Below are 72,089 nucleotides of genomic sequence, written 5' to 3' on the forward strand. Positions count from 1 at the left end.
AAATTCAGCTGAAACAATAGCAGATATCTTAGATTGGAATTGATTATCAACTGTTATATTATAAAAATATGAGAAAAGTTTCTCAGATGTGTTTAAATCTGTATTGCAATCAGACTCTTCTTTTTCAAACAAGTTTACGAAAACAGGTGATAGATAGTACTTCTGACAATTGTGCGTTTGCCTGTTGACTTGTTGCATAATATATAGTAATTGCTAGAACACCCTTTCCATGCTTAGAACGGCTACTGTTCCGGAGAGGACTGTTCATTATGTTTACCAAAGCTTCTTGATATGACATTTCAAAGATCTTAGTTAATTCTTCTAGGGTCATACTAAAATATGTTTTATTGTTGTATTTTTCTGTAATCTATATATATCTTTTGTGTGCTCTGAAACTATAAAACCAGAACAGTTATAGCCTATTTTCTACATTTTATAATATAGTGATTTTCCAGTACATCTTGTTTTCGAACTTCTTCACAATTTCAGCATACAAATGCTTCAAAGGGGGGATATTCTCACTTTTTTTTGTTCCTTCTTTTACCTGAATGATTGTTTTTATTTGTATTTGAGTATTTCTGAGAGTTAAGTAACGTGTGTAAGCCATCTTTTTTTATTCATACTTTCTAATCAAAATCCACGGGCAATTGTGGTGAATCGTTGTCATGTTTTTTAACCTTGGTTCAATTCGGAGAAATTTTGTTTTTAAAAGTGCTTATTCAGAAATAGCCAAACAACTAAAGGGTCTATGCATTTTCTAGAAAGATGAAGTTTTGGTCCAACAGCAGACCAATGATGAAGAAACTGTGAGTCTGTTAATGCAGACTGCTGCCGTCACATGCAAATCATTAAAAGAAAAAGTAAAAGATCATTAACCTGCTGGAAAATTTGAAAATGTTACAGCAGAGGTACAAATGCAAATGAATTCCATCATTTCGCACAACAAATTACCTGAGTGGGTATTTGGATACCTTGATTTGGCTCCTAAAACACAGACTAAACTCGACAAGACTAGCCAACATTACATAGTTTACAAATTAAACAAAACATCAGAGTGGCTCCACTAAAAAGGTGAACTAGAGATTAAAAACCTAGTTTAATGTTCAAAGAGAATGTTGCCCCTTATCGAGTTTTAGGAGAAAGAAAGAATCAAAGAAATAAAAAAGCAAATGGAGGATTTTAGCAAAGCAAAACAAGAAAAAAAATTCAAACAACAGGAAGAGAAAAGAGAATTACTGGATGCCATTTTTTGTACAGGGGCTCTGGAAGTCAAGGCCAGAAATAGAAATGAAACTTCAACAGAAGTCAAAAACGCAGAAAAGAAAAATGCTGAATAGTCGAGAAAGTTTCTCTTTGCAGGAGCTATTTTTCAATAGCTTGTGAAAAGTCTTCTTGCAGGAGATCTTTCCACCACTGATTGTCGTTTCTATGACAGTTCGCATTATCGAAAAGATATACCATAGCTCTTAACAACCTTAATCTTTTAACGACTCTCCGTAGACAAAAAGAAGACTACTGGATTAGACAATTGGGAACTACAACACCGTATGGCTGCAATGACTAAATTGATGGTATAGGTATTCTATCTAGTCCTTCGTGTAACTCGGTGAATGTGATGAATATTTTGAACTAGACTCCTCGACGTAGACGCAGTCATGGTCATTATACATCACCTTCTCTGCATGATGTCTCTATTAATGACTTGCTGCCATTCATACAAAAACCGTTAGGTATTCATCACATTCACACGGAACTTTATTCATTACCCCTTTCAAAACTTCATTCTTTGTTCAATTTATGTTTGGAATCCACTGTTACAAACCCTCGTTCAAACCGATATAAACTTCAAGCTATAATTTCGGATATTGCAAGTCACAGACTTTTCAAGCCAGTTCGCATTGGAAAAGATGAAAAAGAGAAAAGATCTAAATCTTTCCTTTGCCAACAAAGGTCTCGATAGCGTCAACCTAGGCAATATCCTTAATCATAAATTAGTTCAATCGAAAATACCTCCTTATTTCAAAGACCAGTCTGTACCAATAATTCTTATACCTAACTAACATAAAATATACTTTTCAAAGATATGCATAATGAAGTGCAAATATAGTTGAATTTGATAGGTATTGGAATATATGTTCAGTGCCCGTTATCGTTGTAACCAAGATCGTTTTTATAATAGAAATATTATCAGATCAGAATCCGGGTCCGTCCACCCTGATTTCGGTTCGCCCTAGTTACTGTTCGCCCAAGTTTCGTTTCGCCCTGATACCTGTTCGCCCTGATTTTTATTTTTTATTACAGTGTTGTGTTGTGTGTATTTAATTGAATATGTTGAAGTCAGTCTACAATTTCGCCGAATATTTACGATGTATTGTGTTGTCTACAGCTAGCTGCTACTAGGTTATAAGTTCTTGTAAATTATCAAACGTGTTGTTTTCCATTTTTTTTCAGGACTACAAGATATTTTACTTCAAGGTATTGAGAACTAAGTTAGTATCTGTATGTAAATACGTTACTAGGAAATTAGTTTTTGTGAATTTCAGCACTACATTGTATTTTTAAATGTAAAACAACTGAAGACTTAACTATTTGTATGTAATGGCATATGTTGAAATCTGTTTAAATTCACCGAATATTTATTTATGATGTATTACGTGTTGCTGTTATGTAGAACAACTGAATACTAAGTTATTATGTTGTCTTTCTGCTACTAAGATAAGGTTCTGTGGATTCAAAAACTACAAAGTATTTGACATGAACAAAAGAAACTAAAGACTAAGTTATTTATATATTTAACTTTATTGATACATTTTAACAATATAAAAATATTCTGTAACAGTTATGTAACCAGATCAATTTCGAACTGCACTTCGCACACATGTATTTCAAGCCTAAATGAATAATTGAAAGCACTAAATCGAATTACTTATAGAAAAATTGTGATAAAGAGTAAAAAAGGAAAAATTTAACAATAATGAGATACCCCAAGAAGTAAGTTGACACATAGTACTTCCGGTGAATAAGTAAACAAGAAGTAGATATGTTTGTCCGATACAAATGTAAATTATTTGTATGAATCGACACTATTAATATTGGAACATCAGTGTCAGTGATGCTAATGCTGTAATTTATTTAGAAGATGTGGAATGAAGAGGTAAGAGTTATCAATTACCCACATTTATATTTTAATTTTGGTGTATCACCAAATTCACACACATAATGGCGGACGCGATAAATACACGTGCATCGAACCCCCAGCTAAACTCCGTGATTGTTTAACGGGTAATGATCTTGACATATTAGATAAAAATGAACATATATATTCTGATTTAAATGTAAAAGATGCAATAATTGAAACACATGTAATTCACACCCAGTGTGATAGAAAAACAAACAATGTAACTTTCAAGTCGCTACGTTCTGAATGCCGGAAGCAAGCTATCATCAACCACTTTGGCCCAGCCAAGGCATGTTTATTAAATTAGGGCAGTGTAATTAAACTTTACACCAATTTTTTTCATAATAGATCTTGTATAATTGAATATTCAGATTGTTTGAATATTTTCTTGGTACCCGAAAGAAAATTAAGTCTCACGGACATTGTTAAGCATACTTCAGATACTGGTGAAGCCAGGGCCATCCGAATCCCCCAAGGAGAGTTGCTTTTGTCTAGAAAGACATAACTAGTCAAGAAATTGACAAAATGTTGAAAGATGACATAAAATAGCATAACTGAGCACAGTAATAGTCCCTGGAGTTCCCCAGTTTTACTCTGTAGGAAAAAGGACCAGACTTGGAGATTCTGTATTATAGATTATAGAGGCCTTAACCTTTTGACCCGTAAATATGTCTACCCTTTGCCCCAAATTATATATTTTATTAAGCACAACGTATTATATTTCATCCTTTAAAAGGGGAACCGATATACTGATTACGAAAGTCAATAGAGACTTACCAACTAGTCACAAAGGTCCTATTTGGCAAAGAAGTCAAAACCAGAACTTACAAACAAGCCCAAAAGTTCCAACGGAACTTTTCAACCAGTCACACAATGTTTCATTTGAAGAATTGATGCAAGGTAAAAAAAAAACGGTTTAAGTTCTAATTTATTGTTATACATAAATCTGAAATTGAGGGTACTATCTCTATTACTAAAATAACGAGGTCCAATTTGTCAGCCGTCATCAGGTAAAAAAGACAAATTCAAGAATTCAACGTTTTATATAGCTAATATACGACAACGGTGTTGATTAAAAATTACACCACTCCATACCCTTTTGTTTTCCTCATGATTAATATTGCCAATAATTAACAAGTTCCGGGTCGAATCCGATACCAATATTATATTGATTGATTGTTGGTTGCTTAACGTCCAGTAGCAAATGTTTCATGCATATATTCAGGACGAGAACAAGTTCACAATAAATACAATAGGTAGGTTGATACAATAGAGGCCATCTGGGATGATGGTCGGGGAAATTTGGACTACCACTGGAAAATGAGGGTATATTGGATAGGGACAGAAATTTTGCCTTGCAACAGGCCACCTACGGACCCTTCAAAGAGTTGTTGCAAGGGTTCTTAACGTGCAAAGTGCGTGGCAGTCTCTTTACACGAGGCATCGGATTTAACGTCCCCCTTCTGACAGGACGTGACTGCGAACTTGATACATCCCGCACAGCCAAACGGACGCCCCACTTCGTCAAGCGTTTTACTGCCGGTCGGGAGAAGACCAAGTGACCATATTTCTATACCCCAGTCACCCTTGGGGTGACCAATATTATAATATATATTCACCTGTTACCTATTACCTTATCTGTTCGTTCTGCATCTGACAGCCGCACCACCAAAAAGTTGTATTTAGGATGCTACATGTATAAAACGGGTCATAATCACAGGGTTGGCACTACCAAATTCAATCATTGTTTATTTGTTCCCTATTGTAGTATTTTAATCAGTAAGACTTTCTAAGATGACCATACGAATACTAAAAACTGCACTTGAAAATAAGGCGTATAGGTAGTTTTCAATTTGTTAGCGGGCATGACGTAAAACAGCGAATCAAAGAATTCCACTTTATTTATAACTTATATAGGACAATGCTGTTGATTAAAAAATACTCCTTTCAATGACCTTTTGTTTTCCAAATAATAAATATTACTGATAAGTTTCAGGTTGACGGGTTCAAGCAGAAAGATTTTAAAAGAAGAAAAAAACTATGCATCTTATAATCGGCATGACTTTATTAGAAGACAATACCAATACTACAATGAGAATTACGCAAAGTTATATACTTTAATTCAGTCACGGACCCGCGATTTCACGGGTGTAATCTAGTGAATACTAAATTTACATGATAATGCAACATATTTCGTTTTAAATGATCTATGAAATACAACTTAAATTTGACTACCTAGTAGTGTTCAGTCAGAACATTGTTCTGAGACTTTCCAACAAGAAACTTTTTTCCGGAAATTTTTAACTGCACTCGGAATAAAACAACTAGTTGAAAAGTGCCATCGGAACGAAATCACTAGTTGAACAGTTCCGCCGGAGCAAAGTAACTTTTACATCTTTACACTATAAACGACAAATATATTTTCCATTACTTGTGTGAAGTAGAAAAAATAGTTGACACTTCTGGTACAATGACATAAGTTTCTCCCGTCAAGTGTATCTAATGGATAGAACTAAAACAATGTTAATAATTAAAAGATGCTTCTGAGTTCCCCCCCCCCCCCCCCCCCCCCAACGATGGTGTAACAATTTTGATAACGATGAACAAATTCGTTTTAACCTGATGGCTTGGCTGTACGGATTGCTCCGGGAGCAGTGTTTCGGGTGACAACTTTTCGGAGAGAGAAATTGGTGTTTATCAGTTTTTTTGGTGTGAAGGTCGGTTGTTATGACATAAGAGCAAGAAAACAATCAAACAAACAAATATTTTATTTGCCAGTCACGGCGCCCACAATGAGCAGAATAATTACAATATATTTTTCAAACCTAATGTAAAGTAAATTAAAAATAGGTTAAACAAAGTACATAATATGATTGATTTTGATTTAATTGATTGATATAAAATATTAAAGCAAATGAAGTAGGCAATTTTTAATAATAAAAAAATATAATATAATATGACCAATTGTCTATTACTCTGGTCTCTTAATTGGACAGCACACATCATAGTATACTAACAATTTATTAAATGTAAAAGAAATAAAAGAGGGACGAAAGATACCAAAGGGACCGTAAAACTCATAAATCTAAAACATACTGACAACGCCATGGCTTAAAATAAAAAAGTACTTAAGTAAATGTATATTTTATCACACATATCATTCTATATCTTTGTATATAGAAATCTAATTTAATATTGTATTTCTGTTTATATTTTAAACCTCTAATAATTGACAAACTATTATCCAAATCTTTTTATCTTTATTTCCCATTAGCCAAATAAAATAAGATTTGTTGTCAAGTTTTGAAATATTTAATTTTTTTCTATATATTTTGCTTAGAAAGGGATTTCTTACATTATCCAGAGTTTTACATGTTAAAAGATGCACTTGTTTTTATAGTGATATTAAGATGATTGCACAATATTGACTGCTGTACCCCTATTTTTGACATTTTTACTCTGTGAGTATGTTTGTTTTGTTCATGCATCGTTGCCATTGTAATGGAATTTGATGCGACTGTCATACAAGTGAGAGGTTTGGCTAGCTATAAATCCACCATTTTCTACATTAGGAAAGGAATGTGACAGTTGTTATCCATTCGTTTGATGTCTTTGGACTTTTGATTTTGGACTTTCCTTTTTGAATTTTCCTCGGAGTTCAGTATTTTTGTGTTTTTACTTTTCATCTTCTATTTCCTCATTACAGACCCCAAAGGGTGACTGGGGTATAGAAATATGGTCACTTGGTCTTCTCCCGACCGGCAGTAAAACGCTTGAAGTGGGGCGTCCGTTTGGCTGTGCGGGATGTATCAAGTTCGCAGTCACGTCCGGTCAGAAGGGGGACGTTAAATCCGATGCCTCGTGTAAAGAGAGTGCCACGCTCTTTGCACGTTAAGAACCCTTGCAACAACTCTTTGAGGGGTCCGTATGTGGCCTGTCCCTATCCAATATACCCTCATTTTCTAGTGGCAATCCAAATTATCTCGACCATCATCCCAGATGGCCTCTAGTGTATCAACCTACCTATTGTATTTATTGTGAACTTGTTCTCGTCCTGAATATGCATGAAATATTTGCCACTGGACGTTAAGCAACCAACAATCAATCAATCAATCCTCATTACAGAGTTTGCATATTCTTTTTTCTAGTTTAATGTTAAAGTAACGACCTTTTTCTATTTCAAGTTTGTGAGCTCCAATTTTAAATCTTGTTAAAACACATCTTTGAATAAATGGTAATTTCAGTAAGTAAGGCTCAAAATTAAAATTTGGTTTACATAATCGCTAAGTTCTAAGGTTATTTTCAGAGGTCTTATTTTGTCTTTTATCATTAAAAAATTCTTTCTTCCATATGCTGCAGTACTTTAAGTATAATTTTTCTTTCACCATATTTCTAATGTTTATTTTAAATGAGAGCACCCGATACTCTTTTAAATCAAGTAATTTTAAGATAGCATCAATACTACTGGCCCAACAATTCTTCCCAGCTTTAGATAATGTAATTGAGAGAGAGAGTATACTATGCATTTATAAGAACAAAAATATTTTAGAAGCTTTCGGTAAAGCATAAGAAAACGACCGAACAAACCTACTTGAATACTAAGAAAAGACGACCCAGACAAATACAATCCCGTTTGTTGAGAGATTTCATCCTGACCTGACAAATATTTCACCAAATACCCTCACGACACTTACCAAAGAGGAAATCCTGGATAATCATAGGTCTGTTCTTTGTTCCTTTGGTATTTCAACTAAAGATGAAGAACTGGATCTTCCATCACTGTATTGGATACCTAAACTACATAAGTGTCCTTACAAACAACGGTATTTTGCTGGGTCTTCCAAGTGCTCCACGAAACCTCTTTCTAAATTATTAACATCTATTTTATCAGCAATCAAAGACGGGCTTCAAAGTTATTGTGAAACTGCCTATTCTAGAGGTGGCGTGAATCAGATGTGGATACTTAAAAATTCCAAAGATCTTTTAGAGTACATACAATCTAACTCTCTTTCATCTTGTAACAGTATTAAAACATTTGACTTTTCTACTCTTTACACAAGTATTCCACATTCCAAACTAAAAGACAATTTGAAAGAGTTGGTATTACTTTGCTTCATAACAAAGTATGGCCAACATAGATACAAGTATCTTGTCTTAGGAAGGGATAAATCCTACTTTGTAAAAATCACTCTGATTCAAACAAAAAATTCTCTGAAACCCATTTTATCAAGATGCTTGATTTCTTGATTGACAACATATTTGTTACGTACGGAGGACGTGTTTTTCAACAAACTGTGCCCCTCTACTTGCCGACTTGTTTCTTTATTATTATGAGCCGACTTCATGCAGGAACGTCTTAGAAAGAAAGATAGATAAGAAGTTAGCAAAATTTGGATTGTGATTAAATAGTTGACACAACATAGGTTTCTGAAACAGAATGAATGTGGTCTAAGAACTTAAACTTAAAAACTTAAAAATTTTATTTGGACATTTACCTAGTATGGTCCAATATCCAAAATCTAACACGGTTAGATTCAGTATACCAAAGAACATCAAGAATTCAATTTTTGATAAAATCAAATAATGTTCAATTTTGAACCCTTTAGACCTCAATGTGGACCAATTTGATAACCGGGCCCAAAAATAAAAAAAAATCTAAATGCATGGTAAGATTCAGCATATTGAAAAACCCCATATATTCAATTTTTGTTGAAATTAAACAAATTTTATTTTGGACCCCGATTTGGACCTACTTGATCCTCATAACGTTTATGGTTTTAGTAACTTATTCTTAACTTAATTGTAGTTTTTAGAGTTTTCCTTTTTAATGCTCATTTTGGTTTTATCAAAACTCTGGCCTTAAATTGCACCAATCTGGTAAGTGGTCTATGAATGTATTCGTTTATACGTGCCCATCTCGGATGTATGTATTAGTTGTTCTTACATGTGCAGTCTGCACTTTTAATGGCACCCTATATGGAGAAATTGATGTTTGCATTTACGCTCATTAATATAGATAGACACTATATACACATTGATTGGATGTTCGGGTAATAGCCAGTTTTTGGTGTTCCTGAGATACCAACTATTGCTAGAGGCGATGCCGGAGGAACAACAAACTGTCTATTTACCTCAAATCCAGTCAATAGGTGTTTTATTATATCGAACAACACAACTTTTAAAGAAATTATCAAACACTTTATGTCACGTCTAAGTTACCAGACATAAACCATACTGTTTGTACATAGTACAAGTGCATGCACAGTAGTATTCCAGGATCATGCATGACAGGTTTCACCAATTTAGTTTCCTGATGCCTATGGTATCTTTCAAAAAAAGTAAACCAAATTGTATGGTTTATTAATGACTATATTTTCTATGAAAATGTTTATTGAAATCGTTAATATTTTGTATTGAAAATCCAGACAATGGAACACCAACTGTTGAACTACAATATTTGGAATGTTTGTCTGATTTGACTAATACATGTATTTCAATATTACTCGGCCTTACATGATTTCTCTCATCAATTTGTTTTTTTCATTTTGCCCATTTCGCTTTCATCATTTTGACGTGCGTTTTCATCCATTTGTTTGTTGATAATGTTAAGTTTGTGCACTTGTGGAAGTTTTGTTAATGGTTTCCTGTTGAATAATATCTGAAATTGTCGGAGAAATTTAAATAGTTCTTGTTTCCAGCTATTTCTCTCCTCACGAGCTGTTTTAATTGTTTATCATGGGTTTATTAAATGATTCGGCCTGGACGTTGACACGCGGCCATAATGGTGGTACACGGCGATGTTCAAATCCAGTTTTTGCAGCATATTGCCGGAATGGATGAGAGTTAAACTGATGATGTTTAGATTACTTTAGGAATTCCGAAAGTAGATATAACTTTGTCTAAAACAGAAATAACAGTTGAAGCGGAGTGGGATTGTATTACTTGAATGACTGGATGACGTGAATATTGTTTATATCCTTAACCACATAAATGAAAATTAAACAATATAAGAAAAAACATATTGTAAGGGCTAAAGCAAAGTCATTATTATTCAGACAGTAAAAAAGAAAATATATGCTCTAGGCGCTAATGCTACTTACAAGAGTACAAGAAATGCAGCTTTGACATTACAAATTCAAGAAGAGATTTTTTACAAATATGCAAAAAGAAGTGAATAAGAATATGACAGGAAGAAGAAGACCAGAACCATCCAAACTAAATGACAGTATTGCTATGGTATCTGAACCACAATCAGCACGTGTTTTTGCCTTCATTCCTGGTCGAGAGTATACCAAATTTCAAGCATTCTCAGACATATTCTGTAGATTGCAAGTGCCGGAGCTACATAAGTGGATTACGGACAACAAGAAACGTCTTTCATATGAGACAATCTAGATGACGACTTTTAATGGAATAAAATATTTAATAAACATGACATCCTATTTAGTACAATATGTTGACTATGCAATTGAACACATCTTCACATTTTTAAAGTAGATTAAAATGTACCTTTTTCAAGTCAATGACTAGTCATCCAATGCTACACAATTGCCGTTGCTTAACCGATGAAAAAAACATAGGTTCCCATACCACATATTACATCTATTAAAACAACTGCCTGAAATAGTTGGTCTAGATTACCTTAGCCGTATTTGGCACAACTTTTTGTAATTTTGGATCCTCAATGCTCTTCAACTTTGTACTTGTTTGGCTTTATAAATATTTTGATATGAGCGTCACTGATGAGTCTTATGTAGACGAAACGCGCGTCTGGCGTACTAAATTATAATCCTGGTACCTTTGATAACTATTATGGCCCACCCTTTAAACTGATACATTCATACATGTAGGTCAACACATGTGTCCACATGTAGAATGAATTCCCTGTCCTTCTTGAGCACCTAGGTTCATCAAAGACTTAAATCATTGATTTTTGTTTACGGTTCATGGTTCATTACTAGAACTGAAATAATTGTCACTGGACTCAAGCACAATCATGTGGTCCGAGTACACAGTTAATTCGTACTGCATTTCTTTTAGACAAAAAATGAAAATTAAAAAAATCCCACCTGCGCTTTCTCGATAATATTTTTACAGTGTGTTGTACTACTTTTAGGACAAATTATATCAAAATTATAGAAAACTTCATCAGCTCTAACTCAAAATATGGACAATTTTATGTTAAGGGGGTCTTGAAATCTTTTGACAGCTTCCGAAGTGCTAATTTTTGACCTTTTTCAGCTGGACCTAATCACTACTTTACATTAATATTTATGACCCAAATTTTTTTACAGTGTCATTTCACCCCCCGCCCCCCCCCCCCCCCCCCCCCCCAACTTGCTATATGAGGCATAAAACATGGAGAAATAAATTTGAAAGGGGTATAACAAAAATTGGCAAGTAGCACACTGTCCACACTAAGGACTATATTCGTGGACAACGAAAATCAAAGTACGATAACTGTGTACTCGGACCATGTGAAGTTTTGTAGTTTCTTTGCCAGGTATTTTTATTGTTTCTTTGTCGATAGATTTTTTATGTATTTATTCAAACAATATTTATTCACTTTGGATCATTTATAGCTAGACATCGCATAGACAACTGCTATTTGACATAGTATGTTTGGTATATCTTGTTGTGTGAGGCTGTCTCATTGATTATAAAAAGAAGGTGATTCTTTCTAATGAAACAACTTATCAGTAGAGTTCAAATTAAATGACTTCTGTATATATACAATTGGTGAGTTTTGACAATGTCAAAATGAACATACCAATTAGTTTACCATTAAAGTACAAGACCTGAAAACTAATACAAAATTTGACAGGCATAAAACAACGACAACCACTTAACAATGTGAAACATGCACATTGTTGAAGGCCCTACGGCATCTTCCTTAGTCAAAGTTTACGATGTACGGTGACCCATAGTTGATAATTTTTGTGTCATGGTTTAATAGTGTCATTTCGGGGACTTTTATAGCTGACTATGCGGAATGGGCTTTGTTCATTGTTAAAGGCTGTATGGTGACCTATAGCTGTTATTTTCTGTGTAATTTTGGTCTCTTGTGGAAAGTTGTCTCATTGGCAATTATACCACATCTTTTTTATATACATACAATGTATAGCTTTTATTATTTTATTTGAGTCCTCCTCTGTGTTTTCCAGTAAATTATACATATCCATGTCACCAAGAACATCACATATTATATTACAGATTTCAACGGCTGTTTGAAATGACCAAATTGGAAACTTGTCATCACAAGTAAAAATTGTATTACAATTTGCCACTATGTTTGTCACAACTTCATCGGTTAGTCCATGCACTACATTTGAATCTACAATAAATCCAGAGAAGGCTGATGTTTATGTATATTTATATGACATAAGTTTTTGATTTATCAGTTGTCTTTCCCTGTCAGAAACATATCTCTGTATTTCTTCCTCTGATGAATCTGATTCCGTGTCATTAATTATTGTTAGTGCAGCATGTATGCGTGGACATTGTTCATCGTCACATGAACATTGTTTTGCACATGTGTCAGCAATTGTGAGAAAGAACAACATTTTTTGTGAGAAATCAAGTACGCACCACAAAGTAACTCATGTTTGCACTTACTGTCATCTTGCCATTATAACCAAGTCATTCTTAACCTTCTTCAGGTGACTCTTATGATTCTTATACAGAATAAGTTCATTAGAAAATTCTCCATCCCTGCCTGCTCTTCCCATCTGCTGTAAAAAGTATCAATAAGTCGAGGCATATTGAAATGTATAATGTTATGAACTTCAAAGAAATTAACGCCCATTCCTGCAGCATTTGTACAAATAAGTAAACGAATATCACCGTCAACTGTCATATCATTTCGGATTTTTTCCTTTCCTTTTTTATTTGTTTTTGCTATGAAAAATTTCAAAAAGTTTTCTGTTATTACCAAATTGTTTAATGAACATTGCATAGATTTTTGAAACCTCTGCTACACTTTCACAAAATAGTATGTGCCTTTCAGTTTTTTTCTTTTTGCTTTTTAGAGTGTCTATGAACCAAGTAAACACTTTTTGACACTATAAATCCTCAACATAAAATTAAAACCTTCAATAAAGAACCAAGTACAAGATTTAGACCTGAAACTTTCAGTGATCATCTTAAGACCACACAGCATCAAAATGCAATTACAACAGAAATGTACCAAAGGGTTTCTTGCTTTCAAAAACAATTGGACAACAAGACAATGTTGCGGATGAAATTTTGTATAAAGCTTTTGAAGCAGTATATTGGGTAATGAAAGAAGAAATAGCCAATCTGAAAATTAAGTCATTACTGAATTTATTAGAAAGACTAGGGATAGAGGATATGAATTATTTTCAACACAGGTCCCAAGCTGCGCTTAGAGAAATTTTATAGCTATAGGTGGAACATTAGAAGATAAACTTGTCAAAGTACAACAAGCTGAGCATAATGTTCTGATGGTAGATGATGTTGCAGATATTTCTGTGATGGAACAAATGGTTACCTTTATACAATTCTATAGCAAGACAGAATGCAAAGTGAAAACAGCCTTTTTTATCAATTGATAACTTGCTTGAAGAATCAGATTCAGCAAACTCCACAACGATTACTGACAGAATAATAAAGAACATAGAAGAGTATGGATTAAAGAAAGACAAACTTTGTTCTTTTGTGTCAGACGGTGCCTCAGTAATGGTAGGCAGTAGATCCGGTGTAGCCGCAAAATTAAAAGAAATGAACCCTCTTGTAATCAGTATCCACTGTATTTGCCATAGACTAGCATTGGCATGCACAGATACACTTCAGAATGTCTCGTATATTAAAAATGTGCACTTATGGTTAATGCAGTTATGGAGCATGTTTCAACATTCACCAAAGAAAATGGCTGCTTTCTTGAAAGTCCAACTAACCCTTAAAGACCTAAATCTGACGACCGAAGAATCCAAGAAAGGGGCTTCCAAAAGATTAAAGAAAGCTTGTACAACTGGATAGATGGCTATCCTTTGACTCATCTGTTAAAGCTGTTAATTCAGAATATGAAGCAATACTTCAAACGCTCTATGCTTTAAGAGAAAAGGATGCAACAGCATTAGGGTTGTACAAAAAAGTGAACCAAGTGAAATTCATTGCTACTATCTATATTCTTGACGAAATTCTGCCTTTGTTGTCCATAGTAAGCAAGACATTTCAAAAGGGAACAGTAGACTTTTCAAAGATTGGACCAACACTAGAGTACACAAAGGAACAATTAAATAAAGTCATGGAAAGTGAATCTCATATTGTAATGTTAAAACATGATCTAGAAGAAGGAAAGAGGTTGCATGTCTTAGAAATCAAAGTTACAGATCACATGATAACTGAAGTAACAAATCTACTTAAGAACTATATTTCTACATTGATAGTTTACCTGTGTTGACAGCTCTGTCAATCTTTGATCCTCTACGGGTGCCAAAGAAAGAGCATGTTGGTTTCAGCAGCTATGGTCAAAATCAAATGAAAGTACTCTGCACACACTTTACTTCTCATATTAATGGTGAAAATGAAGAACCAAAAAAGCAAGAAATGGAACAGATGGTCACTGAATTTGTAAAGTTCAAATATGACATGATCACCTTGAAGAAAGAAATTCCTGAAGAATGCAAACCAGAAAATGCACCATGTGCTGGGTCATCATTAGAATGGTCACTACAGAAAATAGTCCAAGCTGCACATTTCTATCCTAAACTAAGCTGTATAGCAGATGCTATTTTAGCTACACCAGTATCAAATGCATGGCCAGAAAAAGGAGCCAGCTGTGCTAAGAGGGTCAAAACTAGACTCAGATCTAGAATAAGTAATGATATGCTTCAAGCACTAATGTATGTCTCAATCAACGGAGAAAGACCAGGTGAAGCATCAACCACTATCAAAAACTCTGTTGACAATTGGATAAAACAGAAGAAAAGGCGACGACTTCCAAGAGTTTCGAACACAACACATACTGGATCTCTTCTGACAGCAAGAAATGACATCACAGTTCAAGATTTCAGTTGTCAGACTGCTGATGTCCCTGTTCAGTCTCGGGAATCACTCAGTAGAGAGGAAATGCATCCAATTGTTAGAGAAGAACTTCTGGCCTACAGCAAGGCTTATGGTTTACCCAATTCTCATGAAGAACTTTCAGACGATGATACAGATAGTGAATCAGACAACGATTTCTTTTAAATTTAATTAAAGTGTTTTGAAATGTCATCTTTTTTTTACTGTGGTCGATTTTGAGAAACTTGTTTGAATTGTTTTCTTAAAATAGGCACACTGAAAATTTTATTCAGTTTGCTTCTTTCAAGGAAATATATACATGATATATAGGTCCGAATTTTGCGTTTAAGTTTATTGATGAAATCTCAGATTATTTTTTTACTAGACTTACTGCATTGAATGGAGTAAATGTGAATGGGCCACAATCATAAACACATAGAAAATCTAAAATTCCAAAACCTAAACTTTTTCGAAATTTCTTTTTTTTTCTTCTTGTTTTTTTTTCAATTTTGAGAGAATCATGATTTGTCTAATGGTTTCTGTCTTGATAATTAACTTTTCATACACTTCATCCCCATGATATTGCTATTCTCAAACATCTTCAAATATATAGCTGTAAGTTGAAAGTCTGGATATTCAAATAAATGTGATCAAATTTACAGAAAAGTTTCAAACTGACGAACGTTTGTTTGGGAACACAATCAGCTTAGATATTATTTCAGTAATAGAACTCCTTTTTTTCATACGGCGGGAACATGCTGACTAGTACTGTACTTTTACGAATTGACATTTTTGGGGTCTCAAATCGTAAGAAAAATATAAAGAATCTGCTGATTATGACCTGTATTATGAGTCCTATGGAATAAAAAAGTGGGTGAAATGGGGCAAACTATTTTACCCTATATCGTTAGGGGAAAAACAAGAAGTCCTAACATCTAACAAAAAAACCCATAAACCTGACCAGAGTACATCCTACAGTTCAACTTGTATTGAGGGGTTAAAAAATCCACTAGCCCGACGCCCGGGACTAGAGCCTTTAGGCCTCGGGCAACCAAAACTTGCTACAACTACCTTTTCCTCAAAATCTATTGAGCAAGCTCATGTGAATAAAAACTAACAAGTTCTTTCTTAATGTCGTCATATCTCCGAAAACTTTGCCAATTTTGAGAAATTTGTTTTGACCCTGAATTCGTCTATATATTCCCTATTCCATATACCCTAAATGTAGGTCTTGTTTCTTGTAGCAGCCTTCAAACTACCGGTATGGTCTATTTACTCATCCAAGACTAAATCCACTGTTGTGTCAGTTTCAATGTGTTTCAAAACGAGTATGCTAATAGGATAGTATGCCCTTACCTTAAAAAAAACCGTGAAACTGTTACAAGAGTGGATGAAGTCTTGGATAATTCTGTAGGTTAAACAATTAAAAATGTTTTTGTTTGTTAAAAGACTGGAAATAATAAAATATTATAATCCAAATCCATTGCTTTTAATTTTGGGTTAGTTTCCTTTTACGTCGAAAAGAAAAGCCTTCCCGTCATTTTTATTACACACAAGAAGCGTATTTTCTTTTTTGTCAAAATAAATTCCATGCGGCGTATTCAACCCATCTGAATCAGTTAGAAGTTCTCTATAATGGCAACCATCATCCGATGCTACTACTACAGTGTTAGTTTTACGATTGGTTACATACGCATTTCCCTCATTATCTGTAGAAACACGACATAAATCTTGATATTTAGCATTTTCAAACTTCTGAATTAGTTCACCCTCCAACGAGCAGTAATCTATTGACCTGTCGTCTATGCATACCAACCTTTTTCTGTCTACTGTGATATCGCTGATACGGGATGAACGTAAAGGTATAGTACGGATTAGTTTACCTGTCAGGTCCATCACTTGTATTCTACTTTCATCAATAACAACGTACAGGTTATCATCATCATATGTTATCCCTCGGCAGAAACCCGCGGTTTCGATTTTTTCAATGGTGACAGAAGCTGTAGATATATTTATTATCAGTATAGTTTTTTGATCTGTACACGATACTGCTACAGTGTTACTATTTACTTCTGTTAAAAACAACGGTTGATACCTGGGCAGACAAATGTTATGAATTTCAATACCGTCTACATTACAAATATTAATTCGGTTATTAATAAAGTCGATGAACACTAGTTTATTGCCTATTTTGATACAGCTATTAATTTTTGGAGGTTTATTCCTGTAAGCTTTGATAGAAAACTCTTGACGAAGTTCGACAGAAACAGGCAGGTTGTATTTGACGGGTATTTGAGCTTGGACGAATGCTTCTTCTGTGTAACAGAAATTTTCTGAAATGGATAAGCATCTTATTTGGTATTTAAACAAAAAAAATTAAAAATCATAGTGCAAGTAACTATTTAAAAGTTATAAGATATTTAATAAGACTGTAGTCAAAGGGAGAGATTTAGCGCTATAAAACCAGGTTCAATCCACCATTTTCTATATTTGAACATGCCTGTACAAATTCAGGAATATGACAGTTCTTGTCCATTCGTTTTTCATGTGTTTTGTCATTGATTTTGCCATGTGATTATGGACTTTCCGATTAGATTTTCCTCTGAGGTCAGTATTTTTGTGATTTTACATTTTCATTAATTGTTTAAAGAGAGTTTACTTAATTCAATTACAGGAAGAAATTCCCCGACATATTTTCAATATGCAAAGTGACCTCAGTGTGACCCATCTCGTAAAAATTCGGTGATCGCAATACTCACGGATGTCCTTTAAATAAACTATTGTCTGTTTGTACATGTTAAACATATGCTCAATACCCATGCTTTTTGTAGGTTGCATATTTTGACGTTGACAAACAGGCGACAATCGTTTAACTTCGGCTTTAAAACACGAACTTTAATTACCTGCAATATTTTCACAATCAATTTTGACCGATTGAAATTTATGCGAAAAAGAATGACAAAATCGTGCACAGAAGACTTAGTTTATGATGTTTGTATGCATTGGTTCAAGAATTGGAATACAAAAAAAATTCACAGGTCACTCATTTCATATGACTTAAAGAAAGTTAGGGATTATTTTATAAATAATTCAAGTATACCTTGATACGACTAAGGTTTTTCAGCACGATGTTGTTTTTTTTTTGGAATATCAAGGTTGTTTAGAAATTTGTGTAAACAATAAACGCTAGCCCATCATGGATAAACAGGTTAGTAATCTGTTTACAATTTTATAACGAAAATATATGTATTAAGGTTTATGTTTCTGTAGACATTTTTGTACGCACTTTTCAAACTTCAATAGTATCAAAACAGATATAATGAATAATAGAGATAGGCCATTTTGTACATATACCAAGGGGTAACTTGATGCAAAGCATTATTATTTACTGTTTCATTACATTTAATAGAAAAAGAGTACTTTGTGGCAAATAAACCCAAAATTTTTATAGAAAATCCACAGCCTTTAATAGAGATTTTTGTTATACATAGATACATAAAGTTTTAAGAAACCTGTTTACTCCAAACACCTCGTGCTGAATCACTAAAGTCGAGTGCACCCTAAAATTTCATTTTATTATTTCATTGTTATAACACAAATCATTTGTAATCATTGTTTGCAAATTTAAAACCCGCAAGGGTCCATAATTGGATTAATAAACTATTCTTATTCTTATTCTGTACTTGATTTGGTTCATATTTATATTTGTTTTAACAAATAACTACATAAACTTATAAGGAAGGGATACAGTTGCAATACTGTTGTCAGGTCATTAAAAATTGCATATTTTGACGTTGATTCACTTAAAGGGTCTTTGCACCGGAACTTAACACATTTAAAAACCAGTTGTTGGCATACACGGGTTATGTTCTTCTCATATATTTTATGATCCCCTCACAGGAAGGATTGTGCCTAATATTTATATGAAGACATAATCTTTCAATCAGATTAATTGAAGTCTGGAGCTGGCATGTCAGTTAACTGCTAGTAGTCGGTGTTATTTATGTATTATTGTCATTTTGTATTTTTTCTTTGGTTATATCTTCTGACATCAGAATCGGACTTCCCTTTGGCTGAATTTTAATGTGCGTATTGTTATGCGTTTACTTTTCTGCATTGGCTAGAGGTATAGGGGAAGGGTTGAGATCTCATAAACATGTTTAACCCCGCCGCATTTTGCGCCTGTCCCAAGTCGGGAGCCTCTGGCCTTTGTTAGTCTTGTATTATTTTTAATTTTAGTTTCTTGTGTACAATTTGGAGTTTAGTATGGCGTTCATTATCACTGAACTAGTATTTGTTTAGGGAGTAGCTGAAGGACACCTCCGGGTGCGGGAATTTCTCGCTGCATTGAAGACCTGTTGGTGACCTTCTGTTGTTGTCTGATCTATGGTCGGCTTGGTGTCTCTTTAACACATTTCCCATTTCCATCTCAATTTTATTAATAAACTTGTTTTAAGGAAATCAATGCTAGCACGGCATGCAATTATCCTATATCATCAGTCGACAAATTGCCAAATATGAGAGTACAAGGATAAAGGCTGTGGATTGTCTATAAAATTGCCATATGTTTAGCATTGAATCAACGCTAGTGTACATAATCCTTAGAATCTTTTGATTTTCCACAAAATTTTTGTTTTATTTGCCACAAAATACACATTCTATTAAATGCAATCACGCAATAATTAATCATACGTTGCAGGAGATTTTAAATTTTAAAACAAGACCTTTTTTGACAAAAAGTATTTCAAATTAATTACAACTTTTGTTGAAACAGAAATTACTTATTTACAAATTTTTTTTACAAAGTTCGTATTTTAATACAGTCCAATTCCTTATAAAGATGAGGTAATTATTTTAACAGCAGTAGGATAATTTATTAAGTCAATGTAATACAAAACAAATTGATATGTAGGCTTTCTTCATCTCAACTCTTTTTAACATACATTGTTGTTGTAAAGAAAACTTGCAAATTAAATGTGCCATTTCTCTCCTGAAATTATGCTGACGACTAGGAAACCGTAGAAAATTAACTTAAGACATCGAATAACAAAACAACCAACACAGTGATTGAAATCGCCAAGATTGCTAAATAAGTCCAGCGACAGCGATATGGCTAATTTTGGTTCATCATAACAGTAATATAACATGTATATAACTATCAACGATATAAATAATATAGAGACGTATTGTGCTAAACAGTAGCCTTTTCCTTGTGCTGCACATACATTTTGTTCATGTCTTGAAATTAAAGAAATATGTTGCCACTGCACATAATGAAAACAAACCAACATTTTGTTCATGTCTTGAAATTAAATAAATATGTTGCCACTGCACATAATGAAAACAAACCAATCAATCAATCAATTGTGAGATGACCCTTCAGAAGGCAGGCCGTTTTGAGCTTCAGAAAATATCATTCATTACTTAAAAAACGTTAAGGAAATGTTGGGAGGGGGGATTGGGTAATTACATTTATTTAAAAAAGTAAAATCACAAAAATACTGAACTCAGAGGAAAATCTAATCGGAAAGTCCATAATCACATGGTAAAATCAAATGTTAAAAAACATCAGTTCAGAACATTTACGAAATGATCTGGTAGAAACGAATTCTGCAATATGGGAAACTCTTATATCCTAAAAAGGATAGTGTCAGTACATACAAAAATCTGCCTCGGAAGGGGTAAGGACTGCATGCATTTCTTAATGATGTATGAATATCCATCAAGGTATCTGAGGAATTTTAGGTGTCTGTGAATAGAAATATGGATCTTTTCCTAAACAGGTAATGTTACCCTTGCCTAAAGGAGCACCTTTTGTTTGCTGAAACTGTCGATCTTCTGGCAGTGAAGTATTATAAGAATTTTGGGCGACTGAATATCAAATATGGTCATTTTAGTCCTTCTCCAGTAGGTGATGTTAACCTTGCCAAAAGGAGCGACTTTTTTGTTAGTACTGTCGATATTCCAGCAGTAAAACATTTTAAAATAGCGTGTCTGTTTGGCTGTGCGGAATGTATAAGTACGCAGCCAACTCCAGGTGGAAAATAGAGTTTAAAGAAAATGATATTCTCTGCATGTTAAAAAACAATTTAAATTAACATTAGCAAAAATCAATCCCACCTTTAAAAAATAATATACAAAGCTAGGGAGTCTTGTCTTTTAAAAAATGTAAGACATCAAACAAAAGACTTAAAAAGAAGATAGTTTAATAAAAAGAGACCTTTTAAATAATCCTGCAATCGAAGTAAGGGTGTACTGTAACCAAGAAATCCACAGTCTAAAACTAGGAGACTGATATGAGGATTCGGTCACAACTAAATGTTAAACCTAAATAACCATGCACCATAAACTAGCAGTAATACACAGAAGATAAATTCCACTAAGTATATAATTTATTTCCAAGACTGGAACTTGTCACTTGTCACCAAGCCTGTGACTTCCAAACTTATGTCTTTTTCAAAATAGTACTATATATATATGAGAATTAAACAATAAGCTAAGATCAATTATTGCATAATGTGTTGACAAATATAAACAAGTTATTATCCAGATAAAGAAAGATAAATAATTAATACAACTCGTTTAGCAATGTCTCTAATTTAAGAAGGATAAAGGATTAAGTCCTGAGGCATTATTGTCACTTTGATTATAAAATGTCCATTATCAAATAGATATATATTAAATTATTGTCCAGGTAGAATATATAATATAAAACATAATTAATGATCAATTCTTTGAGTCTCAAACATTAGCATTAAAAACCTAAACACATCTGATAGTCATTTTAACTCTGTCATAGTACAGTTAACAAGCTTTGGCCAAGACAAAAAAAATGCAAACTTATTGTGTATGGGTTATTTTGCGACATTGTATTGTGCATTTATTTATGACATATGACAGATCATAGGATCTACAATTAATTTAACAAGTGTCCCGGTATATACCTTTACTTTATATAACATTGACTTTGATAATATAATAGAAACTTACAAATAGTATCCCAGTGAAGAATCCTGTAAATGCTTTTAAAGTTGAAAATTATTATATTTTGGACCACAAGCTGCATCATGGGCCTTCCTTAGATTACGTTATATTAAGTTCTGCCAATGAGAGAGTTAAAAAGGGGGAGAGGCAATACCAGTAAAAATTTCAAAAGAGATAAACAATAAGTTTTGCTTATTTAATAAACATGTCAATATTTATAGTAGAGAACAACCGTTGGATAACATAAGGAGATGCATTTAAAAAGGAAGATGACGGTTTAAAAGTGAGAGTCTAATTATTTTCTAACAATTGACAGTGTTCATCATTGCTTTTTGGTAGATTTTCTATTGTTTTTGCTTTGGTAGAAAACTATTGCACATCATTACTGCTTTTTTTTTCTTTTTTCTCTCTCTCGTCATTGATACAACAATTATAAGTTGGTTTACCTGACCAAAAACACAAGACTTGTATGGTATAAAAGAACAAAAACAAAGCCAAATGCGTATAAGGTCAACTATGATAAGGCAGTTAAAACGTCAGTTTTTATTTTAATTTACAATCTTTTGTTCTGTGATACAATACGTTTTTTTTTTTTCGATTATAAATGGTTATATAATATTGCACTGCTTCTGTTATTGGCTAAATGGAAATTCTTTTTAACTCGATTATATTTTTGATCATAAAAAATATAATCGAGTTAAAATCAAAATGCACTTACCGGATTGAACGAGTTCTGCATATATATCCGTGTTTCCAAGCATGTTTCTTCCCTTGCCTTTCATAACGAGGGTTTTAAAAAACCCGTTTAAGGTGATATTTAAGCTATCAGGAGAGTGGAATACATTATTTTTTACTTCGATATTAACGATCACACGTCCATTGTCACCAATCAAACATTTTCCTGTGGCTTTGTCCGGCAGGGTAATTGTTGACTCTTCAAACTCTTCTGAAACATTTTAAATAAACTCATCATGTATACCAGGACTCAATTTTATATATACGCTAGACTTAAAATATCATTCAGTAAAAGATAAACGCTACGCTTATTTTGAAAAATAGATTTAATGAATGTGTTTGTCTGCAAAGTAATTTGTTCGGTTAGAGTCATATTTGACGACGATCCGGTTTGATGTTTCAAGACAATGAACGTTTTAAAGAGACAAATTGGTCAAAAACGGCCAAATTTTAACCATTTTTAGGCCATAAAAAGATGGAGCGCAAACTAATGTCAAATGTCAACACAAACATTTTGTTAAAAAATATTCATTGTCGGAACATGTGCTTTGTGTTTCATATACTAACAATCAATGTTCACATTACAGGTCGATAGTAAAGAAACCAAAAAATATTGAAAGTATTTCAAAAACCGTGGTTCTAGATAACGAAATTTAAAACAAGCCAACATATAAATCGCACGTGTGAAAATATGAAAATAGTTGTCTCTGTTCAACGCTTACAAGTAGAAAAAGTTGTAGCGTATACATAGATGTGACAGTATTCGTATCACAAGCCCAGTAGTCAGCACTTTTTGTGCTGACAGGAATTGTCGTTGATATGGTTATATTTATAAATTTACTGTTTACAATTTTTTTGAATTTTTTGAAATACTAAGGCTTTTCTACCTCAGACATAGATTACTTTAGCTGTATTTGGCAAAACATTTAGGAATTTTGGTCCTGAATGCTCTTCAACCTTCAACTTCGTACTTTATTTGGCCTTTTTAACTTTTTTGGATTCGAGCGTCACTGTGAGTCTTTTGTAGACGAAACGCGCGTCTGGCGTATATACTAAATTAGTCCTGGTATCTATGATGAGTTTATTTACACATAATTACATTAGATGTATGTTTCATTATAATAAGTTATTCTGATTGGCCAACTGCACATCTCGTGCTATTCCTGAAACAATTGTATTAGACAATAACATTTATCATTCATGATGACACGAGGTCCCACAATAAAGTGCACAGGTAAATTAAATGAAAACTTGATAAAAATCGTGTTTTCATGATTCTAGCTAAAATAATGTAATTATAAGTATTGAATGCTTCTTTTTGTAACTTTATAGGGTTGTAAAAGCGTTGACCGTGCGCACATTTTTAGTATGAAACGCTTCCGCGCTTCATACAAAATGTACTTCGGTCAACGCTTTTACACCCCAATAAATTTACAAAAAGCAGCATTCAATTCTTAATTATTCGACATCAAAACGCATTAAAAAAAGACAAGAATACCTCATCCAACTTGTGATAGCAAAACTATCGAACTGAACTTCATGTGAATAAACGTCTTGTTTATGACTTAAGCGGATCTTATTTTCAAACAGATTTCGTTGTTGCGAACAAGTGAATTGTCTCTAAATAATATTTATTTATAACACTTATTCACCTTCTGCACTTGCAATAACTGCACTTGCATGTGTTTTGATATAGCTTGTCAAATTGCATAATTTGAAAAGATTTTGGATGAAGGTACTGACTTCACTCTTGAAGAGGTCGTCATCTAGAACTATTATATTCTTAACATCAATAAATACTATGATACTGCCTTTCTCAGCTCTTATTAAATTGATGTTTTCACTGTTGAGGTTTTCTTTAAGTGAGTTTATAAGTGTGACCACTTCTTCATTGTCGTCTACGTCATGAATGACTATTTTTAGCTTGGTGTAACTCTCTTTTGGATTGTGTGCTTTAAACAAATAAATAAAACATACATTATTATGAAATTAATTTAAAGAAAGTTCCCACAGATATCACAAATTAATACGGAGTATATGAAACGGGAAATTCGATTCGAAGAAAAAATCGCGAAGAGGACCGTTATTCATCGTCATTATTTTTCAAGATGACCGTAACAAATAACAAATATATCCGTGATTCCTTAATCCGAGCAATAGATAATGTTTAGTTCGTCTCAATAGAGGCTCGCTTAGGGGATACATATAGTTTAAATCAATGTCTGTTTAGTTGTGTATCGGGGTTTTTTCCAGGACATAGATAGTAAATTGCATATTGCTAGTAAACCAAAAAAAGATGGATATATTAAAATTAATATCCGCTAACCGTGCCAATGTGTATGAAAAGTCAAATCACAAAAAAATGTCACAAATAGAGGTACAGCAGTCAACATTGTGTTTCTAATAGTAGCACATTAAAAGCAAACTTTGCTTTGATGTAGGAATAACATTTTATTTATAAAATTAGACAAGGTTCTTCCTTGTAATACCCTATTTGTACAAGACCATTTGAAGGGTGTAATTGGTAGACTAAATATAAATTTGGTAATAATTTGCAGGAGCTCACCTTTATTAATTTGATCGTATTGAAAAATGAATATTTACAGTTAAAAGATAAAGACAAACATATATATACAGATCTATTTTGTTACACCTTGTTTTATTTTTTTGGCAATCGTCAAGGGCAGTCAGCAGGGTTGAAGAACATTAGTTGTTTGACCTGCTTGTCAAATGCGTTTAAAATATATTTTTCACTCTTTTGGTCTTTTTGGAAAATGTTGTTTGTGCTGTATTTAGACCCCTCTACAACGAAATTTGTTACATGCATACGTATAAAAATTGCGGTTTTTATCCAACGCAATCAAAGGTTTGACCGTTGTTTTCAATTTAGAATTTAGACAAAATCAAATTATTAATCGAACATTGTTTCTGTATAAAACGCGTTCACCGCATCTCCTACGGTTCATCAGACGGAATTGTTATCGTTAATAGTCTCGACTTTTGACGTTACCTTAAAGACACGTCATGCGGTAGTTTGTATGTAATACGGAATCGTACTCGCGGACCGAGTTTCACTTCCTATTTCAAGATGGCATGTACAGTTCAATAATATATAGTTCCTTGGCTTCACGCGGAATTTTATCTTCGGGCCACATCTTAAAAAAGGGATATATTTTAAATTTTCCCTTTCCACATCGGTCAAAGTGTTTAGAACATTCATAATTTTACAAGTTAAAGATATGGTGGTTTCTCAGTCTGAAATTTCATAAGTTTGGATAATATGCAATTTTCTTTGGATAATGCTTTGAAATACTGAAAAAATGGTTTGTATTACTTGGTAGTTCACTTAGAATTTTACCTTACCAAAACTGATAACTTGAAATTTCTAGCCATTACATGTAACTAAGTTGTTGATCAATCCTAGCAGCTAGGTATATGAAAACATGGTACTTAAAATATGTTATAGCTATTTGATAGCATACATGAAGCAGGTAACTAATTCGTAGGCCACATAGAAAACCATAAAGGAGAAACGAAGAGAATAACATATTAATTGATTAATAGTTTCTCGAATAACTTATAAAAATGTTCCGAGAGGAAGATAAAGAGTTTCTTGTTTGTTTACTTAATATCAAATTAAAAATAAATGTTTTCATGTGTGTAATAAATGAGATAAAATAACTATATTTAAGAGCAATAAAACCTCATTTTTAATTTCACCTTCATCTGCTCTGATTTTTTCAATTGCTGCTTTTGTCGATTTTCCTTCAAACACATGAATTTCTTTTCGAGGATTTTCAAGAGCAAATCTGTAATTTTCTACAAAATCAAAAAAGTATTGCAAAACATTGACAGCTTTAATTAAATTAATACAATCATTATATTATCGCTTTTCACTAAGATATAATTTGAAAAATTGCAGGTTGCAGGTTTAAGTATTAGATATACCACTAGGGCATAAGCTTAAGAGGGTTATTATCTCATTTAATTTTATGAGCAATGTTAAAGGCAGGGTATCCAATTACCATACACAACCTTGTGTAAATAAACTTACAACTAAAAATAGAAATCTATCAATTTACATTCATCATAATATCTTGATAGGTATATATAATACATACATTTTCGTATGAAAAGAGAAAGCTTACCAAACATTTGGCTAAAACCTTCAACAAACACATAGATTCTCACCACTTACTAATACATGTACATATTAAGCATCAAGACTTGACACGGTTTTTATTTTAAGTGCCTTTTAACTTAGATAACATCATTGTATATATTTTTGATTTACAGTATTTCTGGATTCTTTAGGTTAGTTCTATTGCATTCTTAGCAACTTGGTCCTTCTCAAAAGTCGAGTTTTTGCTTGATGCTCCTTTAAATTTTTACTACGGTTATACGCTATGATAGGAATATTTTTGAGTAACGTGTTTCGGGTGAAATAAAAATACCGAGCGTCTGTTGCTCCTTTCGTCATACCGTCTCTTCGGCATCTGTTAGCGCTCTCACGGGTACAATTCTTGGCTGGTTTTTTTTTATAAAAATAATCTATACATAGGTTAATAGGTTAATATTAGCAATATCTATGACAAGTTCTAAACATGTGAACTTATTTAAAAAAAAAAAAAAAAAGTTATGCCCCTTAGAATTATTATTTTTTTAGAAAATATTCTCGTTATTTAGCGATTTCACGGATAAACATTTCATCAGATAAAGGGAAGCAAGTTATTTTTTGTTTGTTAACTTGTGCGCATACAAGAAAGGGCATAAACAATTATTTAAACCTGATAATTTCTTAATATCAGCCTCAAAGATGTTGAATGACCACTGAAAGGAATTTAATTATTTATGTAACTAGATAAATACAGTATAATTTATATGTTCTATAGAACCTGTTAAGCCTCTGTCAATAAGTTTTTATTGCTTACACTTAATTAGAATCAATGTTTAAAACTATTAATAGCAATTAAGAAGTAGGATTAGCATTATACAATACATGTTTGTGTATTGAAATTATGATTATTGAATTATTTTAAATAATTTTAAATTTATTAGTCATGGGGTAGATTTTATACATGTATTAACATACATTTAATATTTATGTGTGACCTGCAACCTGCAAATAAGCACTTCCAAGAATTTGAAATGGCTGATTAAGATGTTCTTTCCTTTATACTTTATAACTAGATTTAAAATCAAATTTCATCGATTGGTTGTTGGTGTTATAAACGTTTTATTGGCGGAGGAAGCTTGAGTACTTTGAGAAAACCACCGACCTTCGATAGGAAACACTAGTTGGAGTCGAGCGCACCAGCACGATCGGATCCGAACTCACAACCTCCCTGTTGACAGTTGTATAACCACTTAGACCACAAGGCCACCCATTCCACAAAACCATACTTCAAGAGCTCTATCAAACCTAAAATTGCTAAATAATTTGGTATCATAACATTTTTCTCTATCGAAAACAATAGTTTTATTTAATTCGTTCCTCAAGGCTCTTCAACTTCGTACCTTATTTGGCCCTTGTAGTATATTATGTTTATTTGGTTTTGTGGTAGTTAGTCATTAGTAATAGATATTGTAAGAGTTTCTTTCCCTTTTCATTGTAGACTCCTGTAATCATGAATGATAGTTTGAATTTAAGTTGATAAATAAATCATGTATCTACTTGAGAACTCTTTTGAATGATTATTAACTACACTGCAGTTTTATCAACTTAAATCATCATGCATAAATATCTCAGACCTGAACGATTGGATGCCAATCCTGATTCACCTAAAGCAGCAAAAGAATGGTTTCATTGGAAACGAACTTTTACAAACTTTTTAACCTCTGCCGGAGAAGAAGCTCCAGACAAATTAATAATCATGATAATGTTGATGTACGACCACAAACGAGGTATTGGCTAGGCACTTGTTGATAACACGCAGACATCAGACTGGCGAGACACTTGACCAGTTTCTCAAAGAGCTAAACACCCCAAGGGTGACTGGGGTATAGAAATATGGTCGCTTGGTCTTCTCCCGACCGGCAGTAAAACGCATGCCGAAGTGGGGCGTCCGTTTGGCTGTGCAGGATGTATCAAGTTCGCAGTCACGTCCGGTCAGAAGGGGGACGTTAAATCCGATGCCTCGTGTAAAGAGAGTTCCACGCTCTTTGCACGTTAAGAACCCTTGCAACACCTTTTTGACGGGTCCGTAGGTGGCCTGTTGCAAGGCAAAATGTCTGTCCCTATCCAATATACCCTCATTTTCCAGTGGCAGTTCAAATTTCCCCGACCTACCTATAGTATTTATTGTGAACTTGTTCTCGTTCTGAATATGCATGAAATATTTGCCACTGGACGTTAAGCAACCAACCAACAATCAATCAATCAATCCAAGAGCTTAAAGTATTGGCAAAGGATTGTTATTTTCAACCAGTAACGGCCGATAAATATTTAGAAGAATACACAAGGGACGCCTTTCTAAATGGACTTTATTCACAAATTGTTCGACAGCGTTTGTTGGAAAATAAAACTCGACCAGGCGCTGGCATTAGATCTAGCTCAACGCAGTAATGAAGTGTATGTTCAGCCATATTCTGTGACAGCCGCGATTGGACTAAAACCAGATGAAAGTGTTTCAGACAGCACAACAAAACTACAATCAGTTACTGAAGAAGATAAGATTACATCAGCTGCTGCACAATGACCCGGAAGTAAACAAAAGTGCTTCATTTGTGGGATTGATGCTCACGCGAGACGTTTTTGTCCGGCAAAGGATGCATCTTGTCATAATTTTAGTAAGAAAACTCTTTTCGAAAGTGTGCAAATCTAATTCATCTGCCTCTTGTACTCCCATATTAGCAACCGTGACTGCTGCATCTCAACAATGTTTAAAAAAAAAAGCGGTAATAAATGTGCGTGTAAATGGACATCCATGCAAAGCCTTGATAGACACGGGTAGTTCTGAATGTTTCATTGATAGACAATTTGCTAAATTAATGTCAGTAAATATAAATGACGCTACCGGAAGTGTATCGATGGCATCCAGTGCTCTCAGTAGTCCTATAGTAGGAATTTGCAATGTGAACTTTAAACATTGAGGGACTTTTTTTATCCGAATAGGCAGTTATCTGTCCTCAATAAACTCTGATGTGACATTGTTTTGGGACAGGACTTCATGAAAAGACACAATAGCATAAAAATAAGTTTCGGTGAAAGCAGACCAGCCGTAGATATTAATGACTCAAATACAGTTTGTGGTCCAGCTGCTTCAAGTGTTGATCCCCCGGAATTATTTGCCACCTTGACAAGTGAATGTCGACCTATTGCAACTAAATCAAAAAAGTACAGTGCAGTCAGTAGAGAATTCATCGAAAAGGAGACATCAAGAATACTTACCGAAGGTACAATTGAGCCTAGTATGTCACCATGGAGAGCTCAAGTTTAAGTAACTTCAAATGAAAGGCACAAGAAAAGACTAGTTATCGATAATTCTCAAACTGTAAACAGATTTACTGAACTTGATGCTTATCCGTTTCCTAATATTTATCAAATGGTCTCAGATATCGCCAAATACAAGGTAGGTATAAAGTACGCCTGATTTACGAAGTGCCTTTCATTAAATTCACTTATGTGAACATGAAAAGAAGTATACAGCTTTTGAAGCCAATGGCAGTTTGTATCAATTTCGACGGGTCCCATTCGGCGTTACGAATGGAGTTGCTTGTTTTCAAAGGGTCATTGATCGTATTGTGGCCGAAAACAAATTAGAAACAGTATTTGTGTATATCGATAATTTCACAAAAGGAGGAATGGACCAAAATGAGGAAAACTTGCGTAGATTTCTTGATGTTGCGGACAAACATCAACTGACATTTAATGAGGACAAATGTGTGTATTTTGTCGAATCAGTCGATCGACTTGGATATACCATCAGTCAAGGAGTTTTGCGACCTGACCCGGATCGAATGAAGCCTCTAATGGAACTCCCTGTTCCTCACAGTCCTAAATCGGTAAAAAGAGCCATAGGAATGTTTTCGTATTATAGTCAATGGATACCAAGATTCACAGACAAAATCAAACCTTTGGCTTATGCCACTTCGTTTCCGTTAGACTCTATTTCAGTGAAAGTGAAATTCGATGATTTAAAATCCGATCTTGAAAACGCAAGCATCAGTTCAATTGATGAAGCTATTCCTTTTGTCGTAGAAACCGATGCCTCGGATTCTGCTATAGCCGGAAGTCTCAATCAGGGTGGAAGGCCTGTTGCTTTCTTTTTGAGAAATTTAAATGCTCATGAACTAGGACACTCACCTGTAGAAAAGGAAACATGTGCCGTTATAGAAGCTGTTCGCAAGTGGAGGCACTTATTTAGTGGGAAACACTTCACTCTTGTCACTGATCAGGACGCAGTTTCTTCTGTTTGATTCAAAGAAGCACGGTAAAGTGAAAAATGACAAAATAATTCGATGGAGAACAAAATTGAGCTGGTACAGCTATGACATAAAATACCGTCCTGGACGAGACAATGCATCAGCCGATTGTTTTTCTCGAGCCTACTGCTCATCCGTCACGTCCAATACTCTTTCTGAATTACACAGTGCACTTTTCCATCCGGGCATCAATCGACTTCTTCATTTCGTCCGTTCATAGAACTTACCTTCGTCAGTTGATGACGTCTACAGAACAAACCTGAGATTTGTGCTAACCTCAGTATGCTAAACCGAATGCGTCGCCTCTGTCAGCTACACGACCTTTTGAACGTTTAAGCATTGATTTTAATGGACCATTGCCGTCTGTTAGTATGAAGAAGTATATTCTTACCGTTGTTGACGAAGACTAAAGATTCCCGTTTGCCTTTTGTTCCGATATGACAAGCGTAACAGTTATTCAGTGTTTACGACAGTTATTTACTCTTTTTTGTATGCCTGCTTATATTCACTCGGACCGTGGTCAATCTTTCATGAGTGCCGAACTCAAAACTTTTCTACAATCGCATAGAGTAGCTACTAGTAGGACCACGCCATACAACCAACAGAGCAATGGTATCATCTGGAAAGCCGTGACACTAGTATTAGAATCATTGGAACTTAAAAAGACGCAGTTGGAGGGTGTATTGCCAGATGCACTGCACTCGAAGTATTGTTCGAAGTTTGGTATGTACATCAATTAACTTTACTCCACATGAAAGGTTTTTCAACTTTACAAGAAGATCATCATCTGGTCAATCTATTCCGTCGTTGTTCCAATCCTGGACCAGTTTTAATGAAAAAGCATGTGCGTGCGACAAAGTATGATCCTCTCGTCGAGGAAGTAGATCTTTTGGAAACTTATCGAACTTATGCGCATGTTAGATTGCCTGATGGATGCGAAACTACCATCAGTCAAGAAGACAATCAATAAACAATGACAATCTTGATCGTTCAGTTTTGAACGATAGTTACATGGACATTGCCGAAACCGATGTTGAAAATACTACACAAGAAGCTACCAGCAACATGGACCCACTATGGAAACATCTCCCGTTATTAGACGTTCTACACGTGAAATTTAGAAACTAGTATGTAGATTTGGATTTGACGATTAACTGAAGAAATTTTTTTAATTGAACTATTTTGTTGACTTTTAGAGGTGGTGAATGTAGTATATGATGTTTATTTGGTTTTGTGGTAGTTAGTCATTAGTAAAAGACATTGTAATAGTTTCTTTCTCTTTTCATTGTAGACTCCTGTAATCATGAATGGTAGTTTGGATTTAAGTTGATAAATAAATCATGTATCTACTTGAGAACTCCTTTGAGTGATTATTAACTACACTACAGCCCTATAAACATTTTTTTCCATTTGAGCGTCACTGATGAGTCTTTTGGAAACGAAACTCGCGTCTGGCGTAAATATAAAATTTTAAACCTGATATCTATGTAGTCCAGCGGCTACAAGCATATTTCAGACGGTAAAATCCAAAATGTAGGACTTCATAAATAAATCGACCCAATATCGAAGGCTTGTTTGTGAAAAGGTATTACCATGCTTCTAAAATAATATGTGGTACATACCTTTGTTATATACTACTTTTAGATAAATTATATATATTAGATGTCTTTAAAATTCATACTTCCGGTTAAATCCAACATGGCGGACATTGTATTAAAATAAGCTTTTAAGAGAGGGTGATTGACATGTTGTTTAAGGTACTGCTACTATCATTATTTTGTGCAAGAACCTTTCTTTGATGCTTCTTAGAAATACAATGTATAAGACATATGTTTTACCTCCGGTAATATTCAAAATGGCGGTCATAGAAATATAATTTTTTTATATTGATATTTAACTTCTTTTCAAAATGTGAAGAAAGTCGGTTTTTTTTTTGTGGTGGTCAGTTATATTCTAAACCACTCATCATATGATGTAGTTTATATTTAAATACAAAGTTAACACTTCCGGTAAGAAAAAAACAATATGTCAAAGGTGAGTCCTCAATCCATATCTTCGATGTAGAGTTTTGGATAGATTATTTATAAAATAATATAAAATCACTTCAGTACTAAAACATTTTAAAAATTACCACTATTTGGCAAAAATCATGTTAGTTCCCAGTCACCACCACATGCATACGACGAAGGGCACGGGAGACTTGATTTTCCACATTGACAACAACCGCGGCAACCTTTCTTGCATCCACAATGTGCAAGCTTCAAACAAAACCATGAGGCCGCAGAAAGAGTTTCTTAAAGTGATCCTCTTTGTCCCTTCGTCATCCATTAGCGCTTGGACTGGGTAGCATAAGAGCCAATTTCAAGATCGTCCCCTAAACACGTGTATTGTACGTTTTTCATGCTGGAAAAGACTAGACTAAGTTGAGGGAATACCCTCAATTAGCCTTTCCTTTTGCGTAAATAGTTGTTTCTTGCTTTTTTAACCATGCTTACCCAATCTGATAAGTTTGTACGATCTTACAGTGAACACCGTTGAACACCAAAGTTAGCATGAAGAGGCTTATACTAGAATCAAGATACATGTGTATGATGCAGTGATACACAGACACTTAACTGAGTCATGACTCGAACAGTCAATACTGATGTTGCTGTCATTGCTGTTTCGTTTTTCCGTGACATAGGGGTAGACTAACTTTAGCTTGCGGTGATTTATGCGGATCTATTATCATTCTTTATGTTAAAGTCACAACTTCAAATGCCATCAATGTCTCCCACGCAGTTTTTTTCCCCTATTCAAGCAAACAGAGAACCGTATCACAAAATGTGTGTGTGTTCACACATCGCTAGTGCATTTAAAAGGTCGTCGATATATATTTATCCAAAGCTTTTCCCCTTTTAAACACTATCCATAGTTCGTCTGCCCCTATGTCACGGAATAGCGAAACAGTAATGACAGTATCATCTATAACGACTGTTCGAATAATGACTCGTTTAAATTCGTGTTTCACTGCATCAGACACGTGCACTATGTTTTTAGTGTCAGCCTTTTAATGTGAATAAAGTGTTAACTTGAAATACATTACGTGGTGGTTAAGATAGAATATCCTGACCATGTGTTGCTACAACTACAATATGCATCCACAGGTGTTAAGAAATTTTGTTATAGCTTACTAGCCCTGTTGGAAGAACTTATAGCCCAACAAAACTATCCTACTAAACTGAAATATGCCTGAAAAATTCAGAAGTTACTGCAATCTACAATGAATTATAAACTTCGCAATTTTTATCCGTTGTACAGTAGATTTTTTTTTTCAAATTGAATACCCAAAACTTACATCAAAAACATATCATATTCTAATGCAACAACGTTTGTAACGTTCATTTTGATTGGATAACGTCACTTGTTTACATGGCATCAATTGACAGTTGATGCTATGGGACGTACGCGCAAGCGCAGACGTTATATGACAGATTTTAAATACATGTTTACGGTTGTTTTCTGTCAGTTGCATTATAATGGAGATAATTATATTGTATTTTAAGCTCCGACGGCATCAATTGGGGATTTGATGGTCGCAAATACCCGTTTACTGTCTCCGCTAACGCGTCGCCAGTAAACTTAATTTGCGACCATCAAATCCCCAATTGATGCCGTCGGAGCTTAAACTACAATAAAGTTATCTCCTAATTAGCAGATATATTCAATTAATCGAAAATTGAATATTCATTAAATATACTGTAATAATGAGTTGACCAAATCCCGAGATGGTATAAGTCTTTACCACTTCTAAACATGGTTATATAAAGTCATGCCTTGCATAAAAGGATTGGAATAATTTTAATCAGATACATCCTCACATTTGTGTAAAAGAAAGTATCAGCTGGTTATATGTAATGCTCATATTTGTTTTCAGTTTTAAAATACTATTTATTAAAATAAATCAGATGACCACAATTATTTACGTGAATAAATATCACCATCCATACGGTTTGTGTCTTTTATAATTGTTTTATACACGAAGTACAGTAATATCCATATTTACATTTATCACAGGTACAATAATTGTGGGCTCTAAATACAAACCGAGCACAGTCTTTAAACTGAAATTATTTTTGTTATTAATTTCATTTCTTTAAAAATCAAATTCATTTGAATATCAATGAAGATAATCATGATTGATGACATATTATTCAGGGACTAAACTCAACGCTCGCCCAGTCGTTATTTTCAGTTTTATTTTCATTTAGTCTTTTTGTATAAAGATTGGTTGGGCTCCTAAAATTTCAGCTTTGCCCCTGAAAAAGATATCTTGGGGGCCCAGCTGGCCCCTAGACAAAAACAGTTAAGTTTAGTCCCTGAATTATTGCATCAATATTTAAGATTTCTGAAAGCTGTTAATGTTTAGGTCATGGTTCTATAGGCTTCTTAACACTATGTAAACAAAAACAAAATGGCTGACATAACATGTGCACATGTTACATATTTATATCTGACAAAAGTCTGCTGTCCAAAGGGATTCACATTTATATTGCAATACATTATTCATAAGCAGGTACAATCGTGTTTATATTTATGTGGTTGCATGAAAAATGTACAATACCCCCTGTACTGAAAAATCGATATTGAAAGTACGGGATCCTTTTACAAAATCAGTTAAAATTCTGGGAATCCCAGATGACGTAGAATCTGACTGGCTAAGATATAAAAGTGATGAGGGGATTTTTCACTTTCTATTATGGAAGTGCAAAGAATATTTTGTTACTAGTCCGTCGGGCATATTGGGTTACAAGTTTTGGTTGCCCGAGGCCTAAAGGCTCTAGTCCCGGTCGTCGGGCTAGTGGATTTTTTAACCCCTGCATCCAAGACTTCATCAACTCTTGTAACAGTTTCACGGGTTTTTTTTTTTAAGGTAAGGGCATACTATCCTATTAGCATACTCGTTTAGAAACACATTGAAACTGACACAACAGTGGATTTAGTCTTGGATGAGTAAATAGACCATACCGGTAATTTGAAGGCTGCTACAAGAAACAAGACCTATATTTAGGGTATATGGAATAGGGAATATATAGACGAATTCAGGGTCAAAACAAATTTCTCAAAATTGGCAAAGTTTTCGGAGATATGACGACATTAAGAAAGAACTTGTTAGTTTTTATTCACAGGAGCATGCTCAATAGATTTTGAGGAAAAGGTAGTTGTAGCAACAAATGCCCAGGATGTTCTGTGTTATCCACATGATGGTGTTTCAAGTTAGCCCAATGTGTGAAGAGACTTATACTTAAATCAAGATACATGTGTCTGATGCAGTGATACACGGACTTAACTGAGTCATGTCTCGAACAGTCGATACTGATGTTGCTGTCATTGCTGTTTCGTTATTCCGTGACATAGGGGCAGACGAACTTTAGCTTGCATTTGAAAGTGGGAAAAGCTTTAGATATATATCTATCCATGTCCTTTCAAATGCATGTTTACTTGAAAGGGAACTACGTTGTTGACATGGATGGCTTTTGAAGATTTGACTTTATGATTTAGAATGATGATTGATCAGCCAACATCACCAGATATGGATTTGATAATGTCAGTGATAAAACGATACGTGGTTTTGTAGTAAGATCGAACAAACTTATCAGATGGGGTTTACGAAGCAAGAAAACATGTTTTTGGAAGAGGAAAGACTTATTGATGCTATTTGAACGACTCGGTCTAGTGTTTTTAAGCATGTAAAACGTGAAATATACAATGGCGGGTGTGGGTGAGTAACAAGCTTGGAATTGATTCATATGCTTAAAAGTCAAGACGCTTATGAATAGCGAGGAGGGAAATATGGTCCAGTGGAACCCTATTTGACCACTCTTTGTGAGGCCTCTTCACCTTATCAGGAGCTTGTACATTATTGATGTAAGAAACAATACAACGGTCTTTGTAAATGAGGAAAATCAGCTCTCCGCTTGTGACTAAACATGTATTTGCGGCCATAAATCAGTAATTTTAAAGATGTTTTAGTACTTAAGTGATTTTATTTTATTTTAATCAATCTATCCAAAACTCTACATCGATGACATGGACTGAGGACTCATCTTTGAAATTTACGCCATATTGGTTTTATTTACCGGCAGTGTTAACTTTGTAATTAAACATTAACTATAGAATAGAATAAATGGTTTAGAGTATAACTTAAAGCCAAAAGTTTAATGACCAGCATAAAAAAAAACATCATTTTCTTTACTTTTTTGAAAAAAAGTTGAATATTAAAAAAAAATTATGATATTCCTATGTCCGCCATTTTATATATTACCGGACGTAAGGGTTTTAAAGACATATGTCTTATACAGTGTATCCATCAGAAGCACGAAAGAAAGGTTCATGCACAATTTAATGTTAGAAGCAATACTTCAAAACACATTTCAATCACCCTCCCTAAAAATAAACTTTTTTTAGCACAATGTCCGCCATATAGGATTTTATATAGAAATATAGTCACTTGGTCTTCTCCCGACCGGCAGTAAAACGATTGCTGAAGTGGGGCGTCCGTTTGGCTGTGCGGGATGTATTAAGTTCGCAGTCACGTCCGTCAGAAGGGGACGTTAAATCCGATGCCTCGTGTAAAGAGAGTGCCACGCTCTTTGCACGTTAAGAACCCTTGCAACAACTCTTTGAGGGGTCCGTAGGTGGCCTGTTGCAAGGCAAAATTTCTGTCCCTATCCAATACACCCTCATTTTCCAGTGGCAGTCCAAATTTCCCCGACCATCATCCTAGATGGCCTCTATTACAACAACCTACCTATTGTATTTATTGTAAACTTGTTCTCGTCCTGAATATGCATGAAATATTTGCCACTGGACGTTAAGCAACCAACAATCAATCAATCAATCAATATAGGATTTTACCGGAAAAAGGGTTTTTAAAGACATCTAATCTATATAATATATCCAAAAGTACAACAAAACAAAGGTTTGTATCAAATATTATTACAGCATCATGATAAAAACACCTTTTCACACAGTAGCCTCTGATATTGGGCTGATTTAAGTATGATGTGTGCCATTTTAGATTTTACCGGAAGCGAGATATTTTTTTAAGATGCCTCCCTATCTGAAATAAAAGATTTATAGTTGAGGAAGGTCTATGCCAAATTTCATGTTTGTAGCAGGATGTGCACAATTTTTCGCAAAGCTGCCGTACTGGAGAACTCAGATTGTCATATAAAGTAAGACATATGTTGATGAGGTAAACACACTTTTGGGATAACTGTTTTATTGTTTTAAGCAATTAAATATTTTTCAAAAGAAAGCAGATAAATTCAGTTGTAGCTGTGAGAGCAAAATAAACAAACATACCTTCCAGTTGTTCAATATCTGCTCGAGCAACGAGTAGTTTATTTTCATATTCAGGATCGAGTACACAGGTCTGGTATTGCTTGACAATGTGTGCATATCCATCGCTGGGTGATTTTTGAAGGAATTTATCTATTCTCTTTCCTACTTCGATAAATGTATCGAAAAAATTGTGAAAAAATGAGTCTGATATATTAGCATTCACTTTATGAACAAAACTGTTCCGCTCCCGTCTTATGCGTTCAATGTCTTCACCTATTCCAATCTCTGTGTCAATCGGATTCGTTCCCCATTGCCTAGACGGTGGTGGAATATGAAGCTGGAAAAAATTGACAATAATTTTGTACGATAGACTTACATCAATCTCGGTATATTCATTGGTCAGTAAGGTATCTACCATAATAAGCTCAGATTTGTTCAGCCTTCTTCTGAAAGGAGCATTTTTCTCGATACTGTTGTACAGGTCTTTTGCTTTAACTTTAGTGTGTCTCATTAAATCTTGCATGATCTTTGTAAATACTTCCAAGACCACCATGCTGCACTTTGCACACCTTTTCTTGTCTAGTGATGACATATTTCTGGTTGTATCTAATTGTAAAATAATATTAAACCATCAATAATCTGGATGCATTCAATTAATAATGTTTAGTTACAAAATAATACGATATACTACGATTATTGTTTATTTGTCGTTGAATATTTTTTTTAGATCAACTGGTCGATGTCAACTTGTCATCACTAAAGAATGCATAAAAACAACAAGTACTTGCTCCACGGAACGATTCTTTGTATAATACAGGAACTGTGTGTATTTTTGCTTATGTATGCTGATGGTATAATACTGTTTTCTGATGCCGGAAAAGGCTTACAAGATATGTTGGACACACTTTTATTGAACACTCAAAAATGGGGTTTAACTGTGACCAATGCTAAAACAAAAATTAAGGTATTTAGAAATTGTGGTAAGGTGAGGGGTGAAGAAAAGTGGTTTATTGATGGTAAAGTTATTGATAGTTACCAAAAGTACCAGGATTATAATTTAGTACGCCAGACGCGCGTTTCGTCTACATAAGACTCATCAGTGACGCTCAAATCGAAATATTTATAAAGCCAAAAAAGTACAAAGTTGAAAAGCATTGAGGATCCGAAATTCCAAAAAGTTGTGTCAAATACGGCTAAGGTAATCTATGCCTGGAATAAGAAAAATCCTTAGTTTTTCGAAAAATTCAAAGTTTTGTAAACAGGAAATTTATAAAAATGACCACATGATTGATATTCATGTCAACACCGAGATGTTGACTACTGGGCTGATAATACCTTCGGGGACGAAACGTCCACCAGCATTGGCATCGACCCAGTGGCAAATAGTTATCAAAAGTACCAGGATTATAATTTAGTGCGCCAGACGCGCGTTTCGTCTACACAAGACTCATCAGTGACGCTCAAATTAAAATATTTATAAGGCCAAACAAGTACAAAGTTGAAAAGCATTGAGAAAATCGAAATTACAAAAAGTTGTGCCGAATACGGCTAAGGTAATATATGCCTGGAATAAGAAAATCCTTAGTTTTTCGAAAAATTCAATGTTTTGTAAACAGGAAATTTATAAAAATTACCACATGATGTATTTAAATGACCACATGATTGATATTGACATTGTGGATGAATTTTGTTATTTAGGTATACTGTTGAATTATAACGGAAAATGTTTGAAAATTCAAAAACAATTGGCTGGGCAAGGAAAAATATCACCCTTGTATTTGAATGTTAATTGTATTCTCCAAAATTGATAGAAAGAACAGAAATAGTTGGATTTGTTTAATTTGGGTCTGAATGACTTCTAGTATAACCAAGATAATATAGTTGTAAATGATAGTATTTTATCAAAACTAGAATATTTCATCCAGCTGATCAATTATTGGATGGCTCGTCAAAGTGTATTTTGTTTAAATTTTGTGTAAATAATGTTTGTTTACAATTTTACCTAACTAAACATGTGAATTTTAGAGTGTATTTAACGAGAATAAGATTGTCTTCACATAACTTATTTGTTGCAACAGGACGATATTACGGTGTTAAAAGATCAAAAATAAAAAAATGTTGAACCATATTATTATAAGCATCCATCGCCATTTAAGCTTAAATACTTGTTGAGCACAGAAAATGTAAAAGACATATTAAACCTTTGTAAATTTCTTTACCATACATTAAAACGTAGAACAGACATATATTTGCATATATATTATATTTGTACTGATGATCATTATTTGCTCAAATGTATAAAAGAATTGAATACCTTTCCGTTTTTCAGATATGTATTTTTTTGCCATTACAGCCAGTATTTTGAGTCACAGTTTCGTACATTATAGTCGTTATTATGCGTTGGTTTTTTAAGGGTGGAAGCTAAATACTTAAGAAAATATTTCAATTAGTGGAAACCGAACCATTCGTGGTCAATATAACAGTTAATGCTTCATGTCGGTCAAGTTATTCTAATAAGGAATTTTAAGCTGATGATTATGTCGATTAAATTTTACTTGTATGCCCCACCTACGATAGTAAAGGGGCATGATGTTTTCCTGTCTGTGCTTCCGTCCGTTCGTTTGTCTGCTTGTTCCGCTTCAGGTTAAAATTTTGGTCAAGGTAGTTTTTGATTAAGTAACAGTCGGAACAACTTGAAACTTAGAACATATGTTACCTATGATATAATCCTTCTAATTCCAATGTCAAATGAGAGTTTTGACACTAAGTTCAGGGTCCACTGAACAGAGAAAATGATAATGCGAGTCAGGGCATCCGTGTACTATGGATACATCATTGTTAAGCAAATGGAAAGGATGAAATGTTCAGCTCAAAATCTGGTGCTTAAACTGTGGCTCATAGTATCGCTAAAATATTAATAAGGCACACCGTCCTCGAGTTCAAAGATGTCAATTTGCAATATCAGTTATAAACATCGAATTAGTAAATTAGTAATGCGACTTATCAGAACTTAACCTTGTGCGGGGACGTTGATCGGCTAAGAAACTTTGAAACCTTAAGTCTAGTTAAGTTAAATCTTACCTTTGCTCAGAAAGTTTTTAACAAATGATATGCGCGGCTTTATATTCTTGTCATATGTATTCATAGGCATAATAAATCACAATTAAGATTTTTGTTAAACGTTATCGTATGTGTACACTGCGATAGTTTAAAGAAAGCAATACAAAAACCTGCACTCTCTCTTTTTACGTTTTAAATATTTAAGACCATAATGGCCTTTTTCCATGTATATAAACATTGCCAGATTGATTACACACACTTATGCCGTAATTGTATAATTTCAAGTTTTAAAATACTTAGAATCGACATTTTTTGACGATCGTCTGTAGAGATGTACATTTTTTAAGCGGAATATTGCAAAAAGGATAATCAAAGTCTAACACAACAATTATGTGGCAAACACGAAACAGACCCAATTTAATGTTGTAAAACTCGTATTAAGGTAATCCTAAGTAGAATGACACCTCATAATTACAGTGATGAGTTGACACGCGTTGCCACTTTTTGAATCTATTCGACACGTTTTATTGAGCGTTTTGGTGTGTGTTCTTTTTATTCTACATTGGCTAGAATGAGGGGGGGGGGGGGTGGTAATACCTTTTTGTGTTAACCTGTTATGGCCCTTTTCAAGGTGTTGTTAACTGTTATTTGAGATCAATTGAAGCTGTTAACTGTTTTCAACCCAACCCACTTTGTTAACTGTTATCAGCATTTTTTGTGAACTGTTTTTGTCAAAATTGTGCTGTTGTTAACATGTAAACGGACTCCTATTGCCCCACCCTAGATATACAGGGAGAAATTTGAAATCTAACAAAACATGTGAAATCCTGCTGCATGTATGCACCTGTCCCAAGTCAGGAGCCTATGACTTTTGTAAGTCTTGTATGATTTTCATTTTAGTTCATTTATATGTTTTGGAGTTTAGTACGTCCATTTTCATTGAACTAGTAAACATTTTTATTTAGGGACCAGTTGAAAATCGCTTTCGGTTGCGGGATTTTCTCGCTGTTTTGAAGACCCTTTGGTGGACTGTCTTCTGCTCATATGTCGGTTTAATGTCTCTTTGCCATATCCCCGATTTCCATTCTCAATTATTTGTTATTGAGGCAATCCGGATATGTTCGGTGAAAATGTCATTGCCAATGGATAGTAGGGTATATTAAATAAGGACAACAAATAAGACAACAACGCTTATACGGACCCCTCAAGGAAAGTTCTCAGCAGAGATTCTGGCTCCATCTTCATCGGTCTTGTCGTCCTAATCAGGTGTGCATTTGATACATCCTAAACCCTTGGGAAAATTTTACTACCGGTAATTGGTTGTTGGTTGCCTAACGCCCAGTGGCAAATAGTTCATGCATGTTCAGGACGAATACAAGTTAACAATAAATACACATGGTAGGTTATATCAAAGAGACGTCCGAGATTAAAGTCGAAGACTTTTAAACAGCTTCGGGAAATGATAACGAAATGAGACAAAAAATTTACGGAGTTGTAAGGGCACTTTACGTACAAAAAGCGTGGCATTCTTTACAAGAGGTATTGGATTTAACGTCTTCTTTTTGACAGGACGTGGTTGCAGACTGGACACAGCCAAACGGACGCCCCACTTTGGCAAACGTTTTACTGCCGGTCGGGAGAAGAACAAGTGACCATATTTCTATTTCCCAGTCACCCTTTAGGGTTTTATTGTGTGGACGCTTGTTTACTATATGACTCTCCTAATCTTCACTACAGATATGGGCTAACAATAGTTTGATGTAACCACTGAAGTGCTGACTATAGGAATGACATTTTAATGTCTTATATCATAAATTTAATAATTCTCGAAACTGTCAATATTGAAGAGTAAAATATACATTGAATTATCGTCTGCGGATTTATATCTAATTGTTGTTTATTTGACGTCGATCGGTAATCATTTATTACTTTTTGTTCACACACCATATTACTTTCTTGTGGTACATAATTGATTTAAAATATTGTCGTAATTGTCTCATTTGAAGGGTAGATTAAACATGAATGATTTCATTTAAAAATTTTGAGTTTTGTTATTTATATATCATTGTTATTTTTTTAAATCAACCAATATCCATTTATGATAAAGTTTTGTAAATATCTATCATCCTAAAGTTGTTCATGATGATTTTATTTAATAGTCTTGTATTGTATAATAACTTTGAAATCTTCTAGAAACTGTCAATATTGAATTGCAGAATCAACATGTGTGATTTTTGTCACATGCATGCAACAAAATAACTATTTTGTATGATACCTGTATTTATTGCTCACGTCGTAAGAAAAAAATATTAGTTCTTTTTTATGGTAAAAAGTAAAACAATGACTAAACTTAAAACCTAATTCAGGTATCCTGTTAACAATGTAGATAAGATCAGTGTGTTTTTTCTAGATGTCGTATTAGTGATATAAGAATTACACACGAGCATCTTTTAAAAAATAAAGATGAACCACAATGTATACCTTGCAACTGCAAAAATAAAAAAAGAAGATTTGGTATGATTGCTAATGAGACAACTGTCCACAAGAGACCACAATTACCCAGACATTAACAACTATAGGTCATCGCACGGCCTTTAACAATGAGAATTGCAAATACCGCATAGTCAGCTATAAATGGCCCCGATATAACAATGTAAAACAATTCAAACGGTCTTATTTATGCAAGTATATTATTAAACATGTTTTGATTAATTGTATTGACCTTACTGATTGATTGATTGTTTGTTGCTTTACGCCACATTAGCACAAAAAGGCTATATCGCGGCGAGAGCTAATTCGAATATTTTTACAATTTAAAGCATATTTTTAAAATAAGACAAAAAGTCCTTCAATATACTAAAATTCTAGACTAAAGCAAATTGATTATTTACAAATAAAAATCAATATGAATAAAATAACGTGATAAAAATTAAAAACGACTTATTATAATAACATATTGACCTTACTGATATTCTGAGGAAGCAACTCAATGTCAACAATATGTATGATTTATTTAATTGTGTTCTTATTAAAAATATTATTTAAAAGGTCTAATCACTTGGCGTCCGTTGTCGTCGTCTGTTAACTTTTAGAAAAATCTGCTTCTCTAATACAACTGACCAAAACTAACCAAACTTCGCCAGAATCATCACTAGCGTATCTAGTTTTAAATATGTGTCCGATGACCCTACCTGCCAATCTATACGACTAAAAATAGAACATAGGAGTAAACTGCAGTTTTTTTACTTATATCTCGGAAACTAAAACATTTGGAGCAAATCTAACAAGGGGGGAAATGATTATCAGGTTAAGATCTATCCACCTACAACTTTTCAGACGACTCCCGACAACCCGTTGTTTTGTTGCTGCCCTGAATTGATAATTGTAATTGCAGTTATTGGTTATTATCTTGATTATTATTATTATAAATAGAGATAAACTGAATACAGCAATGTTCAGTCAAGTAAGATCTGCAAATAAGTCAACATGACCGCTTATCAAAAAAAATTACAAAAGGAGATTACGAAAACAATATTAAAAGGAGTTGCTGTTAAGACGAAAAATTTCAATGGTTCTGTACAGACGTTTGCATGAAAAACAAAATTGTAGTAGTATTGCAACTTTGTTTCGACAGCAAGTTAGAGATGGTCCAATATATGTTCGCTCAGTTTGTCACAAGTTTAAGTTAAAAAACAGGTGGTCATATGTGACCCAGAAAAATATGCGAAAAGGGGAGCAAAAACCATATCAATGGCAAATCAGTGAATCAGTCAACAATTCCATTTAACTTGTTCACCTCAATGTCAAAACTCCTGTACAACCATTCATTACAAGCAATGGATATGTTTTACTTGACATTACCACATTATGAAAAGAGAAATGCCAGCAGATGCTTATGTAAATGGTTTACAATTGATTCCGAATCTTGATCAGTTAAACTCATTGAATAAATTGGAAAAACAATTAATCTCTGTAAGGATCCCTTTTATGAAAATTATACAGCTTCCAAAAGGAAATCAACGACGATTCGTTGGGCCATGTGTTTCTGAACTGATCAGATGCAAACTCAAAAGGAAACTTGAATACAAAGGTTTTTGCCAGTATGAATATGTCAGCAGAAAGAAAATATACAAAGGTTTGCAATATTTACAGGAAAAATATCAAATATTATCATGATACATTACTTAATGACAAATAGATAGAACATATTCCTTCAGACTTTAAAGATCTCGCTATTGAAGAGACAGAACTTCCCGAAGTTTTAGCAGATGAACATGATAAAGATCCTAACAATCACAATGCTGAAGAAGATGAATTTAAAGACCGAGGGTTACCTACAGACACATGCCTTCAACCAGTTGATTAAGGCCAGGAAATTCTTGACCAACATTTCGACGCCATTTTTTGTGTCGCTCCAGGTGAAGGCAATACACCTGTTAGCATGTTGCAAGAACAAGGTAACGAAGCAATGTCCTTCCCTGTTCAATTTCCTGAGGGATCTTTTGGATCATATGATGGTAAAAAATTTTATGCCCAATACCTCTCTGAACTTGAGCAGGTTATATCAAAAGTATCAATAGCGTTGCGCAAAAGTAGTGGAAAGGACAAGACAGGAAATACCATTACAGCCAGAATGATTACAGATAAAAACCAACTTAAAAAGCTGTTGACAACTGACCAAGGATATAAGTTTATGACACCAATCAGAGGTACACCTCCATATTGGCAGGCAACGCTTCGAGATTTAATGGCTAGTATACGCCAATTAGGGATTCCGACTTGGTTTGCAACTTTCTCTCTTTTCTAATGAAAAGGCTAGAAATCTAAAAAATACAATTCATTATGTCATGTATGTTTTCAGGGCAAAATTATGAATTGATGCCATGAAAATTGGTGACATTATTTAATCTAAATGATGTTGCATTAAAATTATTATTGTTACCAAGTTCTGAAATACATACTGAATTGCTTTTCTATATCGTCATGTTAGAATAAAAAACAAAGACAATTTTGCTTATTAAAAAATCAAGTCTTTTCTATTTTACATGACAAGATTAAAATTACATCAATATAAATTCCCATTTAAGGAAGTTGGTTGCTAATTTTCAAAATAAATATCTTTCCATAACACTAGTATATATTGATAGGGATTAATTAAGGAATCTAAAATCAAAACAAATATAGGAGTAAATGTGCTAGTATTTGAGATATCAGCCATAGGATTTTGGTCGGGAAATGATTTATCGGTAATTCGTATATTTAGGAGATAACTGTATTGTATTTTAAGCTCCGACAGCATCAATTGGAGATTTGATGGTTGCAAATAAAGTTTACCAGCGAAGCGTTAGCAGAGGCAGTCAACTTGTATTTGTGACCATCAAATCCACAATTGATGCCGTCGGAGCTTTAATACAATATTGTTATCTCATAGCATCACTATTGATTGATGCCATGGAAATAAGTGACGTTATCCAATCAAAATGAAAGTTACATTGTTGCATTAGAATTTCCCTTTGATATTACTGCCTAATATTTTCAAGTATCAAAGTACTTGCTGTATCACTGAAAATATTAGGCAATACATTACGTGACGTCATAATTACCGATAAACGGAATAGTAGGTAGTTTCCTTTTTGATACTGACTATATCATGTGGAATATCTTAACTCGCCCTAACAGGCTCGTCTAGATATTCCACATGATATAGTCAGTATCAAAAACAAAACTACCTATTATTCTATATATCTCTCTAGACTTTTCATAGGTTTATCATTGACCAGTTATAAGTTCTCAAGAACTATCAACAATTAAAAAAATCAGATTTTATAACACTTTTACAAATGGCTATGATTGTACATGTTAAAGATCTATGAAAAGAAAAATGGGGGTTTATGGGCAAAGTTTGTTAAGGCGTTCAAATGGATAAAACCAGAGGAGAGTAACACAAAATCAGAATAGCACTTTTTTTTATAATAAACACTTTTTTATTACATTGGTTGCAATAAATTACATTGATTTCCCAGTTGAATAAAAAACCGATAATTTCACATGTGAAGTAAACATGGTTATTTCACTCTCTAACGACATACAATAATAGGCGTTGTCAAGATGTCGATAAAGTTTGATGTAAACAAATTGTGAATGCCTAGGGAAATAATATAGTTCCTTACATTTTCTGCATTAATTTCATAAAAAAAAGCCATGTAATAAAAAGTATAAACTAATCGCCATATTTGAATATAAAAAATAAGACAACTTGTGACCGAACGCCACTATGGATTAAACTTGTGCTGCACACTCGTTTAATCCATTCGTCTTTCGGTCACACGTTGTCTTATTTCTGATATTCAAATACAGCGATTAGTTATACTATAAATCCATATCTGATCATTTTTTTAAAAACTTTTCACAGAATTAAAAAATCCACTATCATACTCAATTTGATATATTGATAAATAATTAATATTTACATTTGATCATGAAGACATTATGATTTTCTAAGAATAATATATATATCTTGTACATTAAATTAATAAATTTCAGGTACATTTGTTGAGACTGAAAAGATGATCTACAGTAGGAAATTTGACCTACGTACACTCAGAGAGGAATTCTTAGAAGAACATGTGAAAGCTGGCATCATGAGGCAATTTACAGATGACGAGTACAACAATCTTTCTGATGAAGAAATCAATGAGAGGTATTAAAAACCAAATGACATAAAAAGTACTTTTATGTTATATATTACCTCAATACCTTACTAATGAATAAAACCCCAGAACTCAGATTTGGAAAATCTTAAATTAATAAAAAATGAAAAGGAGCTTAGATCAATAGATAATCAATAATCAACCCAAGTTATATTCAATTGACCTCTCTTACAAAAAATATAATATTAAATCTTCTTTCTGAGATGTGGAGGATTATCTGTTAGAGCAACAAAACCTTACTATAACATACGTTGTGTTGAAATTAAAAAACAAAACAGAATTAAAGCTAAGAAGGACTAGGCACAGTGTTGTCAGTAGCTGAATACACTGAAAAAGCTTTCACTGAAGTACAGCGCATTTTAAAGAACTGGCCAGAACAGGAAGTTCCTCAGAAAGTAACTACCTATCAGTAATATATCTCTGATGCAAAATGCAGTTTTTGGCTTATAGCTCTGAAACTAAAACATTAAGAGCAAATCTGACAGGGGTGAAAAAGAATTCACAAGGTCATGATCTATCTGCCCTGAAATTTGCAGATGCTTCAGACAAGCGGTTGTTGGGTTGCTGTCCCTAAATTGGTTATTTGAAGGAAATTTTGCAGTTTTAAGTTATCATCTTTGTTGTTACAAAATATTAGATATTAATATAAATTAAGGAATGTATCTCCCACATGCAAAGCTTTGATTCCTTTCACGGATTTAGTTATATTTCTGGAACTTTTGGATTATAGCTCTTCATCTTTTATATAAGCTTTGGATTTCAAATATTTTGGCCATGAAGAGAAATGTTTTGTCGAAATGCGCATCTGGTGCAAGAAAATTTGTACCGTTAATTTTATTAAATATCATAATAGAGATAAACTGTAAACGTCAAAACTTTAAATCTTCAAATAAGTCAAATAAATAAAATGGTAAATTGACCCCTATAGGAGTTATTGCCCTTATAAAGTTTTATTTTTTTTATTTTTGAAAATTGTCATCTTTTTGAATATTCTTCTCCTAAATCTACAGACACAAATTGAACCAAACTTGACCACAATCATAAAAAAGATACTTAAGATTAAGAAAATATGTAAGAAGACCCTGTCTACCAACAAAATTGGCTGACATGGCTCGAAAAAAAACAAAGGGGTAAAATGCAAGTTTTGTCTAACATGTTTTCGAATAATTATGAATAGAGACAATCTGAAAACAATAAATATGTTCAGAGTTATGAGCTCAACCAAATGTTTATGTATGTCAAAACTGTTAGACAAATCTTATAGGAGTCATTGCCCATTAATGGCAAACAAATTTTTTTCTTCATTTTTGCCTATTATCATGAAAACGAAGATATCTAATAGAAACTTTTTATTTCCTTTCATGCCTCAATATAATTTATATTACTTGAATTGTAAAAGAAAATGACAACTTGTATTCACAAAAATGACTAGCAAGTCAATATCTATTAATAAGTTAAAAAAAAATAAAGCTTTTTGTCATGAAGGCTATTCTCACCTACAACTTTGGAGGGTGTGCTTAATGTTTGATATGCAATTATTTATTTATAATACAATTTATTGAACAGGTATTAAATGAGATGTTGGAAACCCGTAGACATAATCACATTGTAATATATTACAATTATCATTCAAATTCAGAGATAAGTAATGCAAAATACACTTTTTTGTAGTTTTCACATGGGTAGGCATTATATTCGTATTTATTTTTGCCCAAGCGATAGTAAAGCTTGGAATGTCAAGAACTCGTTGGAAGTACTTGATAAATTGCATGCTTATATTGGTGATTTTAAATCTGTTCAAAGTTTTGATTTTGATTTTTCTACCCTGTATACCACATTGCCTCACATTCTCATTAAGAAAAAAATCACACAACTAATTAAATGGGCATTTAAAAAGTCAGAATGTGAATATATATGTTCAAACTCTTTTAGGACATTTTTTAGTAGCAATAAACAAAAAAACTATGTCAATTGGACATGCTTTGATACTATATATGCCCTTGAATTTTTACTAGATAACATTTTTGTTCGCTTTGGGGATTCCGTATATCGTCAGATTATCGGAATTCCAATGGGGACTAACTGTGCACCACTTATAATATTCTATATAAAGCACAAAGGTGTCAGTATTCACCTCAAAAACTAACAAAACCTTTGAATAGACTTATTAAGAAGGGATATAGTTACGATACTGTTGTCAGGTCATTAAAGATTGCATATTTTGGCGTTAATATTGATTCACTTATAGGGTCTTTGCATCGGAACTAAACACATTTATTCAAAAACCAGTTGTTGGCATGACACGGATTATGTTCTTCTCATATATGTTATGATGGTATGATACTAAACTCAAGGCGTTTTACAAATCTGATAGCCAGATGGCCAGGCAGTGTGCATGACAGCCACATCTTAAGATGTTCGAAAATTCTGCGACATTTGGAGTTAACACATAGGTGTGTTGAGTTTGGAACAGTCTAGGTGATAGCGGTTATGGATGCAAAAGCTTTTTGATGACACCGTTCATAAGACCGACAGAGGATTGCCATGAAAGGTTAAATAGAGAAAATACCAAGACCAGATGTTGTCTTGAAAGGACTTGCGGCTGGTGAAAAAAAGTTTCAACTGTTTACATTCTGGAGTACGTGTTCACCCAGAAAAGACTTGCACTATGATTATGGCATCTTCGGTACTCCACAACATCGCCATAGACTAAATAGAACCAATGAATGGTGCTCATGAGGTTGATGATCCGTGTACAGACATACCCTTTAGAGGAAGGTCGTACTGTACGTGACAACCTTTGCAGAGCATTCTTTGGTTAAACAAGCACATAGCCAGTAAAATTCAAATAAAATATCATAAAAATCATATTTCTTTTGGTAAAATTGTGTTGTACAATTGAAACATGTAAATTAACCAATGAACACACATACACGAGAGAATATCTTTTAAAGTTTAAGTCAAAACAGATCTAACACTAATGAAGCCAATTCATGCTTGTCCATCTGTGAACGAAAAATAGCTATTTCCATTCTAAGCTTTGGATTTTTTAAGTTATAGTATTCTGTCTGTTTACATAATACTTCATGCTGCTTTACAGCTAAATCCTCTGGGTTTTTTATTTCTATAATGGGACAGGAAAAAGTCTTCAGCGGTTGTTTTTGTGGATTAACCAGCAATAATAGCTTTGACAACTTTTGGCTCTGTTTCTTATATACTTTCATTTGGTCCATCAAATCAGTCTGAAGAGGTATATCCAAAAGGATGTCTTCCTACCGCCTCCAATCCATTCTCTACTCCTTCAGAGTTATCATGATTTTGGCACAGGATGTAGTTAAGGCAGTTAATAAAATATTTAATTACCTTTGGTGTAAGTTTCTTATGTTTTGCTTTAAGCTGGTAAAGTGCGTTTGCTATATTCTTTTTAACATGATTTTTTTGATATTGGGATCAACAGATTTTCTTAATCTTGCTATTGTAGTAGTATCATCATCGGCTATGATTGTACCAACATTAGTTCCTTTGCTTTTGATACTTTTGACCATTTCTACCATCATGTCTTGCTCCATTGCCTTTGCACTGCCATCCCAGTTCATTCTGCAGTCATGTGTCTTTGCCTGTACTCCTTTTCTGGTTGCTTCATCACACATTTTACAATACAGTACTGCGGACACTGAGGCCTAAAACTTTTTTTCTGTTTCTGTACCAATCATGGAACAGTGACCTGTAATTCAAAATATCAAATTGATTGTACAGCAATAAAATAATTCAGGTTTGGTTTGAATTGTGTGCAGTGAAATTTAACTTTTTGTAAAGGGGGGAGGGGTGCTGACTTACATAAAGGGGGAGGGGCCACTCCAGTCATTCCCTGTATACTTAACCAAATTTTTCCTAAGAAAAGGGGGTCTGGGCCCTCAGACCCCCCCTTCTGGATCTGCCTATGATCACTACTCTCATAAGACACTTAGATAGATAGATAATTTAAGAGGCACTTGTCAGCTCCATATTTATAACATGGAGTAAACTGATGAGGTTGGAGTTATGCCATCTTATAGTTTGGACTTCAAAAAATGTTATTAAAGAACATCTTCCATCATGCTTTAAAACTCTTTACCCTAATGTCAGATGCATCATTGATTGTACTGAGATTTTTATTGAAACTCCTTCAAGCCTTGACACACAGGCTCAGTGTTGGTCTGACTATAAACACCACTGTACAATTAAATTCTTAGTTGCCATTACTCCAAATGGAATGTTTTTTCTATGTTTCTCCATGCTACGGTGGCAGAGCGTCCGACAAATTTATCTTTAACAACTGTGCCTTTATTTTTAACTTGGAACCAAATGACCAAGTTATGGCGGACAGGGGTTTTAAGATAAAAGAAGACTTAAGCACTTGTGGTAAACTGTCTGCCTTCAGATGTTTTTGAAACTTCCAAAATAGCAAATGTTAGGATTTATGTTGAGCAAGCAATTGGACGTCTCAAAACATTTCCCAAAAAAACGAAATCCCTATTTCGTGTTTGCCTGTGTGTGATGATATTGTTGTAGTTTGTTGTGCTGCTTGCAATCTGATGGACCCCTTATGTTAAATTATTTCATCAAATTAAATATCTCACATTTTGTATGCATTGGTTGTTTAATACAATACATACCGGTGACCAAAAAGGCGGGAACTTCCGGAATTTCAGAAAATTGCCGAAAAAAATGTTAGGGTCGATCGGTTGACCGTTAACACACATATTGTTTTTTTGGCCTTTTTTTTTTTGATGTTACGTGAAATCGGTCATTGATCAAGATAATTTTCTTAAATGTTGTGACAATTATCTTATAGATAAACATAAACCAAACACAGCTGTGTTTAAAAATTACATTTCTTATTTGATTTAACCATTTATAGGATAATTATATTAGAAGTGACCGAAAATCGACCATATTTTAAAGATACTTTAATGGGTGATCTAATGTATAATTAAAAAAAAAATCAAGAATTCAAAATGTATACTTTAAGCCTGGAAGTTAAGGATAAAAATAAGCTAAAACTATTGATATGTCATGGAGCTCCTTTTGGAGATATTTGATTTATCAAATATGGCGGGAAAAGGCTGATTCTGACTTTTACCTTATAATTGCATTGGTATATTTTGGGTCTCAAATCAAAAGAAAGTAAATAAAAAATCTGCTTAAATTTTGTCAAATAACCTTTAATGAGTTATTAAGTCTTCTGTTCAAAAATAAATATGTGTTATGAGGCAAAATATTTTACCTTGTATCGTAGGGAAAACACAAAGGAGTCCGAACATTTGACGCATATCCCAAAACCTCACCTATTAAGTACATCTTATTTTATTTTATTATCGTGAATGTTCTTTGTGGAGAGTAATTCAAATTAAAACTGTTTTATTGTGCTCTACAATATTGGTAACTTAGTCATATTCTCTAAATTTTCTTCAGGTGCATCGAAGGTATGGATTAACTTAAAACGTAATTTTCTTTATTCAGATGATGTTTGCATGCAGGCACTATGATGCAGAATATTTGACGAGGGCAAAACAGCACTCTAAAACTATCGTGCAGCATGAAAATGACACTAACGCCTCAACGAGATGACACAGACTAATATTCAGCACTCAAACCTACATTAGGGATTTAGAATTCCTTTCACAATTTTTTTTGGGGAAAGTGGTAAGTTTGGTTGATTTAATTTATCAATAGTTATCAAAAGTACCAGGATTAAAATGTAGTACGCCAGTCTACATAAGACTCATCAGTGGCGCTCATGTCAAAATATTTATAAAGCCAAACAAGTAAAAAATTGAAGAGCATTGAGGATCCAAAATTCCAAAAAGTTGTGCCAAATGTGGCTAAGGGTAATCTATGCCTGGAATAAGAAATTCCTTACTTTTTCGAAAAATTCAAAAGTTTTGTTAACATGAAATTTATAAAAATGACCACATTATTGATACTCATGTCAACACCGAAGTTCCAGGGATTAAGCTCAAAATTGCTCGTCATAGGACTGGACCTTCAGTAATAACTGAAAAGCTTAGTGACATATCGTTTAAAGTGAAGTGTGCTAAGAATTCTCCAGAAGTAATTGTTCATGGTGATATTTTAAAACCATATTTGGGATCTAAAATAATGGTTTGGTTTAATCAACAAGACGCCCGTCCTGATATGCCCGAGCAACATCCTGTTGAATTTCCGGATTTAGCCAAATTTACAGCTGATGTCGATGATGAAAATAGTTCTGTGAATCAGGTACCCGACCAGCCTGACCAAAACGCGAATTAGAAATCACATGACCATTTCCGCATCAACAAATACGAGAACCAGAACTATTAACAAACCTAAGAGATTTTTTGGATATTCTTTATACAAAATGCCAGAAGTGATTTTGTACTTATTGTGACTCAAAGTAGGAGGAATTTGAAAAGACACATAAATGCTGTACATAACAGCAATGTGAGGTATGTTGGTTGTAACGAGCCAAACTGTGACCGCATATTTTTCCGAAGGGAGTATTTTCTTATTCATCTTCAGAGTACTCACACGAAAACAGTAGACGAAGCTAGGGATCTGTCCCGAGACGCTTACCTGATTATACGTCCAGGGAGAAAATCGAAACATGTGGCACGCAGGAAAAGAAATAAAAAAGAGCCGAAGAGGAAAATGTGTCTGGGCCCAGCAGTTCAGAAGTCCCAGAGGTACAAGAGTCTGTGGATGAGGTGATTATACATTTGACTGTTAATTTTACAATTTATTTGATAATTTTGGAAATCGATATAGATAAACGCCAAACCTGCAAACGTGTATTAATAATGTTTTCCACATTTTAATGTAAATTGGACAATTTTTTGATAAATGTGTTTGATATTGCTTTAAATCGGTCACTTCGGGGGAGGTTGAAAATAAGATATCAGAAATAGAATTACTAAGGCAGCAACCATTTGATTTTCTGGGGGGGCTATGGTTTTTTTTTGGAAAAAAAAATTAAGTTTCCAGTTTTTGGAGAAAAAAATAATTTGTTTTTGATTCTGAGAAAAAAAAATTGTTTGTTTCACCCTCAGCTGCCACTACATGTAATGCTAAAATTGAAAGAAAAAAATTGTTTTCGACTTGTGAAAAAAATTGAAAAATTTGTCCAGAAAATAAAAACCATAGCCCCTCCCCCCCCCCCCCCCCCCAGAAAATCAAATGGTTGCTGCCTAATTAAAAATTACTATGAGAACAAATCAGAGGCGTCTAAAATAAGGACGCGTGAAAAATGGGCGGAAGAAGGGGAAAAATCGTCGAGCTACTTCTTCAATCTCGAAAAGCAAAACGGAAAAAAGTCGAATTAAAACAGAAAATGGACAGCTGTCTCCATGGCAATCATACCACATCTTCTTTTTTATATTTTAAATACAATATAGACGAAATACTAAATGAACAAGTTAAATTCTACTCAAATTTATTTAGCTCCGAGGAATGGAATTAGGACACCTTATTTTTAATTTTCAAATGCTTGATCATAATAGTCACTTTTAGAAATAAAATGAAAATGTCATACAACACATGCATTCAGTTAGTCATTGCTTGTATGAAATTGTGTATACGTGTATATATTTATGTCACTTAGTTAAAATGTTAAATGTCAAAACAGGTCATATATGCTATATAAGTTAATATAATGTAACAATACTGTACATTTTAATAATAGTTCTGACAGAATTCAGTACCAACACATTTTAAAGTAGACATGGCAGATTTTGCAGTCTAAATAAGAATTATCAGAACCAAATGTAAATAGCAGCCAAAACAAATCACCAAATTTCATTTTATGTACATTTATCTAGATTTTATATCATTGTTTTATACATTTGATATATACATAGACCATGAATAACATAGAAAAATTGATGAAACTGCCTGGTAACACACCATACCGTGTACCGCTCAGGGTAAAGGTTGTTGCAGTCTCTGCAACAACCAAGTACCAGAGGGATGGGGTGGAGAAGACCTCCACCAAGATAGCAGTAGCAGATGGTACTGGTTACATAACAGCCATCTGCTATGACAGTGCAAAGATGTCTATGTTAAAACTTGACAATAGCGTGATGCTCAGGAATTATATAAAGAAGGCATACAACACAATTGTGATAAACAGGCCGACTGTGGTGTCATTGACCAGTGCTGTCACTGTTAGTGACGTGACCAATGCAGAAGCAAAAAAAAACACATTGATGCTTTACCAGAGGCCGTGAAAATCATAGATGCTGTTAAAGTAGAAGGAACCACAGTTACCATAATGGGTAAAGTTACAAAGGTAAAAACTAAATATATATACATATTTATGAAAATATAAAGTTGTGGTATGATTGCCAATAAGACAATTGAATATATAAATGCACATACACAGTTTATTACACCATTCTAGGCCCGTTTGTTTTCCACGTAATTAATATTGCCAATAATTAAGAATACGACACCGATACCAATAGTATATTGACCTGTTACCTATTACCTTATCTGTACGTTCCGCATCTGACAGGCGCACCACCAAACAGTGTATTTAGAATTTTGCTGTATACTGTTGAGTAAAACATACTCCATTCCAGGCCTTTTTGTTTTCCAAATTATTAATATTACCAACAATTGATAGGTTCCAGGTCGACGGGTTCAAAAAGAAAGATTTTGAAAGCAGAGAAAACTGTGCACCTTATACATGGTATAATCGGTAGATGTTACCTTAAATCGGTCATTTGATCAAGAAGAAAACTTGAACCAACCACAGCTTGATTAAAAAATATCAACATTTTTCATTCAATTAAACCACTTTTTGTATATTCGTTCGGATGTTACCTTATTGATATTTTTTTCATATTTTACTGTAAATTTGTCAATTTTTTTATAATTTTTTTGATGTTACCTTGAATTTGTCATTTGATCAAGAAGTCAATTTTTTTGATGTTACCTTAAATCTGTCATTTGATCAAGAAGTCATTTTTTTTTGATAATTTTTTGATGTTACCTTAAATCTGCCGTTTGATAAAGAAAACTTGAACCAACCACAGCTTGATAAAAAATATCAACAATTTTCATTCAATTTAACCACTTTTAGAATATTCATTTGGATGTTACGTTATTGATATTTTTTTCATATTTTTCTGTAAATTTGTCAATGTTTTTGATAAATTTTTTTATGTTTCCTTAAATCGGGCATTTGATCAATAAGAAAACTTGAACCAACCACAACCTTATGAAAAAAATATCAACATTTTTCATTCAAATTAACCACTTTTTGGATATTCGTTCGAATGTTACCTTATTGATATTTTTTTTCATATTTTACTGTAAATTTGTCAACTTTTTAATAATTTTTTTGATGTTACCTTAAATCTGTCATTTGATCAAGAAGTCAATTTTTTTGATGTTACCTTAAATCGGTCAATTTTGCCTTGCAACAGGCCACCTACGGACCCCTCAAAAAGTTGTTGCAAGGGTTCTTAACGTGCAAAGAGCGTGGCACTCACTTTACACGAGGCATCGGATTTAACGTCCCCCTTCTGACCGGACGTGACTGCGAACTTGATACATCCCGCACAGCCAAACGGACGCCCCAATTCGGCAAGCGTTTTACTGCCGATCGGGAGAAGACCAAGTGACCATATTTCTATACCCCAGTCACCCTTGGGGTGCATTGTACAATTCGTAAAGGCTAGGCAACGTGTAACCCCTGCAGGGAATCAACCGCCAACTCGACAGAGTAAGCAAGTCACAATACAATAAGTGATAATAATATTTTGATACGTCACACAGGTAACAGAAAAAAAAATTGTCGTTCACTGTAGCCAAGTTCGGAAGTAGATTGAATTGACATGGTCATATATAACACATGTTTTGATTGGATAAAGCCTTCGCCATTAACACTCGAGGAACCCTGGTTGTGGCAGGGTTTCTAGAGATCGACTCGATATCCCGGATGTTATGACGTCAATCCAATCAAATTTGAATGTAAACATATTCAGAGTAGGGGCCTTGTACTTCCGCTAATCTAGAGACCTTACTCTTCAAAATTATTTACCGTTCATATGGAACTCTAGTCAGAACTCTAGTTCCATCCGAACTTGGCCTGTCATGACAGTTAGTTTGTTTGTGTACAGAACAGTGTCCAAAAATTCAAATTATTGATTATTAACTCCCGAGACATCAAGGGTGTACATTTCGAAGGCCCAGTATTAAAATGTGTTAACATTTATTTTTTTCTATGTAAATTTTTATTGATAAGATAAATGTGAATATACATTTTATGAATGAACATTTTGGGTGCACCAATATAGTGGTGGATCATACACACTAAAGAAGAAGATGGCAATCAATAGTTTGGATTTACATCATGTAAAATCTTTTACTTTCTCAGTACGATGAGATGCAGTCTTAACCCCATAGGCCCTGGAGAAGTTCTATGGTATTGGTTAACACACAGACAGCTTCTTTAGGATTTGAAAGTGTCCCTCGCACTGGACATTATTTCAAAGTAATATTTGTCCATGGACACTATTTCATATGAAAATATGTTCTGGTGGTATGAAAAAGTGTCCATAGACATGGACATTATTTCATACTTATGATTCTGTCCCGGGGGATTTTTATCTCGTTATAGTGTGTTCACCAGGACAGTTTTTGATATGTTTAAAGTAATACATTTTATATATAGCCTTATAGACTATACGTATTGTAACCTACATGTATAGTTGCAACTTTGACAAAGAGTTCGTTCATGTTACTCCTACCATCCTTATCTTCTTATTTAATATTTTTATATGTACATGTAAACATATATAATGATTTAAGTAATTTTTCATACCGGTAACTGTTAATATAAAACGCTGTTCACTTAGGGGACAATATTTCATTACAATAGACATTATTTAATTAGTAGAATTGTCAGTAGTTTGCAATGTTGTCAGTAGTACTCTCGATGAGTGCCGCGTAGCGGCAGGAACCTTCTAGGGGGGTTTGGGGACATGCCCCCCCCCCCCCCAATAATTTTTTTAAAAATTAGATGCAATTTCCTGCATTCTGACAGTATCTGCAGTTTTATTCAGACATGTTTGGAACAAAGATTTTGACCAAGATTATATCCTATAATTTGCATGATTTGACCAAAAGTTGAGGTCAATTTTGGAATAAGCCAATACATGCAAATCTGGTTTTCACAGTGTACTTATAAAGAATCAAGATATGTACATTTAAAATTTCATTAAACATTTAATCTTGTACAACACATTAAAAATACAAAACCTCAAAATGATGAATTAAAACTCAATAGGGACTAGATTTGAATATGTATGACTAGACATTTGATTGTCATTGGCTATAAATCAACAAGTAACTATCAATACAAAGTTGCCAATAGTTTAAGAGTTCAATAAGGTACTCTGGAGATCGTATTCAATTCACTGTTGACTCAGTTTCCTGTAATAAGCTGCCTTCAGACGATCAAGTGCTTTGCCATCAAGAGTACTGATATCAAGCTTTGCACTTTTAACAAGAAGCGATTGCAAAGTGTTGTCTCCCAAACAGGATCTTTGTTCAGTTCTGTTTTTTTCTAACGCAGGAAAAACTCTTTCACAATGTGCGCTACTATGGGGTATTGTCATAATTCCATACATTACTGTTGCAAGATGGGAGAAAATACAATGTCCTTGTTCATTTTAAAGTTGTCCAATGCTGATCCAAGTTTCGTCAATCATATTCTTTACACAACCTTGCAAATCATAAAAGAAGAGAAGAGAAGATAAGATAAGAAATGAATTGTTCTACAATAATGTCTTTTGACACTCCTTTTGGTAGCAGACCAGGGAAGCGATTTAGAAAATACATAATACTTGCAGTTTGCGATGTTATTTACAAGTGACATCAACGTTAATACAATTAGGAATTAAAGATTACCCCCACCCTTTGCCAAATACTCCTTCGAGAAAAAAAATACCATTTAAAACAAACAGAAAAGATGGAAATGACGTGATCCTTTACATCGCAATTCTTTTCTTCGTCTGTAAGCACGCTAATGGCGAGCCTACGTTTTTAATGCGTAATCAAGACATCTTTAAATTAATGGAAACTATCCAAATGACTTTCGTAACGGAGCATTCACTGTACTTCAAAAAAAGAGGAGAGGTTCTGAGTCAGAGAATTTTTTTCTAGCGCAAAAGTTTATAATTATTTATTTTTTTCGATGGTACCAAATCAATATTTTACACTCAAATGCATGGGGAAACTTTGGATTCAGAATATTTGTTTGTTCTAATCATCTGAATGACCCGATTTTTTTTAAATCAAATTGTGGGGAAAACCATCCCACTTGTTTTAAATGGTCGTTCCCTAACTGCTAGAAAAGTTCTTTGAAAATTTGAATTCGGATCTACGAAATGAACATTTAAATAACACATAGTTTACAAGTGTGAAAAATCTTTTGTACAGGTAGCTTAACAAGATGTATAGATCTGTACAAATTTAATGTGAAACTAGTGTACATTACATTAAACCAAATGTAAACATGTTTACTGTACACGGCGTTTGGTGTGAACACGGTCTTACTCACATTAAAACACCAATTGTGATATGGTGGATTATTCAATCTTCCGTCGTCAAGAGCATTACGTAAGGCCTTATGTATTTTGTCGATCAAATAATCTGAAAAAAATCTTTTCTGTTGTTTTTATTTTCAAAAATAATAGCAGTTAATGTTTGAGAATGAACATTTTTGTGGGAAAATGGACCAGAACCTTTCCCGGACATCGCCGTCAACTTCATTTCTAAAAATGTCTTGATCAATAAACCAAACTTACCGCTTTCCCCAAATTTACTTGTGACAGGACTTCCTAATATTTAATATAGGTTTGATGTAGCGTGGTATCCCTGTCCGATATCTAGCTGCGCGTCGTAAGGGCCAGGTGGGGAACAAATACCACATGATTGATTCAATGCCAGTTGACTATTGATCTAAAGTGAGGCTGAATAAATATAATAATCTAGGAAACAACATGCATGGCGTCAACGATCTGTCTTGTTATAATGTTATAAGAAAAAATGTGTCTCCCTTTATATGTGCCTGACAACCATCGGTAATGAAATTAATCTATGTATGTGTAAGTTTGGTAGTGCTATTGGTCGCGATGGATTCACCGAAACAATTCAATGCACCAAGAAAATCGTCAACAGTGTGCTGTGATTGTCTTCTCCTACGTGTCTCAGTCCAGTAGCGATTTCCATCATGCCATCACCATTGGTCAAGCAAACTGATCATTGCCACAGCAAGACTTGTCACGAGTACTCCAAAGCCAAAACCAGCACCGGTGGTAAAATATATTTGATAAAAACATGTTTAAATTAAAAACAACGTTCAAACCTATGATTGCATTGGATAAAAATCACAATGTATCATTTAAACAAATTTCGTTGTAAAGGGGTATAAATACAGCAAAACAACCTTTTTTGTAAAAAACGAACAAGTGAAAAAGTATATTTTAACAAAAGGCATGTATACATGTAATTAGTACTCACGAATTAGAGATGAAATTTAAGATGAAATGTGGTTATCAGGTGCTAGTCTTGTGTCCTGTTGACCTGTGTTTATGTCTTCTTGAGAGTTTACAGTATCATTTTGAGAATCCTACAATACGAGAAATTTAAGCTAAAAATTTATAAATTATTGCATATATATAAAAAAGCATAAATTGGAAACTTGGAAATATAATAAGGTTAAAAAAGTTTCAAATAATTGTTTTTTTTGTATTTTAAAGGGGCACTAGCTACGAGATATATCAAAAATCTAAAGTTTGATTTTTTCTGTTCAATCAATAATAAAAGTGAAAAAGTGAACAATTCACTTTTTGCACCTAAAAGGTCCAGTTTTGTCAAATTACGCTAAGAAACATTGATTAGTAATTCACTTGCAAGTGAATGAGTCGATCTCTTTAAAACCGTATTCATGTGAACTTAAATTTAACCCCTAGCTAGAGATTGACAACGCATGCATTGTACGTGTACTGGTTATTTAAAGAAAAAGAATGTCAACAATGAAAGTGAAACTACGGTAAATCATTTGATTACTAATTCGATGCACATCAAATCATTCTTATACGGTTAAAAACAATGACAAACATCTATTTTTAATCTATAAAATAAATTCAAACAGACCTATAAAGATCCAATTGCACGTGTTGGTTTAATCTATTCATATCTTTATTTATGTTTGCATTGCTCATATGGTAATCAACCCCAAGGGTGACTGGGGTAAAGAAATATGGTCACTTGGTCTTCTCCCGACCGGCAGTAAAAGGCTTGCTGAAGTGGGGCGTCCGTTTGGCTGTGCGGGGTGTATCAAGTTCGCAGTCACGTCCGTCAGAAGGGGACGTTAAATCCGATGCCTCGTGTAAAGAGAGTGCCACGCTCTTTGCACGTTAAGAACCCTTGCAACAACTATTTGATGGGTTCGTATGTGGCCTGTTGCAAGGCAAAATTTCTGTCCCTATCCAATATACCCTCATTTTCCAGTGGCAGTTCAAATTTCCCTGACCATCATCCTAGATGGCCTCTATTACAACAACCTACCTATTGTATTTATTGTGAACTTGTTCTCGTCCTGAATATGCATGAAATATTTGCCACTGGACGTTAAGCAACCAACAATCAATCAATCTTGTATGGTAATCTGAGGTCAAATCGATAGTTATTTAGATGGCGTCTGGACTAAAATAAACACGAAACGAACCTATATATTATCTACCCCATGCTCTCTGTAAACTGTTTATTTTAGACTTTTGATAGTTTGGATAAATGTTTTACATTGTTATAAATCAAATATGGAAATTTAAGTCAAATCGGTGACCATGAATTTGACAGCTAGTGCCCCTTTAAAAGCCTCTTCTTTCTTTTCACATCCAAGTCTTGCTGTATTGAGTGATCATTCCAAAATACGTTATTTTTCCCCCCCAAAAAATACAAGAAACCCAACTAACAAGGGAGAAGAGATTACATTTTGGAGGGATGAGGGGTAAGGAAGGGTCCTGATCACGAAATCCCAGGCTTAAAAACCTAATATCCTGAAGTCCAGAAGTAAAAGAAATTTCAATCCTGATATCCCAAAAGTATCAATCCCCAAATCCCCAGCTTAAAAATACCTGGTCCTGACGTCTCAACAAAGGTCTCCCCCTTCACCATGTTCACTTTTACCGAAAAATGTATACATTCAAAAGATCTATATCATATGAAATCATCTAATGGGACAGAACCCCAGTGGCAGATACCATGCAATTATTGTCAGACCATATCGTTTATGATTGCTATATACATTTGTGAAGGATGGGTCCTGATCTCGAAATCCCTGACTTAAAAACACGAAATCCTGGGGTTCCGAAATTCGATTAAAGAATCCCGAAAGGATCAATTCCGAAATCCCGAGCTTAAAAACACCCGATCCCGAGTCCCGATAAACGTCCTATCCCCCTCATTTGTACTAAGCCTGCTTTTTAAAATAGAAATTGTGAAGTCACAATGCATTCTAACGGCGCTCATCTTCTTTTTACCATATACTGATTTTAAATCTAATATTAGAGAATATGTGTTTAATATTTTAAAAAATGAATGGAGTAAAAAAGATGACAATAAATTACATGAAATTAAACCTTATATAGGTAAACCTTTTAATAATTTTATGTGCAGAAAAGATCAGTGTATTATTTCTAGATGTCGTATTGGTCATACTAGAATAACACACGAGTATCTTTTAAAAAATGAAGATGAACCACAATGTGTACCTTGCAACTGCAAGTATACTATTAAACATGTTTTAATTAATTGTATTGACTTTGCTGATATTCGTAAGAAGCATTTCAATGTCAATAATATGTATGATTTATTTAATAATGTTCCATTTACAAATATTGTTGCATTTTTAAAAGAAATTGGAATTTATTATAGAATATAAAAATGTTATTATATTTAAGTCGTTTTTAATTTTTATCACGTTATTTTACTCATATGATTTTTATTTATAAATAATCAATTTGCTTTAGTCTAGAATTTTAGTATATTGAAGGACTTTTTGTCTTATTTTAAAAATATGCTTTAAATTGTAAAAATATTCGAATTAGCTCTCGCCGCGATATAGCCTTTTTGTGCTAATGCGGCGTAAAGCAACCAACAATCAATCAATCAATCAATCTTTTAATCTGTTTGCTTTCTGTGAAGTGCTTTGGTCGTCTGCAACTGACAGATGTGACGTCACATACTGCGGATTCCTTGCATTCGGTTATCTCGGGCGTGTTTTATCTGTTGCAAGAGAAGATGACGATTTTCTCATGTACCGCCTGCAATTTTTTGACAGAACAAAAAAAAAACAAATGGGACCGCGATTGTGAGACAACTAAGCACCAAACGTTTACATTCTTATGCTCCTAAGTCCCTTGTGATTTCGTAGACGTAGGGTTTGATTACAACGTGGACGAACTTGAAGAAGCAGAAGATGAACACCGTCGCTATCAGATTGACGTTGAACCACAACACACACCAATGAAAACAGATTATCCCAATTGAAAACTGCAGAAAGTACAACAATATCTTACTACTTCCTGGTAAGTTTCCATTATTTGACTGTTCGCTGTTTGCCAAGTTATCACGAACCTATATATTATCTACCCCATGCTCTCTGTAAACTGTTTATTTTAGACTTTTGATAGTTTGGATAAATGTTTTACATTGTTATAAATCAAATATGGAAATTTAAGTCAAATCGGTGACCATGAATTTGACAGCTAGTGCCCCTTTAAAAGCCTCTTCTTTCTTTTCACATCCAAGTCTTGCTGTATTGAGTGATCATTCCAACATACGTTATTTTTCCCCCCCAAAAAAATACAAGAAACCCAACTAACAAGGGAGAAGAGATTACATTTTGGAGGGATGAGGGGTAAGGAAGGGTCCTGATCACGAAATCCCAGGCTTAAAAACCTTATATCCTGAAGTCCAGAAGTAAAAGAAATTTCAATCCTGATATCCCAAAAGTATCAATCCCCAAATCCCCAGCTTAAAAACACCTGGTCCTGACGTCTCAACAAAGGTCTCCCCCTTCACCATGTTCACTTTTACCGAAAAATGTATACATTCAAAAGATCTATATCATATGAAATCATCTAATGGGACAGAACCCCAGTGGCAGATACCATGCAATTATTGTCAGACCATATGGTTTATGATTGCTATATACATTTGTGAAGGATGGGTCCTGATCTCGAAATCCCTGACTTAAAAACACGAAATCCTGGGGTTCCGAAATTCGATTAAAGAATCCCGAAAGGATCAATTCCGAAATCCCGAGCTTAAAAACACCCGATCCCGAGTCCCGATAAACGTCCTATCCCCCTCATTTGTACTAAGCCTGCTTTTTAAATAGAAATTGTGAAGTCACAATGCATTCTAACTGTACTAATAGCACGAACAACCCATAAAATGAGGAAATATCCCCAGGGCCGTATTACGTTTCCGCAAATTTCTCAAAATCCTGTAATGTGTCAGACCACCAATTAAAAATACCTATCTTTTTAAACAAATTTTGCAATTTTCACAGCTTTAAATTTCTAAATATTTTACCTTAAGTTTAACTCAAAGGAAACCAGGTATATTTTAAATTGTACATTTATCACCTTTCTACATGCCAATTTTCAACCAATGCTTAAAGTCTTATAAGAAATTTCTAATCTTGAAATCACAGGTTCTACCAAAATAACTCCCGGTTTTCTGGAAATCTTAAATAAGTGTACTATGTAGCACATTAATCCTGATTTTTTATGCAAACTCATAGACGAATGAATTTTGGCTCAAAATGGTCTAAGTATATCTCTCTTTCACCAAAAAATTCATTTCTGTCAAATGCAGAAACGTAAATTAAATTTAACTATTTAGTAAATCAATGTTAAAATAAAGCCGAAAAGAGTACTACAAAAATGCTGAAACGTAGTGCCAAATTGCTGAAACGTAAAACGTAGCTCCCCAGGACCTTTAAGCATCATGGAAAATGATGCTATTATCTTCAATTTGATGCTATCATAAGTGGTTTTCCTATAGATGTTATTGATGTGATGCTATAAATTTTTAGAAACAAAATAGTATTTCAATTTCCCCTGTTCACCAGCATGCAAACGAATTATCCACAAGAATTTTACACACAAATAATCAAGAAATATATCAGGAATATCAATTCATTGATGGATATACATCAATTCAGTTATAGTCTAGGATTTATAACTCCTGTTTGAAAACAGATGCATCAGATTTATTTTCAATTATCATTAAAATCAAATATTTTTCATTGAAGTGAATATTTGAATTTATCTCAAGATGAGACGTTTTTACAAATAGTTGTATCTATGCACTAAACAAATCTTACATCAAACGCGCTCATCTTCTTTTTACCATATACTGATTTTAAATCTAATATTAGAGAATATGTGTTTAATATTTTAAAAAATGAATGGAGTAAAAAAGATGACAATAAATTACATGAAATTAAACCTTATATAGGTAAACCTTTTAATAATTTTATGTGCAGAAAAGATCAGTGTATTATTTCTAGATGTCGTATTGGTCATACTAGAATAACACACGAGTATCTTTTAAAAAATGAAGATGAACCACAATGTGTACCTTGCAACTGCAAGTATACTATTAAACATGTTTTAATTAATTGTATTGACTTTGCTGATATTCGTAAGAAGCATTTCAATGTCAATAATATGTATGATTTATTTAATAATGTTCCATTTACAAATATTGTTGCATTTTTAAAAGAAATTGGAATTTATTATAGAATATAAAAATGTTATTATATTTAAGTCGTTTTTAATTTTTATCACGTTATTTTACTCATATGATTTTTATTTATAAATAATCAATTTGCTTTAGTCTAGAATTTTAGTATATTGAAGGACTTTTTGTCTTATTTTAAAAATATGCTTTAAATTGTAAAAATATTCGAATTAGCTCTCGCCGCGATATAGCCTTTTTGTGCTAATGCGGCGTAAAGCAACCAACAATCAATCAATCAATCAATCTTTTAATCTGTTTGCTTTCTGTGAAGTGCTTTGGTCGTCTGCAACTGACAGATGTGACGTCACATACTGCGGATTCCTTGCATTCGGTTATCTCGGGCGTGTTTTATCTGTTGCAAGAGAAGATGACGATTTTCTCATGTACCGCCTGCAATTTTTTGACAGAACAAAAAAAACAAACAAATGGGACCGCGATTGTGAGACAACTAAGCACCAAACGTTTACATTCTTATGCTCCCAAGTCCCTTGTGATTTCGTAGACGTAGGGTTTGATTACAACGTGGACGAACTTGAAGAAGCAGAAGATGAACACCGTCGCTATCAGATTGACGTTGAACCACAACACACACCAATGAAAACAGATTATCCCAATTGAAAACTGCAGAAAGTACAACAATATCTTACTACTTCCTGGTAAGTTTCCATTATTTGACTGTTCGCTGTTTGCCAAGTTATCACGTTGAATGTATATAGGAAAATGTGATATGAGTGCCAATGAGACAGCCCTCCATCCAAATAACAAACATAAACAGACGGCAACTAATTTTCATCAGATTCCGAACAGGTGCAAACATTTGACTACAAAAGTCATTGACATTCATACAACATCTTATTTCAATTTGATAGTTAAAAGATTGTTTTTCTGTTACAGGACCTGGTCATTATGAAATAAATATGGTAAAAGCCTTATTCAAACTGCTATGGGATGTCGGGCTACTAGACCTAGCAAAGATGTTAGGATTTGTATCTATTAAAGCCCTACAAGCTTGCCAAGGTGCAACTAGTATGTATTTTATTGAAATGAATAGTTTATTTACATTTAAAGTTACTGACCAGTTTGATTCGAAGTTTTGAAAAATAACAATCAACTTTTAGAAGTGCTATGGGTTTGTTAATTTTTTTTTATTATTTCAATTTTACACAGAAAAACAAAAATATAATTATATAAAAAAGTGAATGGCGTAAAACGTTTTACTTTGAATAGTTTTTGTTAATATTCTATAGACAATTTATGTTTCAAATGTGAGATGGTAATGTTGTTTAAAATTTTTACAGATCATCACAAGAGCTGGCAAATTTTGCAAATTTTTATGTTTGCTACGGCACAGGAGCTCCTTACAGTATATTGCAAAGAACAGCTGAAGGATAAGAGTCCAGTGTCTGCAGTAGGCTATTACAAGTGGTTGTTGGGTGTCCAAAATAAAAACTATAGTTTAATGTCGGAAATAGTATTTACCTACTGTTTGGCACTCCATGTATTCAGGGCAGGGGTCAGGCGAAATAATACTGCTGCTATTCAAACAGCAAAAGTAAAGTTTTCGCCACTCTTTTTTGGCCTCAATATGCCTTTTTACATGAAGACATTTGTAAGAGATTTGTTTGTCCGGGTACAATGTCCGCCTGAAGTTCGTGCGTTTATTGTTGAAAACGAATCTTATAGTGTAAGTGGGAATGAGTCTAAGGGTGAAGGTGGTGATTTCATTCTTGAAAATTATAACCGGAAAACCAAACGACTTATTCCCGCTGGATTACCCGACAACAAGTGGTTACAAGTCTGCAGGAACGTCGACAGATTGGATAAGGTAATTAAAGACAACTGAAGTAGCCTGATTTTTATTCTGCCGGAACAATATGCTTCGGACAGAAAAAATTTAATTTTCGATAACGGTTCCTTTGTCTTAGCACAAGTTTTCTTCTTGATCAAATGACAGATTTAAGTTAAAGCAATATAAGCTTTAAAATCATGTTTTTTTTTGTTCATGAATTTTAAACAAGAATCTTATTAAATGTGTATTTAAAAACGTAATTTTACTCGTTAAACGATCTAAAATATCTTGTTTTTGAAGTTTTAAGCAAAAATGTTCGACTTGAGTCGTTTGTCTTCCCGACAGATATAATTTTCATTGAAAACGGTCAATATGCAGTGACCTCTTAGATGACCTCTTTCTTTAATCCATTGCGCGTGCGTAATATCTCCGGCGCACGTGGAATGTCTGACATCAATGTTTTGAAGCGAGGGAGAAAGCCAACATTGACTGATTCCGCTAAAAAACGACGACGTACAGCAGTAAATGCAAAATGTAACAAGAATAGAATATATCTTGGTTCCCATTATGATCGCTGGAGTGAGCTAAAATGTGCTCTTCGTTTGCAATCACACGCTGAAGTGGCGAAGATTTTGCTGGATAGGTAAGTTTCCCGTGGTTTTGTTTATATTTACATTTCATTGTTATTAGCATCTTTATCGTAATTTGGTGATTAATAATGAATCAGGGAACAGAAGCAATCATTTAATCCTAGAGAAACCCGTAACTTTCTCGTTGTTTGGCAAGTTATTAACTGAAACGCAAGGCAAAATTTAAGGGGCCCCACGGAGGGATAATTTGTTATATCACTGTTTGACATCTTTTATAACTTCTTTACAAATTATATGTAATTTTTTAGACAATTATTGGAACTGTCTTTCTGTTTTTAAATATTCTTCAACTTATAAATTCAAAAATTTCTATAAAGAAAAAGGAAAAAAAGAATGGTTATTTACCTAAATTATCAAATGCATGTCCTTTTTTATACAGGTATGAATTCCATACTCAGACTGACCAAGGAAACCCTAATACTATTGATGCCAACACTATTAGTGAAAAACCAACCAACCCTGTGACAAATATTAATGATGTCAACACTGCCGTTGAAAAGCCAACCAGCCCTGCCCGTACATGTAGTGTAATGTTAGAAGAGACATCTTCTGCCAATACACTTTTAACAACTTCTACCCCTGGACCATTGCAATCTAAATTGCAACAGCATTCAGTACATTTATCTGATGTGTCGGAAATAGCATCATCAGAAAGAGAACATGAATCGAGATATGTGTAAGCACTAACATACATTATACCAAGTATTTGATTAACATTTTGCAAGAGGGACAAGACAATTAATTGTAATTTGTAAGTCAATAATGTTCTGTTACACCATTAATTCAGATTAAAATGTTCTGTTTAGAGTTATATACATATATACAAGTTTCTATGTAACAGTGACTTTAGTATTTCATATCTGAATGTCAGCCATAATACAGCATTTTCCCCCAGAATAATTATTTAAATAATTGTATTTTAGGGAAGAGACCCAGATGTCTGGAATAGAGGAAATCAGTAGGAAAACAGACTCTCTGTGGAAGAGTGCACAAAACAGCTTTGTAAATCCATTTGAGTAAGCATAAACTATGTCTACACATGCTATACATGTATTAAATTGAAGTTGTAAACTTAATTAACAATGAAACAACTTAAAACAAGCACTTCTCATTTTGATTTGAGATATTGACTACAGAAGTTAAAAATGTTAACATTATTTGTTAAAGAAAACATGTGTGAGTATAAAAGGGAGTAAAGATGATAGTGATAGAAAAAAGAGCAAATTGGTATTGAATCACATGACTATTGCTTTATATACTAGTAACTAATTTCTTGTCCTAAATACTGAAGAAAAGAAAAAAATATTCTGTTGCTGTTAATTCGTACTAAAATGTAACCGATATGAATTTTATATTTAAATTTGAACTTGATATAAATATTTAGGACAAGAAATTAGTTACTAGTATATAAAGCAATAGTCATGTGATTCAATACCAATTTGCTCTTTTTTCTATCACTATCAAGTTCAAATTTAAATATAAAATTCATATCGGTTACATTTTAGTACGAATTAACAGCAACAGAATATTTTTTTCTTTTCTTCAGTCTAACCATTACTATTTCTGAGGGTAACTATGAGGATGATGATGATAATTTTTCTGATGAAGACTATGAACCAAGTTTTGATGCTACTTACAGGTAATTCCGATTTTCATTATAGTTTCTTAATAACATGTACACCGGTGTGCATATACTGTTGGTATTTACAGATTATTTTTTAATGCCCGACTTACTAAGGTAAAGGTAAATCCTGAAAAGCACTTCGGACGTATGAAATTATAAAACATGTTGTTTTCAATTTTTTACCAATTTACTATATGTTCAGTCTGTGCATCTCTCTTTTCACTTGTCCGTCTTGTTAAATTTTTGGTCAAGTAAGTTTTTTTTAATTAACTTGAAGTCTAAAAACTTTTAAAATTTAGTTCACATTTTATTTTACCCTATGATATGATTTATTTTTTTTTAATTATAAGCTAAAATAAGAGTTTTGACCCAAGTTTTTATGGTTCACTAAATGAAGATTTAAGAAATATTTTCTTGTAGATGAAGTATGATGTCCTGCATACAATACTTGAAAATAAGGGATTTTTGTGTTTACTAATCCTTGTGTCTATTAGTTGATGTTAGTCTGTCTCAAATGAAATTATATTTTTTTGTTAAGAAAGTCTAACAAGATTTGAAATTTCTAGTATAGATTATAATATATTTGGTACATTTTATTACAGACAAGACCATGGTGTTCAATCAGAGTCAGAAAATGAAGGATTTGAAGACGAGTCAGCAGACCCCTCTGATCAACAGGAAGAAGACCTAGGCCCAAGTATAAAAAAAATCAGGAGCGAGACTGAAGTAGATACCT

General features: G+C 33.7%; 3 protein-coding genes across 3 annotated transcripts in view; 2 read left to right on the forward strand and 1 right to left on the reverse strand.

Moving 5' to 3' along the window:
* Positions 1–16,669: 16,669 nt before the first annotated feature.
* On the reverse strand, positions 16,670–39,273 carry LOC143051099 (uncharacterized). The gene is made up of 5 exons (XM_076224128.1): positions 38,693–39,273; positions 26,642–26,740; positions 24,574–24,873; positions 22,905–23,132; positions 16,670–17,535 (listed from the first exon to the last, which is right to left on the reverse strand). The coding sequence occupies exons 1-5, from the start codon at positions 39,261–39,263 to the stop codon at positions 16,703–16,705; spliced, it is 2,031 nt and encodes a 676-aa protein (XP_076080243.1). The 5' UTR covers positions 39,264–39,273; the 3' UTR covers positions 16,670–16,702.
* Positions 39,274–56,731: 17,458 nt separating this feature from the next.
* LOC143050716 (uncharacterized) lies at positions 56,732–69,133 on the forward strand. The gene is made up of 4 exons (XM_076223846.1): positions 56,732–56,749; positions 65,012–65,063; positions 68,185–68,307; positions 68,589–69,133. The coding sequence occupies exons 1-4, from the start codon at positions 56,732–56,734 to the stop codon at positions 69,131–69,133; spliced, it is 738 nt and encodes a 245-aa protein (XP_076079961.1).
* A 1,532-nt stretch (positions 69,134–70,665) lies between these two features.
* The window catches only part of LOC143050717 (uncharacterized), a 3,377-nt gene continuing 1,953 nt past the window's right edge, over positions 70,666–72,089 (forward strand). Inside the window, exons 1-3 of the mRNA XM_076223847.1 lie at positions 70,666–70,745; positions 71,276–71,368; positions 71,956–72,089. The exon at positions 71,956–72,089 is cut by the window's right edge and continues 149 nt beyond it. Of these exons, the coding sequence (XP_076079962.1) occupies positions 70,666–70,745; positions 71,276–71,368; positions 71,956–72,089 (307 nt within the window). The remainder of the gene's footprint in view (positions 70,746–71,275; positions 71,369–71,955) is intronic.

Source organism: Mytilus galloprovincialis, chromosome 11, assembly GCF_965363235.1.
Source record: "Mytilus galloprovincialis chromosome 11, xbMytGall1.hap1.1, whole genome shotgun sequence".
NCBI lineage: Eukaryota > Metazoa > Mollusca > Bivalvia > Mytilida > Mytilidae > Mytilus > Mytilus galloprovincialis.

Coding starts and splice junctions, on each gene's coding strand:
- LOC143051099 (XM_076224128.1), bottom strand. CDS start 39,263: ATGTCATCACTAGACAAGAAAAGGTGTGCAAAGTGCAGCATGGTGGTC. Junction 26,741..38,692: donor AGATATTGAACAACTGGAAG/GTATGTTTGTTT, acceptor TTGATTTTGTAG/AAAATTACAGATTTGCTCTT. Junction 23,133..24,573: donor AGTTATTGCAAGTGCAGAAG/GTGAATAAGTGT, acceptor AAAATGTTTCAG/AAGAGTTTGAAGAGTCAACA.
- LOC143050716 (XM_076223846.1), top strand. Junction 65,064..68,184: donor CAATATCTTACTACTTCCTG/GTAAGTTTCCAT, acceptor TTTCTGTTACAG/GACCTGGTCATTATGAAATA. Junction 68,308..68,588: donor AGCCCTACAAGCTTGCCAAG/GTGCAACTAGTA, acceptor AAATTTTTACAG/ATCATCACAAGAGCTGGCAA.